The sequence below is a fragment of the Zingiber officinale genome, chromosome 4A, assembly GCF_018446385.1.
Source record: "Zingiber officinale cultivar Zhangliang chromosome 4A, Zo_v1.1, whole genome shotgun sequence".
In the NCBI taxonomy this organism is placed as follows: domain Eukaryota; kingdom Viridiplantae; phylum Streptophyta; class Magnoliopsida; order Zingiberales; family Zingiberaceae; genus Zingiber; species Zingiber officinale.
The window spans coordinates 66,050,312-66,122,400 of record NC_055992.1 but is presented as its reverse complement, the minus strand read 5'-3'; the positions used below and the strand labels follow the sequence as shown (position 1 = coordinate 66,122,400).

Sequence of the window (72,089 nt, the reverse complement as noted above, 5' to 3'; positions counted from 1 at the left end):
AAGAACTAATTAAATTATCACAATAATTATAAAACATATATTTAAAATTAAAAATTTTATTAATTAATATTTTAAAAAAGCATATTACTAATTGTTTAAATTAATTTGGATGGTGGATATCCAAATGTTTCTAATTGTCGAAAACTTTCTCAAGAAGTTCGTCGTATAATGAAAGAGGTAAACAACAACGACAACGTGAAGTTGTTGATAGCCGAAGCTCTAATGAACCAATCTATGATGAATTTGAAGGTCGTGGTGAAGTTTCAAATGACGAAGATTTTTTAGCAGCTCTTAGTGTCTCTCGAACTCAATATGACTATGAGCAAAATATACGACATAGAAGTGGTTCAACTGGTGCCCGTGGAAGAGGCTTAACTATTGTAGCAACATTGGGAAGGAGTGCAAGTGTTTGTATTACTTTAACACAAGGTGGTATTGGTCATTTTTTTCCTACTATGGGACAAAGACGTATAGTTGATATTGCTAATATTGATCTACTGGCATTCCCATATCAACAAATAAACTAGGATTGATTATGCATATACAAAAGAGAAGAAGAAATCAATCTGTAAAAGTTTTGTTAAATTTTTTCATTTTAATCATATCCCCTCTAATATAGCAAACAACACATAATACCGTAGCATGATATCCAACATCTAAAACTCTGGTCCTGCTATTCAACCTCCGACTGCATATGAAATTGTTTGTCCATATTTAGATGAACAACCGGAGAAGATCAATACTTGGATCCTATCATGCAAGAAGCAATGAAACTTATATGAGGTTACATTGATGTGTGATGGCTCGATAGGACCTACATGGATGAGCATTATTAACTTTCTATTATACTACAATAGAAAAGTGACATTTCATAAATCTATTGATGCAACTATAGACTATCATGATGCACCCTACATATATCGTTTGATGGATAATATAGTTCAAGAGATAGGTGCAGAACATATAGTGTAGATGATTACAGACAATTGTGCCAACTTTAAGAGGGCTGGAGAGTTATTGGAGCAAAAGTATCAATCATTATTTTGGACTCTATGCACAACACACAGTATTGATTTGATGATGACAAATATCGATAAGCTCGATATAGTGAAGAAGGTAGTGAAAAAAGTCAATCTTTAACAAAATTTCTTTATAATCATCATTGAATTCATGGATTAATGAGAAAATTTATTGATGGGGAGATTCTACGACAGGGAGCGACTATGTTTGCCACTCACTTTCTCTTGCTAAAATCGTTGAATCAGAAAAAAGTCAGATTGAAGGTCATCTTCTCGTTTGAGGATTGGGAAGCTTCTCGATATTCTAACATGATAGAAGGTAAGATGCAAAAATAATTATATTCGTTAGATTTTAGGACTATATTGCAGATATTCTTATAGCAGTAGAATCATTATACGTTGTTCTATGTAAAGTTGATATGGACAAGAAGTCACAAATCAACGTTTACCGTCTAATTCTTGAAGAAAAAGAGAAAATTAAGAAGCATCTACAATCACCAACCAAGCATCAACATTACATTGATATAATCACTACAAGATGGGGCGATCAAATGAGAAAATATATGCATTTGGACGGTACGTATTTTTTAATGATAAAGAATTTTTAATATTGTTATTAATAATTATATATGTTTAATTATTGTAGGTAATTATCTCAATCATGCATATCAATACCGTTATAATCTTGGCACAAATGATGATTTATTAGTGGCCCTAGACATGTAATATCAAGATTACATACAAATAGATAATCAATTGCTGAGACTATTAATGAAAGTCGATTATTTCGAGAGACTTATGGTTCTTTTAGTGACCCTATTGTAGTGTCATGTAGATATAAAATGGATGCAGGTAAATATAGTAACAATTATTACTAATTATTGTCAACAAATATAAATACTATTTTTATTTTGTTCTTATTTATCTTACAGATGAGTGGTGGTTACAATACGGAGGATCAACTCCAAATTTGAAAATAAATTCACAGACGTCTTCAAGTGATCGTAAAGAAATTGGTCAACTTTTTCCCTCATTCATACAAAAGTACGAAATCATCTTTCTTATCGTCGCTTGGAGAGCGTCTTCAACTAAGAGCAATAACATAAGAGAATGAAGCATAAGAATTTGGTAATGTAGACCCATTTAATATTGGATTTGTCCAAACTGAGAATGATCTAATGATGGATTGGTGAAGCGATGCAGAGGCTGAGAATCCATTATTTGATAAAGAAAGAGACTCACCACGACCATCTCAATTTCTTACTCAATAGATTGAAAAAATACAAGCTAAAGGAAATATCCGTGAGGAAGAACATGATGATGAAGCTTTTGATCAAGAATTTTGATTTTATGGATCTTGATCTAGACATTCTCAAACATCCCAACCCCAAACTCAACCAAAGTCCATAGATAAAGGCAAAAACAAAGGCAAAGTTCCTGCAATTTTTACTTAAAAAAAAGACAAACCTCTTATTTTTACGGGATGCGGTCGAGAATTAGAGAAAATCCACATGATGCAATTGATGAGCAAGAACATGATGATAGTGATGAAACATCATCACCTTCTGACATTATAATCCAACGAGAAGTTCGAAATGAGGATAGTGATGTTGATAGTAGTGCAAATACTCATGGAAGTGATGATAGTGGTAATGCATCTAGTGGTAAAAATTATGTTCCCCCTACTCTAGCACCGGAGCCATGGACATGTGAGATAGATTACACACATGCAACTCAAGATTATGATCATGGAGCTAGTAGAAGTGATATTCGATATCAACGTCGATATAATGGTGACAAACAAAAGAAATTTAATAATTATCAAGATATGCAGGAGAGTTTAGCTCAGATTGATTTTAGCCGAAGTTCATCATACTCGCAGCCATCTTATTATAACTCTGATGCATCATATGGCGATTCATCGTACCAAAGCTTGGGGACATATGCTTATCCTTATCCTGAGCATGTCCCTGTATCCATTCCGATTTCAATAATGCCGGTTTAAATCCAACTTCCAGTGATGAATCAATACACATTGATGGACATGTGGAGAAATCAATATTAATATTGCATGTCATGGGATGACTATTTAATTTGGGTGTTGGAGACCTATGGAATTGACTTTAAGTAGAATGTTGTAAGAATCAATGCTTCTATCTGATTCATGCCACTCTTTTTGGTATTAGTAGGGTAATATATTATGATATATCAATTTTAATTCAAGTTATCGATAGATTAATTTTCTTTAACGAAAACTATATTTAATTATTTTTTTTAACCATATTAAGTTGTCCAATAATTGAGAATTTATATAAAATCAATTTATAACTTATTTTAAAATTATACACAATAAACATATTTATTTAATAATTACTATATATAAATAAAAATACCGAAAGCGTATTGACATGGTAAGATACGATACTGAAACCATATCGTTCCGGTCTGGGACAGAAACTTCGGCATGGGTCGAGATTTTAAACTTTGGTCGGCACTACACATACGATGTCGAAACCGTATTATTCTGGTCCAGTGGTACGATTTGAGATTTTAAACCATGGTCTCACCCCACTTCATTATTGAACAAATTTGTTAGGATTTATGCAGCGGATTTCTATCCTTCATCACAATGATGTTTAAAAGCATTCCTTTGGCTTCATTTTTGCATAACCTTCTTGAGGTCCCTGATCCCTACTTTATCATCTCTTTAGTCTGGAATTTCAATTGGATGCATTTATGTATCATGTCTGTGTTCCCAACTGGATATCTGCTATATTTTGTCTCACCACACTTATGCATTATGAAACAAATTTGTTAGGCCCATGCAGCAGATTTCTATCCTTTGTCTCAATGAATATCTCTGGTTGTGGCATGTTTAAAAGCATCCCTTTGGCTTTAGTTTTTGCCTAACCTTTTTGATCTCCTTGATCCTCCTAAGCTTCAATTCAATCACCTTTCCCTGCATCACATAATATATAATAGAAAACTTGTTGGTTCCTTCAGGCATAGCAACAAAAATCTGTGGGGGATTCTTATATAGGGATTGTTAGAATTTCGATAGACTTTGTACTTTCTTGAAGGCTGTCATCTGAGTGGTTGGATTTGAATCATCAACCAGCCTTGCTGGCTCCCCTCGCGTACTTCTTAACAAATGTTGACAGTGGCTCATCTCACCCCCATTTGAATGACATTGAACAATCTAACCTGCTTTCATTCTACTACTTTCCAGAAAATAAGATTCAAATATTTTGGCAAGCTCTTCAAAATTGTTAATCTCCCTTATAGTGTACCACCCCTAATAGTGGTTAGGAATATCTGACAAATCAGTACATTTGATGTTCCACACAAAGACATTCTAGTCAAAATCATTTACATGCTTTGAAGGATTAGTACACCCTATATATGGCACATGAAAGTATTTATTTTGCATCTCCAAAATGAATGGTGTTTTGACCTCAGATTGTTGTTTACCTCCCTTACTTTCCCAAGTTGGGAGTGGGTCATCTCCCCCATTTGAATGACATTGAACAATCTAACCTGCGGTCATTCTACTACTTTCCAGAAAATAAGATTCAAATATTTTGGCAAGCTCTTCAAAATTGTTAATCTCCCTTATAGTGTACCACCCCTAATAGTGGTTAGGAATATCTGACAAATCAGTACATTTGATGTTCCACACAAAGACATTCTAGTCAAAATCATTTACATGCTTTGAAGGATTAGTACACCCTATATATGGCACATGAAAGTATTTATTTTGCATCTCCAAAATGAATGGTGTTTTGACCTCAGATTGTTGTTTACCTCCCTTACTTTCCCAAGTTGGCCACTCCCTTTCTTTCCATTTACCTTTATCCCTCGATACATCTACTCCCACCTTCTTACTCTTGTCTTGTCCCTGCTCACCTCCACGTTGATCTTGCTTTTGTCGGACTCCTTGCTCCTCCATTATGCCTGAGTCACCACATTGGTACTTGCTTCTTTTTCCGACCTTTTGATTTCATGAAATGGTAAAACATCTTTATTATCATGTCATCCATCATCAACAACTGGAAATTTATGTCTTCCCAATTTATTTATTTATTTATTTATTATTGTAATAATTATTTTTTAATCTACAATCAGAACTTGTAGCCCTGAAATTGAGTGGATTATTCATCCACAGAAGGGAAACTCCAGCCTCAATTTCTCCTCCTTAGTAGAGAACTTTCCCAACCTTTTTAAAGGTGATTAGGGGAAATTTGGATTTATTGCTTCTCTTCCTTTCATTATCCCTCCACGCTCAGCACCAGCACCAATTTATTTAGTTTGATTAGAACAAACAGAGAAGTCTTCTGACTGTTTGAGTATTCTTGGACCTAGATTTGGAGAGTTTGATGAACGGGGACCAAACTAGTTTGTGTTCTATCGAAGTATGAATGGAAGGTTGGTTGCTTTGACCTAGGTAACTTGTGTTTATCCAAGGTGAGCGAAGCTCAGCTGTGGTGAACCTAGCACAGCCAAGCTGGCCTAACGATTGCTTGGTTGTCCAGTCTGGTGATGAAGATAACCAGGTAAATTGGGATGAGGTGTAGAGATGTGGAAATAAATGAGATTAAATTGACCTGACAAGGAGTGATAGTTGTTACCTGGAGATTGCGTAGAGATTTATCCTCACCAACTACCATAGCAGATTGAGAATGAGATCTTGCACCTAGTCCCCTTTTGTGGGTCTCAGACTGAGTGCTAGATGACTGATGGTTAGACACGTGACCTTGTAGGTGGGGGCAGCCTATCAATTTCTCTGATTTTAATCTTTCATCATGAGTTGGCACGATTCACCATATTATTAAGTATTTGCTTAATCTGATAGATCTAGAGCCCTAGCTTTGCTATTAGTTATCCACCGCAGACATGCCATCATCCAATTGCTCTCCTGGGCTAGTGGTTAATATACCCACATAACTTCCCATGTATTGATGATTATAACTTTGGTAACAACTCCTTTTGGTTCCCTTTATGTGATATTATAATATGTTAGACTCACCTAGATAGTATAAGGTGAAAGGCATACTAGATTTTTTCCCCTTCAAAATATTATATACTAGTCATTCAACATGAAAAAAAAAAATCATTGTCACCCAAACATTGGAGGTGTCTCATGATCTCATCGTCTTCTTTTACAGTTGACTAGACAAACTTGCATTGTGGTTAGCTGCAGGTGCATGACAATGAGTTTTCTTTTCTTCTTTCAATGGAGGTCTGCTTCCTAATTGGACTTTATCTTCCTTTCATACTTGTCACAAACACTCTTCATTCGATGAGCATGAGTGGTGATTCATGAGGAACAAGTGGATGACAACAAGTCTTCACTTTATCGTCTTTTTAGAGGCCTGCAGCAATGTTGCTTCATCCTTTTCTTTTCTACAGACAGCTGAAAAACATGAAGTTGGCAACCTAATTGCATAGATGGATTTCGTCTAGCCTGTGCTTTTCTTATCACAGACCATGCAATATCTTCTTCCTAACCAGCGCCGACGGTACCACATGTCAACATTTGATTACTATAAATCCAACCAGGAATGGAACTTCAAATCTTGATGCTTAGCATATTTGTGGAATTATAGTCTGTCAATTTTGAGATGCACTTTATCATATTTGATTAGGCTTCATCATACATGTGTGGCTAGTCTGTTCACTGCTTTAATTTTTAATTGTCACTGTGTTTTAACAATGGAAACCAGGTATTATTTAATCCATAGATTAAAATGTCGAGCCGTTTCATATGATAGGAACGAAACATCTCGTTCCGCCCATGGACCGACACTAGCACAATGCTAGATCATGCCAGATCATTCTATATAAGGACACGTCGTGCGGGTTGCGCGTGCCCACAATCGTCACATAACAGAGGTTGGAGGGGGTGATTTTAAACTTGGGTTTTAATAAATAACTTAGATTAATAATTTTAATCAACTTTTAGCTATTTAGATTAAATTTTTTATTTTTAGTTAATATATTTTATATTTTAAAAATACTAAAACTATATTGGCACGATACAGTACCGAAACTGTATCATTCCGGTCCGAGACCGAAACTTCGGTACCACTTGAGATTTAAAACCATGTTATAATCTATAATTGGATACATAGTTTCTTTAATTGAACACTGTATTTGTGAAACTCTACACAGATGTAATTTTTTTCTAGTCTGATGTTGCTTAGCATTGAGCGATTCAATATTTTATGCAAAGTTCAAGTCACACTAATCTTGTATGAAACCAGGTATTTGATTTATGGAAAAATATTGAGATGACAAGAAACAATCCTTCCAATCATTTGAGAATCATAAAATTGTTTTGTGGAGAAGGCTTTATGATTGAAGCAATGTCTGCATTTGAAGCCACGAAGAAATCTGATATTTTCCCGTCTTTGGCCATCTATAATACTATAATACACGCTTTTGCAAGAAAAAGGGATTTTCATAATTCAAATGCCACGTTTGCTATGATGTTGGAAGCTGGTCTGTTACCTACACCAGAGACATATAATGGGCTTCTTCGAGCTTATGGATGTTTTGGTCTATATGACGAAATGAGCAAGTGTGTGAAGAGGATGGAACTTAGTGGCTGTTTTCCAGATGAGGTTACTTATAACATACTCATTACCGAGTATGCCCGCAGTGGGCTTCTTGAGAAGATGGAAAGCACATACAGAGTTCTCAGTTCTAAGAACTTGAACTTGCAAGCTTCTACTCTTGTGTCAATGCTTGAGGCTTATGCTGAAATGGGTAACTTGGAGAAGATTGAAAGGGTTTACCGCAGGATTCTGAAATTGAAGGCCTATATAAAGGAGGATCTGATAAGGAAACTTGCATTAGTTTACATCAGGAATTATAGGTTTGCTCAGCTAGAGGAATTAGGAAATGATGTTCGTACTGCTAATTGGGGGAAAATTGATCTCGTTTGGTATATTTTGCTTCTATCTAGTGCTGGTCTTGTCAGCAAAAAGGGCGTGGAGTCTATTCTTCATGAAATGGAAGAAGAAAAAGTGCCAATCAATATAAACATAGTCAACATCCTTGCACATTTTTATCTTAAGATAAGGGACTTCAGGTCTTTGAATGGTGCTTTTCGTCAGGCTAGAGTATGTAATATAAAGCCTGATCTCATCACTTATGGAATTTTCTTTGATGCATGTGATATTGGTTATGACGGAATCCATGTTTTAGAAGAGTGGAGGAGGAGCCGTTATTTGGAAGATGTGGTCGGAATAAGAACTGATCAACTGGTGTTGTCTGCTTTTGGAAAAGGTTCCTTCTTGAAGCTCTGTGAAAAGAAGTACATTACTGTCCATTCAAGACAAAAACAAAAGAAAATTTGGAGATACAGTGATGTGATTCGTCTTGTTCTTGGATAGAAAGCTAAAAGGAAAGTTCAATTAGTTAATTTCAGTTATTTCAACATCTCTGCTGAAAGAGTTTGATCATGAAGATTTATGTTTTTCTGGCAGAAATGTAATTATCTGTAGTGTTATATTTAGAGGATCAAAATGAGAGAGATATTTATTACTTTGGGTGACCAGGGTGGACGATCCTAGCTGTGAGGATCGTCCACCCTGGTCACCCAAATTGGGTGCCCAGGGTAACAAATTCATATATGTCAAAGTATGGGTTGGCAAGTAGCAAAGTAGCAGCAAATAACTTAGTTGGAACAAAAAAAGTTTGATGGTCGAGATACCTATTGCTTGCTCAGTTTTATATATAACTAACTAACTAACTGACTTGAGTAAGCAATAGGTATCTCGACCATCAAACTTTTTTTTTTTTGTTCCAACCAAGTTATTTGCTGCTACTTGCAAGCCCATACTTTGACAGTTTACTAACTCCTAAATAAGGCATCAATGCTTCCTCGTACAACTACTGTTTATTAGGTGCGTTCATACAAGTCCATGTGGCCGAGCAGACATAAGTTGATGCGATGCAGTATTCACTGAGGTCAATTTACTGCAATTTTGATTATCCTAGAATATCTTTCACTGCTTAGATACCAGGTCTTGAGCTCAGTGTTGTCTTTTACAGTTGCCCAACCACGAGCCCTGCTGCCCGCTGCTCCAAATCATAGTTGTGAATACAAATAAATGTCGGGTTGAGCCTCTGACTAAAGTTTAATGTGTTATTACTTGAGGTGACTATGGAGATCGATAATTCTATATTAGCATCGTTGTGGGTCAAGCACAAACTTAATGGATTCATTATTGAATATTTGTCATAGTTCGACGCTGACTGGTAATTTAATACAATTCTCGTTCTTTATCCGGGATTTGAGACCGGTCATGATCGATCATCATGGGTGGAGTTGGGTCAAGTACAAACTTAAAAATAATTTTTTTTTTCTAAAGTCAATTAAGTACAATGGAATATATAAAATAATAATAAAGCACAAATGGTTTACATATTTTGGGCATTAACTTTTACTCCACGGTTTAGTCATTCGAAATTTTCACTATGAAACAAGTATATTTTAACAAATATTTTAATAAAAGAAACTTCTCCGAACGATAGAGAAACTACATATAGCATATCTTTTAATAAATATTAAATACAAGCACAACAAAAATATTCATAAGTCTAAGCATAAGCACAAAGAAATGAATATTTATTGTCAATGAATTATGCATTTGATGGCTCTTTATATATATATATATATATATATATATATATATACACAGAGGGCTTCTCCTGCGGCGTTTTTTTGCGGTTTCTGTGCGACACGCCAAAATGTTGAATCCGAGCTGGCAAACAATTACACTAACTAGTTCAAAAAAAACAAAACCCTAAATTGTTGCTGCACCGACTCATTCTCCGAACCCCTCCCTCTTCGAACCCCCTCCTCTCCTCCTCGCGACGCAATCCCTCGCGGAGCCGTCGCCTCCCTCTCCGAACCCCTTCCTCTCCTCGTCGCGACGCAATCCCTCGCGGAGCCGTCGCCTCCCTCTCGCCTCCCTCTCTGAATCCCCTCCTCTCCTCGTCGCGACGCAGAGCCACAATATCTACACAAGGTTTATTGTCGGAGCGTCGCCTCCCTCTCCGATCCTCTCCGCAAAACCCTAGACAAAGCAGAGCCGCCTCCCTCAGCGAGACCCCTCTCTCCCCGAAGCTCAAGCGCGGTGCTTTCTGTGCGGCTGATCTCCCTCCACACTAGGGCATTTCTCTGCGCCGAACCAGGGTAAAATCCTTCTCTCTCGTAGAATCTTGCTATCTAAAATTTCGATGGCTATTACACAACTAATTGCATACTTGTTTGTAGAATCTTGCTGTGTATAAATTAATTAGAAGCGAATTGACAGTAAAACTATATTAGTTATGAGGGCTGGCTCAAGATTGACCTGATGCAAATTTAGTTTTTTAAAATCTTCGTGAAACACAGCTTCGTCTTCTGATCAGCTAGTTGTTTGATGAATATTACTTATTCTCCCTTGCAAATTTATGCACTTAAGCTGCTAATATCTAGTTATTTTACTAATCTCCATTTCAATAATACCATTAACACTTACTATTTAATTGGAGCAGTTGTTTACCTTAGAAATTGCATGATTTGTTCAATCAAATTTGAATTTAGAAATTGCATGTCTAGTTAATTAGAACAGTTGTTTACATTGAAATAAGTTATAGTTTTTATTTATTTATTTATTTATTTATCTTTTGTCAAATATAATACAAGGGCGCTCAGAAATGGAAGAAAATAGAGTTGATGATCAGGAATTCATTCCCCAAGTTGCAGATGATCGAAAGCCAAAAATTGGAATGGAATTCCCTTCTCTAGAGGATGCATATTCGTTCTATAACCAATATGCACGAGAAGCTGGATTTAGTTCAAGGAATAGCACGAGCAGGAAAAACAAGATGACAAATGAAGTGACGTGGAAACAAATTGTATGTTTTAAAGAAGGACATACAGATCGACAGCGGAACAATAAAAATTCAAATCATGATCAACTAGGAAGGGAAAGAACACGTGGCACAGTTAGAACAGGTTGCAAGTCAAATATTGCATTTGTCAAGAAACAAATTGGACCGGATTGGGTTGCCTGTAACTTTATAGAAGCCCATAATCATCCGCTTTCGACTCCATCAAAGGTGCATTTGCTACGCTCACATCGTAGTGTTTCTGCAGCCAAAAAAGCATTGACAAAACAATTTTCAGAGGCCAATGTACCAACTTGTCAACAAATGCGTTTATTAGAGATAGAGTATGGAGGCCCAGAACGGGTAGGTTGCACAGAATCTGATATTAGAAACTTTGAGAGAAATTTAAGGAATGAACAAAAGGGTATTGATGCTGAAACACTGATTGAGTTTTTTACATCTGAGCAAGAGAAGAATTCAGCTTTTTTCTTTGACTACGAGACTGATTCAGATAACAGATTTAGTAGGTGCTTTTGGGCTGATCATGTGTCAAGAAGGGCATACAGTGTATTTGGTGATGCAATTGTATTTGATACGACATATAACACCAATAAATATGGTTTGATTTTGGCACCATTTGTTGGAGTTAATCATCATCATCAAACAATTCTTTTTGGTTGCGGGTTTCTTAGTGATGAGAAAACTGAGTCTTTTGTTTGGTTGCTTACAAAGTTCTTAGAAGCCATGCCTAAAGGTGCACCAAATATTATCATCACTGATCAGGATCCTGCTATGACAAAAGCTATTGCACAGGTTTTCCCTCAAACAGTGCATCGATATTGTTTGTGGCATATATTGAACAAATTCCCAGATAAATTAGACCCTTTGACTTTTCGAAATCACTATCACAGTATAAAGGACGTCATTGTAAATTCTACAACACCTGATGCTTTTGAGAAGACATGGGAAGAGACTATCAAGGATGCTAACTTAGAAAAAAATGATTGGTTGTCCTTGATGTATGAATTGCGACACAGATGGGTCCCAGCATATTTTAGTCATGTATTTTCTGCAGGAATGTCAAGTAGCCAAAGATCTGAAGGTTCACATGCATTTTTCAAGAAATATATCTCGAATAAGAACTCATTAATGGATTTTATCACACGTTTTAATAGAGCACTGAGACACCAAAAACACAATAAGTTAGTTGCGGATCATATTGATATGAATGAACATCCCAAGGTTAATACAAGTTGGCCAATGGAAACTCAAATGGTTAAGTTGTACACAAAAAAGAAATGGCTGGAGTTTCAAAGTGAAATGACCGAGAGTCATAGTTATTATGTGCAACAGACATTTATAGGAGTTGTCTCAGCAGTTTACCACGTGATGAAATTTCAAAGTTCTTCTTCCTCAAAATCAAGAGTACTCACGCATGACAAACAAAGGGATTACATATCATGTAGTTGCATGAAATTTGAGTTTGAGGGCATTCCACGCAGACATATGTTAGCTTTTTTTCGTATCAACCAAGTGTTTCATTTGCCTGATACGTATATACTAAAACGATGGACACGAGATGCAAAAGTTGGAGCAATATATGCTTTAGGGGAGCAAAATGTCATTGATGATCCAGATTCAGAAAAATATTTGATGTCGAGGCACTCAAGGCTATCCTATAAAGCATCAGTATTAGTTGATGATGCATCTATGAGTAATGAGAAGACAAGCTTCTTAGATGAACAATTTGATTGTATCTACAACAAAATGAAAGAGATGTCCATCAGTACAACGTGCAATGATAATAGTAAAAAAAAGAAATCCATTGATGAGGGTCTTGGTATTATTGATCCTTCTGTAGTAAGAACTAAGGGATGTGGAAAGAGATTAAAATCTACAAAGGAAAAATCAACCTCAAATTCCAGGCTATGTCGTGGATGCGGACATCGAGGAATGTCACATGACAAACTTAACTGCCCCAATTTGCAGCAAGGGTATATGTCAATTCTATTTTTGCATTTTTATTATATTTTTTCTTGCCAACACAAATTAATTTTATTATATCTTGTATATGACAATGTGTCAATTATCAGATCAATTGAAGATAATTATATCAGTCTTGAAGATACATATGAACCTGATTTGGGATCTATAGCGGGTATCATTAAAGTTTTATTTTGTTAAATTATAGTTGTATATTTTTTATTGAGAACATGAAATTAATAAATTGTCTTTATTTTGCAGGTTCAAACAACATGAGATAGGATGTTAAAATTATCTTTGGTTGGTATTCATCTATTTCCATAGTCTTCAGGATATTCTATTATCATGTTTTGTATTGATAATGTTTTACCTAACGGAATATGCATATTGCTATATTCATGTCTAATAATTGCTTAGTCTTGTTTGGTTTTTCTAGGCATGGGAAACGGACAGCTCATTTTGTTGTAATGGGAAACTGACATCTCATTTTGTTGTAATGGGAAACTGACATCTCATTTTGTTGTAATGGAAAATGGACAACTCATTTGGTTGTAATGGTTGAAAACAGTTTGTACCTGCTATATGTGTGTGTACGTATGGGAAACTGACATCTCATTTTGTTGTAATGGAAAACAGACAGCTCATTTGGTTGTAATGGTTGAAAACAGTTTGTACCACTTCCCAATGCTCCAAGTTCCTCAATCTATGCAGTTCGATCTCTTGTAGACGAGGAAAACATCCCTTTGGAAATAGATATTCTGGACATTTGTAGAGTTCTGTATTATGCTGTGCAAAATGGAAAAGTTGAAATCCAACTATTGTTCAAGTGTTGGTAAATGTTGATTTTGCTTCATCTTTGTTTACAAGAATTTTAGTTTGAGTTTGCAGCAGATGAGATTAAAATACCCTTGCTGCAAATTGTTTATAGCTGTTTACAAGAATTTTTGTTTTCATTTTGCTTCATTTGTAGAGTTCTGATTTTGCTTCATCAGTGTTGGTACTGAGTTTGCAGCTGATGATATTAAAATTCGAGCAGAATTTTTGGTGGCATTGTGAGAAAATATGGTTCAGTTTTTCTGTAGATCAAATGAAAACAAAAATGAATGAAAGAGACAATTTGGGATTTTCTGGTTCTGCCCCTGTCGATAGCTCTAGGATTTGTTTTTCTGTGGTTAAGCTATTATAAGTGCAAGTGTGCAGGTGCTATGAAGTCCAGTTTTTGTTATTTTACTGATACGAGTTTTTTTGAATTGTTTGGCAATGCACTTATGGAAATTGTGTTTTATGATGAGGTTTTTGTCAACTGTGGGTGTGTTGAAAACTCTTGGTCACTTGTAACTGTTAGGACCTTCGGATAGCGGCTAGGGGGTCACTTGTAACTGTCAGGTCACTTGATCGGTCTGGGAGACTCCTGATCGGTCTGTGGACCGATCAGGCCCTAGGCTGATCGGTCCCCAGACCGATCAACCAACTTTCAACTCTCACAGAGACTTCGAAGTCTGATCGGTCTGTGGACCGATCAAACTATAGGTGGATCGGTCCACAGACCGATCCCCTGACTTCGAAGTCTGATCGGTCTGTGGACCGATCAGACTATAGTTTTCGAAAAACCTTTTTCTTGTACGAGTTTGTAAAAACTTTAGATCTACACTAAAGTTAAGATCATTACCCTTGTAGCGAAGCCCTTCGTGTTCCCCCTCGTCCAAGAAGTTGCCGGATCTTTAGACCGTCAAGCGTCGGTCCTCTAGAAGTATCCACACGAACAATTCTTGATGGAGAAAACCTAAACAAAGGTGTGCTAGCACCTTGATAGGTCACGGCAAGGAAGAGGAGGGAGAACAAGGAGAGAACACAAGGAAGAAGAAGGAGTTACACCACTTGAATGGAAAAATGAATTCCCCCACCAACACAAAGTGGCCGGCCACTCTAAAAAAACTCCCAAATTAATTGCATTAATTGCAATTAATATGAAGCCATTAAAGAGAATGGCTTTGTAACTTCCATGAGGTGGCACCCATGATGATGTGGAACATCATTATTGGTCCACCTAATGCCAACTCACCAATGAGGTGGCAAAAGGTCAAGTCAAAATTGACCTTTGGTCTTCCTTCTCAAGTCAAGTCAAACTTGACTCAATCTCTACCATGGTTGATATAATCTAACCATTTGATTCGAGCCAACTTAATATAATGAATCTAATTCATTAAATTAAATTGATTCAATGAGTCAAAATCTAAATTAGACTCATTGAACACATGAATCAACTTGAGTCGAACTCAAGTTAGCCCAATTAGGATTACTCTTAATTCAATTTGATTCATCAAATGAATCTAATCCTCTTGGTTCATCATATGAACCTAATCTCCATCTAATTGTCCTAAGTGTGTGACCCTATAGGTTCTTGTAACGTTGGCAATGCCCTAAACCCATTTAGGAGCATAAGTAATGAGCGGTATCTAGCAACACATCATTACCACCCAAGTTACAAGAATGTCGAGATCCGACATCACCTTGTGACTACTAATTGTGACTCCTCACAATATATGAGATATTGTCCTTCTATCCTAGACATCTAGATTGATCAATATGAGGCATAGACCGTGTCATCCTCTAATCAATCTAAATCTTGAACTCCAAGTAGACTCACTCGATCAAATGAGCTCAACATCTAATGTTGACTCATTTGGGCATGGCCATGCACTTAGTGGTCTCACTCTATCAAGAATACCGATGTCGCTCCCGTCATATGGGAGGGATAGATCCCATCTATATCACTCACATCCCTCTACATAATTCGTTATATACCCAGTAATCGCCTTTATAGTCCACCCAGTTACGGGTGACGTTTGACGAAACCAAAGTACATAACTCCTTATGTAGGGATCCATGGTGACTTCAGGTCTAAGGACTAATAGTCATACTAATAGCCACATGAGAAAGTATATGACACTCATATAACGATCCATGATACTTTCTCATGGCGGTTCATTCAGTATACATTCTCTAATGCATACCCATATGTCAGCTTGATATCTCTATATCCATGACTTGTGAGATTAAGTCATCGAGCTGACCTACATGCTAGTCTTATTGTATTAACATTGTCCCTGAATGTTAATACTCGACTAGGAATGATTTAGAGTAGTGTTCCCTATATCATCTCACTATCGATTCAACCAATCGATTGATATAGGTAAGAACCTTCTACTCAAGGACGCTATTATACTTAGTCTATTTGGCACTAATATAAATAAGTATAATAACCAAACAAATGCCTTTATTAATATACAAGAATATGATACAATGAGTCCTATACAATCATCAAATGATTGGCTCTAGGGCTCTAACTAACACCGATCCCCTCCTATCGCTCTCTGAAGTCCATCGCTTCTTGATCGGTCTACAGGCCGATCAGTTAACCCACAGAAACATTCTGTTTGGTTACTGATCGGTCACCAGACCGATCCAGACAATCAGAGTATCACTGGATCGGTCACCAGACCGATCCAATGCCTTATGGCTCTGGGGTTTTTTTGTCAACTGTGGGTTTTCGATGGCTCTGGAATTTTTGTCAACTGTATGCATCCATGATCACATAGGTTCTATTGCTTATGCCCACACCACTAACAAATACCATATTCTTCAAAAGACCAATCGTTAATCAAATTTAAATGTGGCTTTATGCATTTTGAATGGATTGATGGCTTTTATGCTCCTCATGACTATATTAATATGTCAAAGTATTGAAAGCTTACCGTACCAAGTTTTACATAACATATGTACACATAACAAGTATAACAGAAGAGTACACATAACTAGTTTTCCAATTTGTATACACCATATTATCTAAAAATAAAAACGTAATTATTAACTTACTTGCAAACCATTATATTACACACAACACATACAATATATTACATTGACACTAGAAGAAGAATCAAAAGAAAAATCAAAACAAAAAGTAGTGCACATATAAAACCAAAACAACAACAAACTAATTGATCCCCGGACAACGGTCTACACTTGATGATCTTGCTTTGTAACCCGCCTGTGTTAGATTCCATCACCCCTTCTGCTGCTACGTATTGTTCTAGCGCATGTGTATGGTGAGGACAAGTTTGTGAGCTACAGGTTGCCTGCGACGTGTGTGTGTAATGATGCATCTTGTTGTGATTGTAGGATGTATGAGTTTGGGAGGTAGTTGACTCGTTACCAATTTCAGCTGACTGATGCACATTATCAGGTACATTTTTTTCATGGTATTCATCATACCAAAAGAAACGCTTTCGATGTTTAAGTCGTGCTGGGCATAGATAGTAATACTTCCCGGGACGGGTTGAAAAATCACCAGCTTTGCATAAGATCATGGCCCCATTCCCACACTCGCACATAGGTGGTGTCTTGAACTCCATAATATCTACACAAACACCATTAACAATTGACAAATTAGTTATCAAATAAGTACAAATTATTGTAGCATGATTAATATTGTTCTCTTGTAAAAGATTATTTACACAAATAAGTACACAATCAAACAACTAGCTGATCAAAAGACGAAGCTGTGTTTCACGAAGATTTTAAAAAACTAAATTTGCATCAGGTCAATCTTGAACCATCCCTCATAACTAATATAGTTTTACTGTCAATTCGCTTCTAATTAATTTATACACAGCAAGATTCTACAAACAAGTATGCAATTAGTTGTGTAATAGCCATCGAAATTTTAGATAGCAAGATTCTACGAGAGAGAAGGATTTTACCCTGGTTCGGCGCAGAGAAATGCCCTAGTGTAGAGGGAGATCATCCGCACAGAAAGCACCGCGCTTGAGCTTCGGCGAGAGAGGGGTCTCGCTGAGGGAGGCAGCTCTGCTTTGTCTAGGGTTTTGCGGAGAGGATCGGAGAGGGAGGCGACGGCTCCGACAATAAACCTTGTGTAGATATTGTGGCTCTGCGTCGCGACGAGGAGAGGAGGGGATTCGGAGAGGGAGGCGACGGCTCCGCGAGGGATTGCGTCGCGACGAGGAGAGGAAGGGGTTCGGAGAGGGAGGCGACGGCTCCGCGAGGGATTGCGTCGCGAGGAGGAGAGGAGGGGGTTCGAAGAGGGAGGGGGGTTCGGAGAATGAGTCGGCGCAGCAACAATTTAGGGTTTTGTTTTTTTGAACTAGTTAGTGTAATTGTTTGCCAGCTCGGATTCAACATTTTGGCGTGCCGCACAGAAACCGCACAAAAACGCCGCAGGAGAAGCCCTCTGTATATATATATATATATATATATATATGAAATCGAAAAGCCCTTCAAATTTTACGAGTCAAATCTCTTTCCACAGGACGTTCTCTTTCGCTTGAGATCACCTCCAATTGTTCTCGTTTTTCCTCCTCTTTTGGATCTTCATGATTTGGACGCACTTATATATAAGATGATTAAGGAAGATGAAGGGGAAGGGACGACCCTTCGTCTCCTTGACGTTTGCAGCAATGAGAGAGATGAAGGGGAAGCGGCGCACCCCTTTTTCTATTCAACGTCCAACATTTCCTACTCTTCCAAGTCAATCCATAAAGGTATATGATCACAAAGACCATGTAAGTCACAAAGATTACGAGATGATCATATCACAAAGACCAGAACAAAACATTAGTTAGTCACAAAGACCAAATAAGTCACATAGATTTTATGATGATCAAGTCACAAAGACCAGAGTATCAATTAATTTGTCACAAAGATCAAATAAGATCTATTCTATACATTAGGAAAAATTGTTCGTGTGACAACAAGCACACTAAGCATTCATTGCTAAGAAGATTGTTACACCTAACATAGTTACTCTATAGAACGAATCAGAGACATCAAAACTTGCCTTTACCCCGGATTAAACTATTTACATCAATATGAATATCTCAAATCCCTCATAATGAATATTATGTCAAGAGCATGTTCAACATCTTCAATCAAATATAATTATTCACAATTATATTTTATTTACTGAACTAAAAATGTAACTGGTACTAGTGAATAAATGTCACAAATGTAAATCAATTTTAATATTAATTATTCACAATTCTAATTAGTCTCTTTCCTAGTTATGCTCCATATACCGAATCACCCATAGCCAATAGGAAATATGCTAAAGTAACAGACACTGATCAGAATTTCAAGTAGATAGCTAAATAGTCACTTAGGATAAGATTGAGATTAACTTACAATCTCAAGGGTCTCACATAGTAGAGAAGCAAGGATCCATTCTCCTACTACCTTTCTTGTCGCCATAGCATATGTGGTGTGAATCACATGCTACGATGTTATTCTCTTTACTAAAAAGTGCGCATGTTTTTCCTAAAATTTAACATCGTACAGATTTCGATCTAGACATACCTAATATCTAATCTTGAATTCAACATACGAATTCTAATCTGGCCTTAAGCAGATTCAGTAAATAGTGGGTTCATTTACTCTGATCATCATATAAATGATCTCATCTTGACACAATTATTAAGACGGTCTTAACTTATGGGCATGTCTCTATTCACAGCTACATAAGTTGTCCCATAAGCAACGGTCTTACCTCTATTTATACTTAATAAACAGAGATGAATATCCATGTGAGTGGACCAATCTCAATCTACCAACATGCTTATCGAGACTTTTATTCGAATGTAACAAAAACATATACACTGAATAGATTATGATATTTTCATTTATCTAAATATTTTTACAATAAGTTACATTCTTTAAAGTCTCAAAGACTTCACATGTCCTTGAAATGACTCTTTAGTCAATGACTTAGTAAATCGATTAGCAAGCATAGTACGTGTAGGGATGTTCTCAAGAATTATCTTTTTTTTGTTAACAATATCCCTTACAAAGTTATACTTAATTTCTATATGCTTACCTTTGCTGTGATATTTGGGATCCTTGGAAAAAGTTATAGCAGCTTGACTATCACAGTACATTGTAACAGGACTCTCACTGTCCTCAGCAATATTCAGATGCTTCAGGAACCTTCTTAGCCAGACAACCTCTTGTACAGTCATTGCACAAGCCACATACTCAGCTTCCATTGTCGACAGGGCTACACAAGTCTACTTCTTGTTGTTTCATGAGAAGACACCACCATTTAGCAAAAAGGTATAGCCATATGTGGATTGTTTGTCATCAAGGTCACTTGCCCAATCTACATCTGTGTAGCCACTCAGACTCATATCTGATCCTTGGTAATATAGGCAATAATCTGCTATCTCTTTAAGATATCTGAATATCCTCTTCACCACTTTCCATTGTCTCGATCCTGGGTTTAACTGGAAATGACTAACTAAGCCAATAACATAACTTAATCAGGACGAGTACACAACACAGTGTACATTAAACTATCAATAGCACTAACATATGATTTTTCTACATTTTGGCTATTTCCTCAATAGTCTTGGGATATATACTTGTACTCAAAACAATACCTCTCGCTATAAGTGTCTATTCAATGCTACAATATGACATATTAAAGTATTGTAGCATCTTAGTGATATAAGTTTCTTGAGACAAATCTGAAAGTCTTTTTGATCGATCTCTAATGATCTTCACTCCTAAGATGTACTCTGCTTCTCCCATATCTATTATGTCAAATTGTGATGAAAGCCATGATTTGACTTCTATCACACACTTTATGTCACTTCCAGCTATTAGCATATCATCAACATATAATGATAAAATGACAAACTTTCCTTTTTTCCTTTCTTAGGTAAATATAATGATCTTCATTGATCATTTCGAAACCATAAGACAAAATGACTTTGTCAAATCTTATGTTTTATTGTCTTAACGCTTACTTTAGCTGATATATAGACTTCTTAAGTCTATATACTCTATTTTCTTAGCTTTCAACAATGCAACCTTCTAGCTGTGCCATATAAATTTTTTCATCAAGATTACCATTAAAGAAAGTTATTTTTAAATTCATTTGATGTAATTCCATTTCAAATTGTGCTACTATAACTAGGATGACACATATTGACACAAACTTCACAACTAGGGAGAATGCCTCTTCAAAATCAATACCCTCCATTTAGGTATATCCTTTTACAAATAAACAAACCTTGTATCGATTAATCTTTCCTCTTTAATTTGAGAATCCACTTATTCCCAATACCCCTTTGTCACAGGGGAAGATCGACTAAATCTCAAACTTAATTTTTTTTTTACTCCATCTCCTCATCCATTGAAAATTTTCATTTTTCTCTTACTGAGCTTCTCAAAGCTTCCTCAACTGTTTGAGGTTCCTCATCATCAAATGGGAGAATCATCAATGCCTCATTTTCAATGTTAAACCTTCTCCGAGGAATAATCTGACAACTACTTCTTTATAAGTTAGACTGTTGAGAAACTAACTCATTCAGTGGTAAATTACTCCAATTAGTTTGACTAGATTCAAGAATCTCCTAATTTGTTGATAAAGGAACATTATCCTCCTCCTTTATCTCATATAGAGGAATAGTCTTATCAACTTCACCTCGTGTTGGGAATTCAGTTTCAAGAAAAGTGGCATCTCTTGACTCTATTCAAAGATGGTTCCCTCTTGTCACTCACCAATGAAGATATAACCCTTAGAAGTCTCAGAATACCTTATAAAGATATACTTCTTACCTCTGAATCCTAATTTTCCATATTCTTGAGTCTTATCATGAACGTAGCAGCTGACCCCCAGGTCTCAAATTACTCAAATTCGACTTTCTACCTATCCAACATTTATATGAGGTAGATGAAACTGACTTTGAAGGTACTTTGTTAAGTATATATGTCGTAGCTAATAATGCATCTCCACAATAGGAGATTGACAAATTAGTCTGTGCCATCATAGACCTATCCATTTCAAGAAGAGTCCTATATATTTCTTTTTTTAGCAACTCCATTTTGCTGTGGAGTTCCAAGGATAGTTAGCTGTCTAATAATCTCTTTCTTTCTCATTATACATTGTCTTTAACTAATCATACAAATATTTACCTCTACGATTAGTGCGTAAGGTTTTAACCTTACGTTCTAATTGATTCTCAACTTCGTTCAAGTAACGAATGAAGTAATCTAATACTTCAGATTTGTGAGAAATCAAATACACATGACCAAAACGTGTGAAGTCATCAATAAATGTAATAAAATAAAAACTCCCATTTCTTGCCTCTAGATTCATTGGACCACAAATATCTAAATGAATTAATTGTAATGGTGATTCAGCCCTAATAGCCTTTCTATATGGTTTCCTAGTTGGTTTTTCAGCAAGATAATCTCACATATAGACAAGTTAATCTTAGTATGAGTGCCTAAAAGACCCTCCTTAGCTAATCTATTCATTCGTTCTTGTCCTATATGTCCTAGTCTAGCATGCTAAATTTTATTATTAACATCAGTATTACTAGTAAGAGTAATATTTGAAAAACAACCATCATTATTATTTAGTTCTACATTAAGAACCATAAAATTATTTATTATATAATCATGCCCAATTAACACAAAATTAATTCGAAGTTCCATATAATGGCTATAAAAATTTACACAATAACCTAAATCAAGAAGATAAGTGACGAAAAACAGATTCCGTCGAATCTCAAGAGCATATAGGACATCATGTAGAAACAAGGTTCGTCCACCACGTAGGTTGAGCTTGCAAGTGTCAATTCCTTTGACTTCAATTCTTGCATTGTTTCTCACATATATCCATTTCTTGCCAGCTGGTACCCAACGATACTCCACATATATAGCTCGATCACGAGTTACATGGTTCGTTGCTCCTGAATCTACAATCCATAAAGGATAAGAATCAGCTAACAACATTGTACTTGCAACATGATACTCATGGAAAGAAGATAGAGATGAATCTACCTTTTTAAGCTCAGTACAATCCTGAGTAAAATGGTCCTGTTTGCCACAGTTGTAGCAAGTCAACTTGCTCTTAGGTCTTTGTCCACATTTTTTTCCTTTCTTATTGATTTGGTTTTTCGCAGCAACAACACTAACCTCCTTTCCTTTTTTTTTTTCATTTCCTTTCTTAAACCATTTTTTCTAATTCTTGGAACCAGAACCTTCAACTATAAAAGTTTGACCATAAATCCTTATAGATTCAATCCTTTCCATCTTAAGTTCAACATGGTATGAGACATCAGTGAAAGTCTTGATACTTTCACTATGAGTCAGATTCTATTTCATCGTTTTCCAAGAATCAAGAAACAAATGGATAACTACCTGAACCTTTTGTTCATTGGTCAACTCATGACCAATAGCTTTTGTGTCTCGAATTATGTTACCCATCTCCCTGAGAAGTTGGGCCACGGTAACAATTGAGCATTTTTTACAGCAATCATACTTAATTGTTAGCTGATGGAGCTTACTTACGTAGACTTACTCCACTGTACTTCTCTCTAAGGGCTACTCAGACAGCATGAACCGATAGTAATGGCTCATAGTCAAATACTAGGTCATTCACTATTAAACTAATCAATATTCCCTTAACAGTGAAGTCCTTTCTTTTTCATGCCTTATAGGCATCAAGGTCACGTCTGTGCTGTGCTGTAGAACCATCAACTAGTTTATCCATGAATTGATTTACAACCTCTAGAACTTCTTGTTCCTTAAGAATTCATTGTATCTTGAGGTGCCATATTTTGTAGTTATCCCCATATAATTTTCCTCCTTTATTGAGTTCAGCTTTGATGTTTTTAGTTGTCATAATTTATATAAATAAACACATTATTTATTATTTCAATGTATTTCATATACATATAATTAATTATTGACTCAGTGTAAATTAGAATTGGTTTATAAAATTAAGTGATAACTATATTTTCATTCATCATTTGTATGTGCCAATCTAATCAACATTGATCAATTATATCACACACATCCCATCTAATAAACTAATCATTTTCATATGAATTAATCATATGTAAAATGAACTAATCATTTCCACATGAACTAATAATTGAATATGAACGGATCAGAAAATAAACATGAACTAATCATGAAATGAACTAATCATTGAATTGAATATGAACGAATCATGAAATGAACTAATCATTTTTAAGTTTGTTAACATATAACATTACTTTTCATAACATAACTCTGTTCATATTTAACGACAGAAATTATTACATGATTTAAAAACTAAATGGGCTAATACTGTTCATATATAATGATAGTAAACAGAACACTAATAAACTAAATAGGCCAACACCGCTCCCACTAGGACAAATACTAGTGCATCGGTCAATATTATCCCTATCAACCTGGACTCATTTAGGATAATCTCAAATGAGACAACTTTAAGATTCTCCATCGGATCCATTTCTAGATCCTCTTCGAACATTTCCAGGTCCTCTTCAGATTCTTCAGGTTCCACTTCACCCATATGGTGAAGCAGTTCCTCACATAGTTTTGAATATGTGATGCGTCCTTCATGACATCCCCATACATAATCTGCTATCATCCTAGGATACTCTGGCAATGAATGCATCAATGCCCAGACCCTATAACTGTCTAGGACTGGAAACTCTTCTTACTCAAGTTTCCAAAATAGTCTATCAAACAGTCTAAGATGTCCGTCGACTCTATAAGTAGAGTTATACTCTATCTCCTGAATCTCCCCCCTGAGCTGGTTTCACTGCACTTCACGATGAGTCAATGTGGTAATCGTCCATGCCATCTAAAAAATTAAAATTAAATAAGTCAGTACAAAATCAATTAACCAATACAAAATCATTTTAATTCAATTTATACAATCATAGAACCATCATTATAAATAAAAAAAATAAATCTTCTTGATTTTCATGAGTTTAATTGACTGACCCATTGGACCGATCGATTAGAAATTCAGATCCTAAGCTTAGTCCATTGTCCTTATTAGAACTAATCTAATTGGATAGAGATTTATAACCTATGGTTTGTTATTGTTTTAATCTAAGCTCATTTAAATTAATCTCAGACTTATTGATTAAACTCAGGTTCGTTTGATTAATCAAATGCCCATTGGATTAAGTCTGACCTATTAGAATAAATCTAATCTTTATTTTTTTTTTATCAAATCTGACCCATTAGGCAATTTGATCAAATTCGACCTATTAGAATGAATTTGGTCTGATTTGATTAACCCATCTCATGCAATCAAATTAGTCCAATTAATTCAATAATAAACTGATCTAGTTAAACCAACCGATGGTTTAAACCAAATCTAAGTATTATTGAATCAAACTAGTATAGTTAAATCAACCAATAGTTTGAACCAGACTTGAGTTTGATTGGACCAAGAGTTTGTTCAATTTTTAATTAATTAAACCATAAATTAATCAAACATGTATTTAATTAAGTCCCCTCGGGGCAGTGCGATGGTTAAGGCATGGGGTGTTGCCACATGAGGTCTTGGGGTCGAAATTCGGCGTGACCGAGCATAACCTCCCCCATGTCTTGGCCATTTGCACTAATGGCTAGTAGCCACCCGTGATTTACCTCCTCCGTGTTGACCTAGGGACGGGTTGGCGGGGGCGCTGGGGCGAGCGAATCGCCTTTTGTCACGTGTATTTCATTAATTAAATATTTCTAAAAGCTAATCAAAACATCATTTACCTTTTTTTAACTAATAAAAAAAACTTGATTAATGACATAAAAAATATTTTCTTTTTTATTTATAAAAATCAAATAATTTCTCACAATTACTGTACTTTGTCAAAAACATTGTTCATCCCTTGAATTGACTAAGATTTTATTCAATCGATTCAATTAAATGAATCAATTAAAATATGACAAAAAAACTTTGACAACATTCAATCGATTGATGAATCGATTAAGCACATGAATCACTGTACCATAAAATTAATTGATTTAAATTTCTTTTCAATCAATTCAAATAAATGAATCGATTGAGTAATCGATTAAAACATGGAAAAATTTATTGTGTCGTTAAAAAGTACTATTCATCTTTCCCGTTTCCCTCTTTTTTTGGCCTGTGCTCCTTTTCCCGTAACAAATATAGTGGTCAACCGATCGCTGGCCTTTCAAACACGGTCATCTATGTTCGTCGGCCACGGAAGCTGGTAGCCTGCCAACGTTAATTGTAGATCATGATTTCGTTCAGCGGCAGTCAATTATGATTTTGTTTGCAAAATCGTGGATAAGAGGAAATTCCAAGGATTTTTCATGCACTTAGAACTAATGACTTTGATACCATTGTTACCTCTAATATGCATGAAACACAAGATAAAACATGTAAATAACTCACAGTGACCTCTCGAGATGACATTTATCTCGACTTGATGTCAGAAGCACGATCACAGATGAAACCGGAAAGCCCTTTGAGTTTCACGAGCCAAATTCCTTTCCATAGGACTTTCTCCTTTGCCTGAGACAACCTCCAATCCCTCTCATTTTTCCTCCTCTTCTGGATCTTCATGGCTTGGACGCACTTATATATAAGATGATTGAGGAAGATGAAGGGGAAGGGGCACCCCTTCATCTCCTTGACATTTACAGCAATGAGGGAGATGATGGGGAAGTGGCGCCCCTTCGTCTCCTCAACATCCAACATGTCCAACGGTTACATTAAGTCAATTCAAATTAAGTACTGGCTAAGTTTGTACTTAAGCATAAGTTTCTAGTTGACTAGCCACTCAGCTAAGAATCATATCCAACTGAAACATGCACCAATTGATTTGATCTCTAATTTTACTTAAGTTACACTTTATTGATACATCAAAATGAAACCATACTATACATATAAAGATCTAGTTATCAATCATTTATAAAAGAAAAAAATTGAAATTGATTCCAATGGTTTACAAAGGCTAACTTGAATCTATCACAAGAGCCATTGTACCTTACTTGTCTCCAGACTTTCTACAAGCGCGGAATGATCTTCTATAGGAGTGGGCAACAACCAAATCTTGATCTCAATAGGAAAGAGTCCTAGGAGGAAGAAGAAACCAAATAAAAAATGTTATTGCAAGGAGCACCATATAGTCAAACCTAAGTTTTAATGTTGGCAAAGGTTTAAAGTTAAGTTTCATTGTGATCTAATGAGGTTGACTAAGTATGCAGATAAGTCAATCAGAAAATCTTAGTAGGTCAAGTTGACTAAATACTATGCAAGGTAAAATCCCTAGTGGACAATAGGCAAAGGGAAAACCCTTGTTGCGACTAGGAAAAGAAGTCTTGGTCTATGGGATTGGGCAAGGAAGTCTTGGTTTGTGGGACTGGGCAAGAAAATCCTAGCCAATGGGATTGGGCAGGAAAACTTAGAAGATTGAGTACACCAAACGAGAAGTCTAGACGAGTAAAGAGGACTGGGCATCTAACAATTCGATGGGCCTGGAGGATCAGACATCAAGAGGAAGTCTTGGGATCAGTGATTGGATGCCAAGCAGGAAGTTCAAACGCCTAGAATGGATCAAGGCGCCCGGAGGTCTGAGCAACTAGATGGTTCTAAGTGCCCGAAATGGCCTGAATCTAGCCATGCGTGCAGATGAGTTGACATGTTTTGGTTGCTAGCACACGTCAGCTTCTAGGTGCCCGAGAGGGATATAGGTGCTTGGGAAGGGATAGACGCAACTTGGATAGAGCTTCACCCTAGTGTAGCCACATCAGCGGTCTAAGCACCCAGGAGTGGTACAGGCGCCTGGAGTTGGATAACTTAGCAATGAAGAGGGATCAGATAGGCCTCAGTTAAGATGCTCTAGACTGGTCCGGGTGCTTGGAATAGGTTATAATAGAAAAAACCTTCGACCTAGAGCACATCAACCATTCTTCTACATTTAGTGGCGGATCTAGATAAAAATTTAACGAGGTGCTAAATAAAATTTTAAGACGGTGTAACTCCTGAAAATCACATAGCCAGGCACATACCCTTTGACTTCACCAAAACTTTCAACCTCCCTAACATCTCATATATCTGCTCTATATCCTGGTGCGAGTAGTCATGCACTGTGAAAACAAACGTCTTTTTTGATACGTCTATTCATCTGCATCTAGTCTCCTTTCTCACCCTATTAGATTGCATCAGTGTCCTAATCTCTTTGGCTTCTTCCAACATTCCATTGGATGCATACATGTTTGAAAGCAATACATAGTTGCTAGAATTATGGATTGAGGTTTCATGAGAGTTTAAATTATTAATATGGAATTTCTATGCTTTGAATGTTTAACTTAGGAATTTATTTTATTTTTTAAAAAAAGAGTAAATGTTAGCTCGATGTTTCTAGTGTGCAATTGGGGACTAAGGGAAAATTAGGAGTAGACAAACAGGGTTAAACAATATATATTTCATGTAAATGTTATTTGAAGGATGAAGATAGGGCATAAGTTTTAAAGAAATTGGGTACTCTAAAAGCACAGAAGTATCCTACCCTTATTTAGATACATGCTCCTAGTATGGGCTAGTTGATGGGTTACTAGGGTCCAAATATAAGGGGAGGAAAATGGGGGATTTGCAGAAGAGAGGGGATCGTAATTTTGGGGAGAAAGGGCACCCAACGACAGACGCAAGTCCCCTTGGACGAGAGCTTCCAACAACACCAGTGGGATTGAAGGCTTGACTGGTTTCGAAGCTAGGCTTGCTCCTCTAATCTGAACAAAAGGAAAACATCATTCATCTGTTTCTTTTTTTTTCTGGAATCGCAAAGTCGTGGGGTAGGTGGGGAGGTTTCTTTGAGTGGAGTGAATGATTCTTTGTGAGGTTGTGTGGATTTGGATGCTTCATTTGATGGCTGGATTGAGGACCTTAGGTTAGATGAAGGAGGAAAACTAGGGGAGGAAAAATCTTTTGGGATCATGCCTTGTTTTCCGTTGGATTCTAGATTTTCTTGCTTTGATTTCCTGTTGTGATTCTCTGCTATGATTTTATGTGATGATTCCAATGTGTGCATTCTTAATCATGTTGGATGGGTATTTTGGATTTGATTTTGTGACTTTACTACTGATGAATCCATTGTGTACTTGCTTAAATCTTGTTGACTTGGTATTTCAAATTTAATTTTAGGATTTCCTGTTGTGAGTTTATTGATGGGTTGTTTAATCATGCTAACTTCACATTTCCATGGCAAAAATTTTTGTGGAATGTGTGTTGGTTTTTAGGTAAATGCCCTTACTTAGTCCTTTGAGTTAGCCATGGATTTCTGGGATTGATTCCGTAAGTTTAATGCATTTTCAATGTGGTTCATGCTTCCCCATGGTGATTTCAAATTTCTTGACAGATTTGATAGATTGGGAATTGATTCAATGTTATTCTTGATTCCTCAAGTTAGCTATGGTTTCTGGACAGATTTAGTAGGTTGCAATGCGATTCAAATATGGTTCTTGCTTCTTGTGACAACTTTGGATTTTTTGGACAGATTGGAGGATGGTGAATTGGTTTTGATGTGTTCTTTCTTGCTTTTAGTGATAGTCTTGGATTTTATTTACTGGATAGATTTGGGAGGTGATGAATCAATTATTATGTTGTGCTTGCCTCTTCATGCCTCTTCATGCTATCCTGAATCGTTGAGACAAATTTGGTAGAATAGGAATTGGTGTAGTTTAAGTAGTTGTTCTTCCCTTATTTTCTCAAGATACTTAGATATATGCATTGTTTGAAGTTCTAGTTAGTTTTTTTATGAATGATAATATAAGAACTATGCATGTATACTTGCGAGATATGATAGGAATGAGTCATGTTCTTCCTATAGGGATAACTAGATGGATATGTGCATGTTTGGTGACAGTATGGGATGGGTACCTCGGGATGAACTCCGGGGAGGGCCTTCCAAACATGAATGATAGTGCAACGCATTGGTTTCGACTAGTGTGAGTTGTACCATAAGTCATATTCTTGTTGCGCAACTAATTACATGATGATAGACCAAATGAATAGGCTCTAATGATGGTTACCACACCTGCGTTGTGTTTGTCCTTTATTAAGCTATGCATATGTTTTACTTTTTGTAGAGTAAGTTTATGTTCCATGCTTCCTAATTTTGATCTCACTTATGTTATGCTCTTGTTAGGTTTTAGATCCTTGCATTAATAATCGCTTAAGGGTATATGCTACTAAGGACATGGTAGGAGATATAAAGGTGGAGTTATTGAGGAGGGGAGATAGAATCATAATACATTATCTGGGGGAATAGCATGTTATGAGATTGTGTCTGCTGATTCGTCATTGTAATAATTGGGGGTTGGGGTTAGTCTTTGGCTAGAACTTGGTAGAAAATTCATATACTTCATTCGTGGGACATATGTTGAGTTTTGAGATCCATTGGTTATGCGAATTTTCCTCGAACCTGAGTTTTGTTTTCTTTATATGGCATATTATGTAGTAAAACAGTCGCCTGTGCTCGATGGGTATTGTATGTTCTGAGCTTGAGTAAGGAGTCTGGGTTGTTTCATATGGGATTCGATCCTAAAGAGCTTTTGTGCCACTTTGCTACTAAGTTCCGAGTTCCTAAACTTCCTACAAGCTACAAGCAAAGCACCCCACACAAACGAATCAAGTTGTATTGGCATTGCATCAATGAATTGTGTTGCTTCATCCAAGAGGCCAGCTCGCCCAAGCAAGTCTACCATGCAAGCATAGTACCTGAATCCCTGGTCGATAAACCCATTGTGGTTGCAAGCTGAAAGAACACTAACGAATGTGATGTAGTTTGGGTCGATCTCCAAATCCACTATTTCATCAAACAGTTTGATCACTTTGTCTCCATGCCCATGTTGTTGGAAAGTAGTTAGCATGGATGCCCAAGCGACAACATTGAACTGGTCCTTTGCCACATTGAAGGTCCAATATGCATCTTCTAAGCTATCGCATTTTACATACATGGTGATCAAGGAGCTCCCAACACATTGGTTTTGGGCGCACATGGTTTTTACTATCAAGGAATGGACTGTAGCACCTTGACCCCATGAAGCTAGCATGGCCAAATCTTGGAGTAACGTAGAAAAGGAGGTTTCATCTAGGGAAACTCCCTCTCCCACTATATGCAAGAAACAACCACAAGCATCTTTGGGGCAATCACTTTCGATCCAACCGATTATCATAACATTCCAAGTTACAACATCTCTGTTGGAGAATTTGTCGAACACCTTCGCAGCTTCTCCAAGCACCCACATTTGTAGTACATGTCAATGAGTGAGTTCCTCGCATAGGTCAAAGATGACTCCACCGCAAGCTTAAACTCCAGGTCATGCACTGCTCTCTCGAATTTGATGCTGCACTCATTTGAGCATGCACTCAGCATGCTAGACAAGCTCACTTGATTGGGGTCAAGGACCCATCATAGTTCAACAATGAGTGAAAAGCCTCCATTGTGTCACAATACAGCTTGTTGTGGATGATCCGCACAATCAATGCATTCCAAGAGACGAGGTTCCTCATAGCCATTTCGTCGAACACCTTTCGGAAATCTTTGACGTGACCTCACTTCACATACATGTCGATTAAGGCGTTGGTGACATAGTGTTGGTGCAATCGACCTCCAAGGTTTTAATGTCTGACAAATATGTTTAATGGAGCTTGTCACGCCCCAGAGGAGTCCCTGTCCAAAGAAATTTCGGCAGCACCTCCCCTGTACGGGTGACAATCTGAAGCATTTCTACAGGCATAATATACATCAGCCACAAGCGGCTGGAATATACACACAACCACGCAGTTATATATATATCATCAGCCTACACGGCTGAAACAAAACCAATACAGCGGATAAACATAAAATACAAGCCCATATAAAACCAAATAAAACACTGCTAGCCAGCTAGGCTTACACCACACAACCAAAACAACACTCCGAACACAAAATCAGAACACAAAGCTAAGTACACAAATACATATACCAAAAATAACAATAAACAAAGGCAGAGACAGGGCTTCTGATGTGACATGGGGACCGGCAGCCAGGATACTCAAAGCGTCTCCATAAATAACCTAGTACCTGAAAAAGATAATGTCCACGGGGGTGAGTTCAACAACTCAGCAGATACCTAGTTGACATGTATAGTAAACTATAACAAATAGTAATAACTATGGAGTACAGTCTCCTGAACAAAAGAAGGTAATGCATAATAGAAAAGGGCTGAAGAGAACTGTACTCACCAGGGCCACCTATCAGAATAATCAGGTCGTCAGACCGAAAGTGTCATAAATCCTGTATGCATGTCAAACATATGCATCCATCCAAATGCAGCATATAAGTGCAGCAAACACAAGTAGTAAATGCATAAATGTGTATGATGCCAATGATGCGTCCTGGTCACCCCTGACGCCAGTCAGTCATCTCACACACAATGGTGAGACCGAGTGGGTAGGGCTGTGACAACCGTGCACTCTACCATCACCATACCTGATGAGTGGCTGAGTGGACGGGATGCTGCCGGAGTACTCCTGTCCTCTGACCCCAAATCATAAATAGGGGAGCTCAATGCTCTCATCTCCCGGTACAGGATGACGGGGAGATATCTCTGCCGGCTACCACGCTGAGTCACCTGACCAACGCAGCCAAACAGAGTCCACCGTCTGCCGGCTACCACGCTGCTACACTAAATGCCAGCGGAGCCAAACAGAGCAGAACTGTTTGCCGGCTACCACGTTGAGTCCTCAGACCAACGGAGCCAAACAGCAGAACCGCCACACACCTGTCTGATATACCACTAACCCATGAGTGGTGGTGTGTACAGTACATGTAGCTGGTGATGTGCTCAATCATAGTGGAGCCGACAATCACGCAGCATGCAATCATGATGCATGACACTAAGCATGGCAATAAACTGATCAGCATAACCATATCTATATACATAAAATGAGTATCATAATATCGATGGTCAAATATGAAGATCTAATGTACACAGGTCAGATAGGATATCAAAAACCTAGGTTCTGAACATAACAAACATGGTATGTCACTACTTCTCTGAGCACATATATATATATAATCATGTGGGTACTAGCATAAAATGCATATCAGGTGAGCAGACAAGCATGTTACAGGTATTCAAAAGTGACATACCGAAACAATGACGAACATAATTATTACTAAAAGCTATGACCTACTAGACATATCAACAAGATATATCAAAAAGATAAGTCAAGGTACCCGCCTCCAATATAAGGATCCAAATCCGATCCAAATCCAACGTCGAGATGCTCGTCTCGAATTACAGTCCTGTAAATCACATAATGTACAGTTTAACTAATTACACAAACCACAACTGGTTAAACTCAAACCCAATTTAATAATAGCACCACAAGTGCACATCATTAACTAGTCATTCGTATTGGGTAGGCATGACTCCATTCATGAACCCGAGAACATCAAGGAAAACAAAACATCATAACCATTAACAAATCTACAGCTAACTCTAAAGACATCACAACAAATCCCACAGCTAGAAGTAGAATAAAACATATCAGGGATTAACATTCCTCCCAATTCAAAGAACAGCTTGAAGACGAAAAAAAAAACATCTAGAGGTCCAAGTACGAATTCCCAACAAGACTGCAAAAATTCCCTCACAGTTTCGTTCAATTAATCGGCCACTACAGCCAAACAAATCTGACGGCGATTTCCAAAACCATACGGAACCAAAGCTTCACCAATCAAAGTTTGAAACACCATAAATTTATAAAACTCGAGCAAAGGAAAACCCTAGGTCAGTGCTGGAAAAATTATGAAGTTGAACCTGTGGTATCCAAACAAATCTCAAATTTTCTACTAAGTAACCCCTTACCTTCATGATCGCAGTTAGAGCACCGGGTCAAGAATTAAGGCACGGTGTGGAGATGGCCAGCGCTGGTCCCGTGCGGCGGGTCGTGAGCACAGGGAGGAGAGGGAGTCGGCTGGCTATGACCCAAACTAGGGCACCGGCAGAGGAAAAGAGAGGAAAGGTGGCACCATTAGAAGCTAGGGCACGGCTATTGTGCTCCCAAATCGCAGCAAAGGAGGAAGATTGGTGTCGGCGCTAGAGAATAGGGGAGGCCGGAGGAAAGCTAGGGCACGAGGCACTGGGCACAAGGTATTTGTCGGCGGCCGACGCTCGGGAGAGGAAGAGAAGAGGGAAGAGGGAGAGGAAAGGCGAAGCTCAGCCGCCGGCTCTCTAGTCCCTGGCGTCGTCGGCGTCGGCAGAGGAGAGGGAGGAACCGGCGGTTTGCGGCGCCGGTTAGGGCACGCGTGAGGGAAAGAGATGAAAGCTCGGCACACACAGGTTTGTGGGGGAAAGGGAAACGACGTGTAGGGAGAAAGAAAAAGAAAATAGAAAAATGAATAAATAAATTCAACTTTTCCTCACTTAAATGGGGTAGCTTAAATAGGCTTTCCCTGACCCCGTTTTATCCCCGTAAACTTGTCCATACGGTCTCCGAAAAATTTCGGAAAATTTTTTAAAAATTTCGAAAAATTCCCTTATCATTATTCACCATTTTTCCGATATTTTACAGAGCTTGATCAAGGGAAGTCCTAGTCATGGCTAGGCAAGGGTGAAAAGTCTATCGAGTGACTAGTCCTAACCATGGTTAGACAAGGGAATCCTAGTTGCGGCTAGACAAGGAAAATCTCTACAGATCATAGGAGTCAAGTAGAAGGATTTGGTAGGTATGGAGGACCCGATATCGAATCTCTGGTGGGTCGATTCAATGCTGAGTCTTAGTGAGTGATGCTAGGTAGAGAAAATCCTAGAGGGATGTAACTCTAGGTTCTGGTGAGTGAAGCCAGATGGAGGAAATCCTAGGAGGAGGTAACCTTAGGTAACGAGAAGGTTTGGAGGAATAAACTATAAGTAAGGTTGATCGGATGGTTTCCGGTCGATCGCGTACGGTCGACTGGACCAACGATCTTGGTAAATCTATGTTTAGTTTTACCATAGTATTTTACATTACGATTATTGTTGTTGACTAATTTAATATTACAAGAAAAGTCTTAGTAGATCAAGCGATCAGACACTGAACTGAAAAAGTCTAAATAGGTTTGGAGGACCAATATTTGGTAGGTAGGTTGAGGTAAGCAATTGGAGAGAAGCGACGGTGAGGTCGTGTTCCAGAAAGGAACAACCTTAAGTCGCTAATCTATCTAAAAAATTTGGAAGATTTTTAAGTTGAGATCAATACAGTTTTATGCTCAATTACTACTCATGCATATTACTAATCATGCATCATATATATATGATCGGAAAGAAAGCTAGAGAGGGGGGGGGGGGGGGGGAATAGCAATCGTCAAAAATTTGATTTTAAAATAGATACGCAGCGGAAGAATAAGAAGCAATGCTAACACGACCAAGTTTCTTACTTGGTTCGGAGCCTTCGATGATTCCTACTCCAAAGCCCGCACTCGTCGAGTGCTTTCGTTGGGCAATCCACTAATAGTTTGAAATGGTTACAAATTACAAGTAGAAGAACTATATATAAAAATTACCGACAATAAAAGACTAATTAAAGATGAAGTCTGATTGTCAACAGAGTGTAGTAGCATTGCGGGAGCTTTTTTGGAGCACCGAGCAGAAGAGAAAGTCATTGCAGTTGTTGTGTTGAAGCTCCAGGTCGAATGCCTTTATATAGGTCTATTTCGGGGGCCTAGAACTCTCCGCGCACCTGAACTATGTGGCTCGGCCAATCAACGCGCTCCACGTCAGCTTGTGGATGAAGTTTTGGGTCCAGACGCCTGAACCACCTGGGCGCCCACAGCCCTGCCCAGGCAAGCCTGATCCGAGCACCCGGACTCCTTCCATGCACCTAGACCCCTTTTCTTTAGCCTTTCCGTCTGCAAGAAAAGTTTATTCCAAGCAATCAAAAAATATATTTTACCCTGCAAAATATAGTTAGCACAACATAATAGATTATGAGTAGTAATTAGATCTTGTCTCCCCGAGACCAGAATCTAGTCAAGGTCTCAGCTTAGATTTATTAAATAGATCTAAGATGGACCGACGTCTATAGTTCCCTCAATGGGGAATGCGTCCTCACTGGATTTCTCCTCCAGTTGCTTACCTTTACTTATCACTTGCAGTTACTCGACTTACCTCTGACCCACCAGGTCTTCTCGTCAATTGTCAGGTCCGCGGACCCAACTGGACTTCGGCCAGTTGTCAGGTCCCGTGGACCCAACCGGACTTCCCGCTAGATATCGGGTCTCACGGACCTATCTGGACTTTGTACCAACTATCGGGCCCTGCAGACCTAGCTAAATTTCCCACTAGCTATCGGGCCTCATGGACCTAGTTGGATTTCAGTCTAGTGTTAGGTCCTTCAAACCAATCAACTCTTGCACACTTGGTAGAAGTATTAGATGTTGGATTGTGGCGGCCGGCTAGCCTGCAAATACAAAAAGAGACCCTTCTCGAATTTTCAAAATAACACTTGCATAAAATAAAAAAGTAATAAATTAAAACAGAAAAAAGAGGCACAAGATGTTTACTTGGTTACAACCGGGGAGGTTGTTAATCCAAGGAAAGTGTCGCATTAGTATCTTCTTCAAGCAGAGAAGCCTCTTACAGCAATGATATATCACTACAACAAAAACCCTCATAGACATCGGTTTTCCACCGGTGTCTATTTCATTTTCGACCGATGTCTATGAAGCCGATGTTAAAAGTCTGCCATTTTAGACATCGGGTTAAAACCAGTGTAGTATCACTTAACGACACCGGTTTTACAGCGGTGGAAAACCGATGTAATATTAGTTAATAACACCGGTTTTACAGCGGTGGAAAACCGATGTAATATGTATATTTTTTCACAAATTTGATTTCCGAAACCATGAAAAACCGACAATAACAAAAAAAAAACACAAATATTCACAAATTATACAAATATTCTTCATTCAATAATATCCATAAAATACACAAATATTAACAAATTATATAAATAATCTTCTTAGAACAATATCCATAAAATACCCAAACATTCTTTTTACATCAAAAGCTAGCTAATAGATATACTATCCCTAACCATTAATGGGTACCCCACGGAGCAGTAGGCCTCACTTCCTGTCCAGATCCAACATTCAATCCTTTCCCTAGGTCCCATAGCATAGTTCAGTGGTCGGCTCTGAAGTCCTCAGTGGTAGAAGTCCGACCCCATTCTCCTTTTCTCGTTCGCTCCTCCCTTTTCCCAGTCATCCCTCTTCCCTGTCATCTGTGCAATTAGTTTGTAAATTCAAATAACCAGAACACGAGAAAAATATACATATTCAATGACATTCAATAAAATATATAATATAGTTAAACAAAGTGAAGACCTTGACAAAATTAAGACTCCAATGGTTTAGTCATGCATATTGCATAGAGTTCAATTGAGGAGTAAGAACTAAGAACCATATAGCTGACCAAATAGTTAGCAAAAATATGGGTTCATTGATGTTGATAATATATTTCTCTGTCCTATTTACTAATAACCACCTGATATGGGTTCATTAAAAAATTTTGTCATATTTTGTCAAAATTAGAATCAACTAGCTATAGACTGAAACTGAGCCTAAGCAGAATCAGAATCATAAACTTGCTGAACAATCTTGGGCATCCTACAATAGATTATCCAAAAGTTGCAGAACAAAGTTGTAAAAAGTAGTAAAAGATTTGCAACTCTTATTCGATGCATAACAACAATTTTGATTTTGACACACGAGGCATTAACACCTGTTTTAACTTGACGCTATCTACTTGATAAAGTCAAGCAAAGACATTTACCTTCACTTCGATCCTTGAATCCTCGAATAATACATGCAAGACTCCAAGGCCTTCCACCAGAGCATGCTTTTGCTCCACCTTTTAATATGCCATTGTGTTGCTTCACTCTGAGAATATGTCATCTTTTGTCAAACAATGGGAAGGGTTTCACTTACATATGCACGAATCTATATATTCATCAACAACATCTTCCTGCCAGACGAATCTAATGAAGGTAAAGGCACACAAATAATACAAAAAAGATTCTTCTGAGTGTGTGTTGATAAAATATGTGTACGCACCTTAAAAGTCCTCATATTTAACAGAGAAACTTTTCCACCTGATGCAGACGTTGCATAAGAGTCATTCTTAGATAAAGCAATACAAGCAGTTGCTTCTTCTGGATTGTTATCACTCCTTTCATTGGTCATAAGAATACCATTTGGTGGCTGACGGAGCTGAGGAGCAACAGATGCAGTTGACTGAACAAGCAAAGCAAACAATCAGCACTAGGCTTATAGCAAATAGATAATTTCTTACAACTGTTTCTTTCTGACCTTGCCCGATGGATTTCGTTCATCGCACGGCCACTGCCAGAGTTTATGCACTGCATTGGAACCAAGTGCTAGTAAACTGCATCCAGAAGAAAAACTGCATTGGAACCAAGTGCTTTGATTTTACCATCAGTTGAAGTTGAGAAGAAAAACTTCACAGATAGAAATAATGAAACACTAGAAATATATAATTCTGTTTCTGTCCAGTATACTGTTTCTGTCCAGTTGAAGCATCCCACACCTATTCATCATGCAACGGAACCTGTTAAGAACATACAATTCTTCTTGTACAATCTTCTGACTGATCAACCACATGGTTTTACTCACTTTAATTGCCTTGTCATTGCCGCAAGTGATGATCGAGAGAGTCTTCTTGGGATAGGAAAAGGCAATGTCATTAACACTGCCTATATGAGCATCAATCTGCAGAACAAGATGCTATCATCATCATCATATATATGGTTGCCAAACACCATAACTATTAACTGACCTCCAAATGTTGTCGTAATTCTTCATTTAAATTAAAAGCATAGATCTGCACTAGATGCTTTGAAAATGCAACACCTATTAGTATCACAGAAGAATAACAAGAATTTTAGTTTGATGAACTTGATCAAAATAATCCAACTTTGTTTTTTTGCTTCGGCATACCAAGAATAGAACCTTCAGGACTCCACAAGCATCTGTTGACAGATTAGAACAAAAAATACTTTGTTCACTACAGCAAAGAACAAAAAATGATAAAATCTAAATTAATAAAACACATAAATAAAGTCCAATTCGATCGAAAGCTTACCACATATACACAACTATGCAAGTGTCTGTGATTGGCTTCAATTCACAAAAGGGAATTATGTCATTGCAGTTAACATAGACTGTGCGCTCCATGCCAAACACAAAAGGGAATTATGATATCAAGTAACTGTGTCAATTAAAGAGCAAGTTGAATCTCAAGTAGATGTTGATGGTCCATTTGCTGCATGCTTACATTGAGAACTTGTTGCCTTTGCCTTGTCATCTCATTCCCACCCACGAGAAAGTAAGCAGTGTGCCTGAAAGCCAGCCTAAATAATAAAAATAATAATAGTATTCATATCATCAACAAAGGAAGACACAGTGTGGGTTGATATGTGCCTGAAAAAATTCATCATTTTGACTTTTGAATTAGGATCGATGCTCATGGTGCTATCGAGTGCTTGTTGCATGTGGTGCAACCACCTCTCAGCAGCTTGGTGTGTAACAGGGAATGGTGCATGTCGTCCGATCAGAGCTGGATGACCTGCAATAATGATTGATTCAAACGAAACCGTGTTGCAACAATTCAGCCAAAGGTTTCCCTTCATTACAGAAGCAAACTTAGAACTGGAATCTATAGAGAGAGATGGATGTATCAATTTCTTGTATATTTTTCAGATTTTTTCTTCTGTATCAGCTGAGTCCAGATACTAAATTGTTCTTATGATTTCCTTACCAAATGAATAAAACATGCCTTTTGTTGCATCAAACTCCATAATACTGGTCTAAATATAGCAGCATATCCACAAACTAAAATTAATTATTCATAATAAATTCAAATGCACGAACTCAGGTGTTTCAGTTATGTGACTATTTTTGATATAATCACATAACCGAAACACCAGAGATATGATCGGTATAACAATATCTCAGTATGCATCAAAGTAGGACACCAACCATTCTTGTACTTCCTAACCACCATTCTCCTAAAGGCTCAATGAACAAATCCTGAACACAAGGTGATTACAAAAGAGAATAGAATATTTAAGAGGTCATATGAAATTACAATGATACGAATATCATCACAATAATCAATTTGTGTAAGATTCTGATCATATAAAACAAATATAAAATGATAAATTTGGCAGATGCTAAATGATTTTGCTACTTTAAAAGGCGAAACAAATAGTGCAAGTTTCAGAAAGAAGCTATCAGACATCAAAAGAACAAGTTCCCTTCACCTTTCCTCTGGGAATACAGATTAGGGCCTCCCATCCTCTGAACGAAGAACTCGTACTGGTTCCAAATCGCGTCCTCCTTCTTCGAATTCGAAAAGATAGATCAGAACCCCACTCTTCCTCATCAGCGAAAACCCTACCAACCATCTGTGTTAACAAAATCAGAGATGGTCATAATCAATCGAGCATCTACAACGGACGGAGAGGGCCGCGGAGGAAGAGGTAGGTAGATCGGCTCACCTGTTGTAGAAATTGGTTGAGAGATCGATGAAGGGCTGGATTCCGCCTAGGGTTTCGAAGAGGTTGGTCTCGTCGATGGCGAGGCGTCGCTCACTGCCACTTCGCTCGAGGACGAAGGTAGCGTATTATCTATAGCCTTGATAATTGTGGCGCCGACCCATTTTGACTTAACCCACCTGCTAAACTATTGAAGATGAGGAAGAACTTCAGTAGCGACAATGGATAAAGAAAAAAATTTTCGGAATGTAAAGAAGGACTCCAACGATGACAGTGAATGTTGGACCGGAGATGGATGAAGGAAAAACTATCGGAATGCGAAGAAGGCCTCCTCTTCTCAACCAAATGGAGGAGTTGGAGGAGATGCGGTGTGGTTGGACGGAGAAGCAAGTTCGTCGTGTCTTGATCCTGATCGGGAGAGGATCTAGGAAGGGGGGAAGAGGGAGATGAGGTTGAGAGAGATGGTCGGAGGTTTAGGTTTAGGCTGAGAGAGATGGTCGGATGGTCGGATGGTCGGAGGTTTAGGTTTAGGCTGAGAGAGATGTCTCGGTTTAGGTTATCGCGAGAGAGATGGTCGCGCGGAGGAAGGGGCGGGATAAAGATTTAGGTTTGGAGGGAATTCACAGTGTGCAGATTTTGGCTTGTGGGGAAAATTAAAATATTTTATTTGGGTTCATTAACATCGGATTTTAAAAACCGATGTTAAAATCGGTGTCTATTAACGAAAAAAAGGGCGCTCATAGACATCGCCTAAAAAATCGATGTCTATGAGCTAAAATCTGCGCTCATAGACACCGGTATTTAGAAAAACCGGTGTAAAATACTCAAAGACATCGGTTTTAACCTAAAACCGTTGTTGTTCCACTGATGTCTATGAGCGATTTTGTTGTAGTGTATAAGAAATAGAAGCTCAACTCTAAAAGAAAACGTACAAGTGTTGGAATGCTAATGCTTGAGATGATTTGAAGCTTCTGGACCTAGAAGGGGTCCAGACACCTGGGAAGGGATAAACTTTTATCCCCTTCGCAACGGATCGCGTTTGACGCGGTCCTGGTCAAAGCTCAACTCTGGGTGCCCGGAATGGCTCCGGGCGCCCGGACCACTAAAGTCAACAGGGTTGACTTTTGGTCCGGTCCCTCTGCTCCGGGTCTTCCGCTCCGGCTCCCCTCGCTTGGGTGATTTCGGCCAACCGAAATAAGGCTCACCCGAACCCAATTTCGGCCTTCTCGAGCAACCTTCCACTCCGGCTTCTCGTCCCTCGGAAATGCCGCGCACCTCCTTCTCGTCCGCCCGCGTACTCTTCCGCAGTGCCTCGTACCTCAGACGCATCGAGCCCGTCGGCTCCCTCCCGTGCCGTCCTTCTCGCTAGCTGTGTCTTTTGCTCGACTCCTTGTGATTCTAAGCTCCTGCACACTTAAACATAAGGTTAAAAACATGACAGAACCTAACTTAACTTGTTGATCACATCAAAACAACCTTGGGGTTCCAACAATCTCCCTCTTTTTGATGTGAGCAACCCAAGTTAAGCTAGGGTAAATAGACATAAAAAGAACTAACTAATATTGCAATAAAGTACTAAAAGATAGAGAAATTGTAGAAAAAAATTGGTCTACCTTCCTCTAGACTTATACTTTTCCTTTTCCCCCTTTGATCACATAAAAAATGGGGTTCTGGGAAAAAATCTAAGGGTTAAAACTTAGAAAATTTGGAAAATAATTTCAATGATTTTACTTAAAAATTTACAATAATTTTCAACAATGTTTCTAAGTTTCTTTAAAAAATTCTATAAAAAAAATCCTAAGTTAGATAATTTGCTAAAGAAATATTTTTGAGAAAAAAAATTCTAACTTAAATCTTTGAGAATTTTCTAAGTAAAAACTTTAGGTAAGAAAATTTTCTGAGTAAAAAGAAATTTAAGCAATAATTTCTAATTTTCAGAAGAAATTTTAACTTAGGCAAAAATAATTTTGAGAATTTTTCTAAGTAACAATTTTACGCAAGAAGATTTTCTAAGTATAAAAATATTTTTGAAAGATTTCCAAAAAAAATGTTTGAAAAATTTTTTAAAGCATTATTAAATTTCAATCTTAATGCTTTATCAGAAAGTTAATTAAACATTTTATTCTAATATTTTGACTTCCAGGCAATGGCGATGCACTAGGCCTTCTTGGTTATTGGAGCAACAACCACTTTCTTAGACAAAGCCTCATAAAGAAATTTAATATCTAATTTTCTCACTGAAAGCTTTAAATCTAATAGTTCAAGTTCAAGTTAAACAAAACTTTGGAACCCAATATAGGTTCCAGCCTACTAGATTGACTAAAAATTTGTTAGGGGCATACCTTTTTGAGATATTCCTAATTTGCCCCTTGTGGTATCTAAAATACCAATTTAGATTATTAAATTTTCTAACATTTGTATTAGATGTGCATGCACGATTTTTCAAGTTATTTACTTGTATTTTTAAATTATCATTTTCTAATTTTAATTTGTCTAACTCCTCTAAAGTGCAAGATTTAGCAAGTATTACTTTTAAAATTTTAATTTCTTTTTCTAACTTATAGCAATCCTTAGTTAACAGTTTAATAAACTTAAATAGTTTATCGGGAGGAAGAGATCGTACCTGACTTACCTTGTCGATCTCATTGTCCGTGTCTCCCCCTGAACTACTGCTATCTTCCGACGTAGCTCCCCCTTCATCGATGCTCTCGATGCTCATTTTGGAAGAGCTTGACTCGCAGTCATTGTCTTGATGACTTGCCATTAGTGCAAGTCCGGAGAAGGCCTCGACTTCCAATTTGGACGATGTATCATCCCACATCGCCTTTAAGACCTTGCATTTTTGGATAGGTTTCTTACCTTTGTCCTTGTCCTTATTCCTTAGCTTGGGGCAGTTGTCCTTGACGTGCCCTTCTTCGTTGCAATGGTAGAGCGGATCGTCCTTTTCTTTCTACCCTGCGAAGGTTAGTATTTTTAGATTTACAAAGTTTCTTGAAACGTCTTACCATCATAACCATTTCCTCATCGTCGAGAGAGGACTCTGACTCAGGTTCGTCTCTCGATGCTTTGAAGGCGACGTTGTGCTTGGGCTCCTTCGTACCTGCACATCTTGATTCATGCACTTCAAATGTCGAGAATAATTCTTCTAAAGTATTTTTTTTCTAAATCTTTAGAAATATAAAAAACATCTACTAGTAATGCCCATTTCGTATTTCTTGGAAAGAATTTAGTACGTACCTTAGTGAATCTAGGTTACTTACCTTTTCTCCAAGATTCGAAAGTTCGGTGATAAGCTCTTTAACTCTCTCTTGAGTGCAGATGCGCAGTTGTTTCGTCTTCTCCAAGTCGCAGGTTGGTGAGCTGGTTGCGAAGTAGATCTCGTCTTGCGAGCTTGGCTTCGGACGTCCCTTCATACAGCTCAAGGAACTTCTCCCAAAGTTCCTTCGCGGAGTCGTAGTTGCCGATTTGGTTGACTTCTTGTGGCAGAAGAACGCTCAGCAGATGGTACTCTACTTTGTCGTTTGCCACGTAGTCGGCCTACTCCTTGTTCGTTCATTGATATTTTTCTTTTCCCTCCTCAAAGTTAGTTTTGAAAAATACCTGCATTCGCTTTTTCCAGGTAGCGAATTCCCCTTCGAATTTTGGTGGGTAGATGCTTGGTCTGGCCATCGTCTTTGCTTCGATCAGCGGTTAGTCCTCCTAAAGCAACCTTGCTCTGATACCACTTGTTGGATCGTGGTGGCCGGCTAGAAGGAGGGTTGAATAGCCTACAAATACAAAAAGAGACCCTTCTCAAACTTTCAAAATAACACTTGCATAAAATAGAAAAGTAATAAATTAAAACAGAAAAGAAGAGGTACAAGATGTTTATTTGGTTACAACCGGGGAAGTTGTTAATCCAAGGAAAGTGTCGCACTAGTATCTCCTTCAGGCGGAGAAGCCTCTTACAGCAATGACGTACAAGAAATAGAAGCTCAACTCTAAAAGAAAGCGTACAAGTGTTGGAATGCTAATGCTTGAGATGATTTGAAGCTTCTGGACCAAGACTTTATTTATAGCCTTGGTCGGGGCGCCTGGAAGGGGTCTAGGCGCCTAGGAGGGGATAAACTTTTATCCCCTTCACAATGGATCACGTTTGACGTGGTCCTGGTCAAAACTCAACTCCGGGCGCCCAGAATGGCTCCGGGTGCTAGGACGGTCCGGGCGGCCGAACCACTAAAGTCAACAGGGTTGACTTTTGGTCCGATCCCTCTACTCTAGGTCTTCCGCTCCGGCTCCACTCGCTTGGGTGATTTCGGTCAACTGAAATAAGGCTCACCCGAACCCAATTTCGGTCTTCTCGAGTAACCTTCCGCTCCAGCTTCTCGTCCCTCGGAAACACCGCGCGCCCCCTTCTCGTCCGCCTACGTACTCTTCCGCAGCGCCTCATACCTCAGGCGCACTGAGCCCGTCGGCTCCCTCCCGTGTCGTCCTTCTCGCTAGCTACGTCTTTTGCTCGACTCCCTGTGCTCCTAAGCTCCTGCACACTTAGATACAAGGTTAAAAACATGACAGGACCTAACTTAACTTGTTGATCACATCAAAATAATCTTGGGGTTCCAACATTAGATAAATTACCCATCTAGCTTTAATCTATTTATCATATATCAAAATCAGATTATTAGTGTAACTTGCACCAACAATCTCCCTTTTTTGATGTAATGACAACCTGAGTTAAAGTTAGAAAAAATGCAATAAAGCATAAAATGTTTTAAATGTTTTAAATGTTTTAAAGTGAGTTCAATTTTTTAACTTAACCCACTATCTTCCCCCTTTGGCATGCATAAAAAAGTAAAGACAAAATGCATAAAAAATAAGTAAGAAAATATTGCAAGCTGAGATTTTCAAACAAGTTTCAAAGAATTAAGACAATGTAAGAAATTTTGAATACTAATTACTTTAAATAACTTTGTAACAAGACAGAAGTTCAGGTTTATTTGAGAGGAATAAATTTTTTGAAAAAAATTGCAAGTAAGATTTTTGAATATTTTAAATGTAATAACTTTTCAAAATATCGTAAAGCTATTTTTCAAAATGATTTCCAAAAATTCAAAGTTTTCTAAGTAAGACTTTCAAAAGAGAAATGTCTAAGTAATATTTTCAAGGGAAGTTTATAGCACAACTTCTAAGGAATTATTTTTAAAAGCATATTTTGAAGTAAAGCTTTGCAAAAGCTTCTTTAAGTTCGAAAAATTTTCAAAATAACTTTGGCAAAACAATGTTAAATAAAATTTTCTATGTAATAATTTCAAAGTGATTTCAAAAAACTTTTCTAAAAGTAATTTCGAAGTAATTGCAAAGAAAATTTTCTAATAAAGATTTTTAAGATAAAAGATAATAAAAAATTCTTCAAATTAATTTTTCTAATATTTTAAGAGTAATTTTCACACATAATAAATTTTCAAAATATTCTAAAATATTTTTCAAAAGAGTTTTTAAAAAAGTATTAAAATCATGTTTGAATGCATAATTTAATAAGAGGTTTTTAAAAGATAAGTTAAAGAGGTTTTCAAAAACACTTTTGAGTTATCCATTTTCAAAGTAATTTTGTAAATTTTAAAAAGTTTTGTCTCTTTTGATTTTCAAATTTTAAAACTTTGCAATAAATTTGAAAAATATTTTTAAAGAGAAGAAAATTAGTTTTAAAACATTTCATATTTTTTAAACAAGATTCAACAAAGCATGTTATAAGGATTATTATATATTTTTAGACAAATTATTGAAGAGTTTTTTCAAATCAATGTTTCAAAGAAATTCAGTAAATTAATTTTAAAAATATTGTCAAAATGTATTTTAGAATAAAGTAAAAATATGTTTCAAAATAATTTTGAAGAAAAATTTTTTAAGAAAGATTTTCAATGTAAGTTGAAAAGAAATTCAAAGTAATTTTATTGAAAAGATTTAAGAAAGATTTTCAAAGTGGAATTTTTTTAAAAAAAAATAATTTGAATTTTCAAAAACTTTCTTAAAGCACATAATTTATCATAAGTTGCAAAATTTTTCTTTTTTATTTTTTTTGAAAAATTCCAAATCAATGTTTTAACATATTTTTAAAATAATTGAACCCTTTCTCCTCCTAAACCAGTGTTGCTTATGCTAATGATAGTAGTACATAAAATTTTCTAAACTTAGATGCAGAACTTTTCCACTAATTTGGTTCTTACGGTGAGTGACATCATAACATGCAGTTAAGTAGCATAAGTACCACTAGCTTCTTAATACATTCTTACTAAACATGCAACACATAAAGGACGTAAATGATTCATTTCAACACTCAACTCATAATTCTAAAGAAGTTAAAGCATTTCTAACTATAATTGCATGCAAAAGGTCATAATGAATTTCTTGCACTCTTTAAAACTAATCTACATACAATGTATCAAATAGTATACCTCATGTGCCAAAAACATCAATCTCAGGAAAATATGGAATCACAATATCTAGCAACCATTCACCAAAACTAGTTTATTCAATCATTAATAACAGAAATACTAGATGACACTCGACCCATGCAAAACTAACAATTTATGACATCCTCTTAACAATAATTAAAAAGTAAAATCTCTAAAATTTTACTAGCAATTTTAAAAGAAATCTTAAAACGCTCCCAACGAATTCCCAAGGCTTTCCATAGTCCAGGCATCACACACACACACCATCACGCATCCCCTTGTCGCCTTCCTTCACTATTGTTTTTCTTTTCCTTTATCCGCAGTAAGAGAAAATGCAACTAGTAAGTAACAAGGCTTAGTAAGTACTATCTAGCTCACAAAAATCTCGAAATGTGCAAACATGCTTTTAAAATACTTTTCATGCTAGAACCTTTAATATTACTTACACTGATAGTACAGATAAATATGCGTAAATACTTTTGTACTAATAGAGGAACTAAAACATGTTTAACTCAAGGCAACAAGCATATGCAAGCATTTAACTTTCTTAAACATAAACAAGCATTTAAATTTCTTAAACTTGCTTTTTTTTAACTTATCTTGAAACTTGGAAATTCTTTAAACTTGAAAACTTTGCTAAAGCATATACTTGAAAATAAATAGCTTCACTTGGGATCCCTAAGGCGTAAGTACCATATCATGCGTGTTCCCTAATAGGTTGGGGTAGCGAGCCACCAATCCTAAAAGAGCATACCTCGGTCTACCAGGGCCAAGACCTCGGAATTGGACACCTGGATTTATTTACGACAACCTTGGAAGTCGGGTACTGGCCTTTCAAAGTAAAATATTTTAATTACTTCTTCTTTGAATGCCTTGGCATTTTAACAAGGACCTTGTGTGCCAAAATCCCTAAAGTCTTGACATTGAGATCTACTTAAGGCCTTCGCCTTTTTCTTTCTTTTCTTTATCTTTCTTATACTTTTCTTAAACTCAAAATACTGATAGGGTATTTTTCCATATTCATCTATAAGTGAAACTAACTAGGTAACACACAATTAAGCATAGAACACAAAAGAAATCTGCACATACAATATTTCTACGACGAGAAATCAACGGAAAACACCTCTTACTGCAAGTGAGTAGTACTTTTACCGTATTATCTTGAACTTACTAACACGAAACCTCTCTAGGATTTCGGTGAAACTTGAGATCCTCGCGCTTTGCTTACGTCCACGCGTTCCTCTCGTCGAGACGAGTTGGAAAATATCCAAAAGCTCCCTCGAAACTTGTCCTAGCTGGCCACCACAAGAAGCCCTAGGTTTCTTTTGTTTTTCACCCAAACGCAGGAGGAATTCGGCGCACAAAAAGGAAGAGGCGAAATTAGGTCGAGAATCCCTTTATTTCACTTAAGTTCTTCTATTTATACCTAAGGGTATTTATTAACGTTTCTCTACATAAAATTATTCTGCTCTCTTTTCTTTCAACATACCCCTGCTGGGGCACCTGGTCATCCTGACATTCTTAAGACTTTGCTTACTAAGGGGTTTTGGGGTCGAACCTTGGCCTAATTGTTTTTTGCCGCAACTTTATTTGTTTTGGTAAAAATACCATACGACCTCCGAAAATTCTATAAAAATACTCTAAAATTTTTTAAAAGTCTCTAGAATATTTCTAAAGTATTTATAAATATTTATAAGCACTTTTTGAACTCAAAATAAGGAAATTTTGGGTGTTACAATTCCCCATATCTTATAAAAGTTCGTCCTCGAACTTAGAATAATTCTGTATATTTTTGTCTCATACTGTCCTCACGCTCCCAAGTAGCTTCCTCATGCTTCTGATTTTGCCAAATGACCTTCACTAGTGGTACTTCTTTGTTTCTGAGTCTCTTAACTTCTCTGTCCACTATCTGTGTAGGTCTGCTTTGATAGCTAAGATCCTCCTGGATCTGCACTGACTGAGGCTGAATCACTTGGCTGGGGTCGTGGATGCACTTCTTTAGCATGGAGACATGAAATACATTGTGTATTGCTGACATGTCTTGTGGTAAGACTAGCTTGTAAGCTACTTTCCCAATCCTCTCTGTAATCAGGTAGGGTCCTACGTAGCGAGGACTTAACTTGCCCTTTTTGCCAAATCTCATCACTCCCTTCATAGGAGCGACCTTGTGAAAAACTGAATCCCCTACTCGGAATTCAAGTGATCTACGGCGTATGCCAACATAGCTTTTCTGCCTATTCTGGGCAATCTCGATTCTTTGTCTGATCTTCTGGATAGCCTGAGTGGTCTCATCTATCATCTCAGTCTGAATGCCCAACTCTATTTCCATTTCTTTCTTTTCACCTGCTTCCTGCCAGCAGATGGGTGATCTGCACTTCCTACCATACAACGCTTCATACGGTGCCATCTTAATAGTGGTCTGATAGTTATTGTTGTAGGCGAATTCAGCTAAGTACAGATACTTGCACCAACTGCCCTTAAAATCTAATGCACAAGCCCTGAGCATATCTTCTAAAATCTGATTTACTCGCTCTGTCTGTCCATCAGTCTGAGGATGGAAGGCTATGCTGAACTTGAGTTTGGTGCCTAGTGCATTCTGAACACACTTCCAAAAATGAGAGGTGAAGCGCCCATCTCTATCAGAAACGATAGATTTCGGAACTCCATGAAGTCTGATCACTTCCTTAACATATAGTTGTGTCAACTGCTCTATAGAGTATGACACTTTGATGGCTAGAAAATGGACAGACTTGTTCAATCTGTCCACTATCACCCATATTGCATCATATCCATTAGTGGTTCTTGGAAGACCCGTTATAAAGTCCATAGATATTTCCTCCCACTTCCACTCCGGTATTGGAAGGGGTTGTAGGACTCCTCCTGGTCTCTGGTGCTCCGCTTTGACTCTCTGGCATGTCAGGCAGGTACTGCCATATTTAGCAACATCTCTCTTGAGTCTAGACCACCAGAATCTCTGTTTCAAATCTTGATACATCTTGGTGGAACCAGGATGCATGGAGTAAGGTGTACTATGAGCCTCTTCTAGAATCTTCTTTCTTAGTTCCTCATCATTGGGGACACAAAGGCGGCTTCCCAGATAGAGGATTCCACTATCTGAGACTCGAAACCCTGAATTTTCTTCTTTTTGTATCCCTTGCTTAATCTTTTGGATATCTGGATCCTCACTTTGCTTTCTCTATATATCCTCAAGTAGGGTTGACTCTAAGGTCAATGCAGAGAGTTGCCCATAAATAACTTCAACTCTAAAGTCTGACAATTCCTTCTGCAGTGGCAGTGCTAATGATGACAAGGACATCAGGGGTGCACTGGATTTTTGGCTTAGTGCATCCACTACTTTGTTAGCTTTACCTGGGTGGTAGTTGATTTCATAGTCATAATCTTTAACCAACTCTAGCCACCTACGCTGCATCATGTTTAAGTCGTTCTGGGTGAAAAATACTTCAAACTCTGATGGTCTGTGAAGATTCTGCACTGAACTCCATACAAATAATGTCGCCAGAGTTTAGTGCAAAGACCACAGCTGCCAGCTCAAGATCATGAGTGGGGTAGTTCTTCTCATAGTCTTTGAGTTGTCTGGAAGCATAAGCTATAACCTTCCCCTCTTGTATGAGTACAACCCCCAGGCCCATCTTGGAAGCATCACTGTATATATCAAAACTATTGTCACTCTCTGGAACAGTCAGAATGGGGGCACTGGCCAGTCTTTTCTTCAGCTCTAGAAAACTGTGCTCGCACTTATCTGACCACTCAAACTTCTTGTTCTGTCTGGTCAGGGCTGTAAGTGGAGAGGCTATCCGAGAAAGTCCTCCACGAACTTTCTGTAATACCCTGCTAGACCTAAGAAACTTTTGATTTCTCTAGCGTTTTTGGGTCTACACCAGTTGCTAATTGCCTCTATCTTGGCAGGATCTACCTTGATGCCCTCTTTTGAGATGACGTGGTCTAAGAATGCTACTTGGTCTAACCAGAACTCACACTTTAAGAATTTTGCATAGAGCTGTTTCTGCTGAAGGATCTGCAGCACTATTCTCAAGTGGGTAGCATGGTCCTCTGGAGTTGGTGAATATATCAGAATATCATCGATGAACACAATCACGAATTTATCTAGATATTCCCTGAAGACATGATTCATTAGTTCCATAAAGACTATTGAAGCATTGGTCACTCCAAACGGCATTACTACAAATTCATAGTGACCATATCTCATTCTGAATGTTGTTCTGGGTATGTCACTTTCTTTAACCTTCAGCTGGTGATATCCCGAGCGCAAATCTATCTTCGAGAAAACTGTGGCCCCTCTTAGTTGATCAAAGAGATCATCTATTCTGGGAAGGGGGTACTTGTTCTTAACTGTTACTTTATTCAGCGCTCTATAATCTATGCACATCCGCATAGATCCGTCTTTCTTCTTAATGAACAACACTGGAGCTCCCCATGGTGAATGACTGGGGCGGATGAAACCTTTGGCAAGAAGCTCCTGAAGTTGTTCTTGTAACTCTTTTAGCTCTGCTGGAGACATCCGGTACGGAGCTTTTGAAATTGGACTGGTACCAGGAACCAACTCAATTTCAAACTCCACTTCTCTGTTGGGAGGTAGTCCAGGTAGCTCTTCTGGAAATACCTCTGGATACTCACAGACCACCCGAACATCCTCCTGCTTGAGTCCTTTCTTTTCTTCTGCATTCACAATGTATGCAAGAAAACCAACACACCCTTTAGCTAACATCTGGTGAGCTGTTAGATAAGAGAGGAATTTCTGGGTCTTCCTCTTTGGGACTCCCATGAACTCAAAGGATGGTTCACCTTCTGGACTGAAAATCACTTTCCTTCTGCGGCAGTCCACCGAGGCACTATACTTGCTGAGGAAATTCATACCCAGAATGATATTGAAATCTTGCATTGCAAGGACTACTAGATCGACATATAGCTCTCGGTCTGAAATTCTGACTGGTACAGCCCGGAGCCACTGCTTAAACTTCATGACTTCTCCAGAAGGTAGGGTCGTCAAGAACTTGGAGTTCATGCTCTCTGTAGGCACTTGAAATTCTTTGGCAAAGGGTACTGATATAAAAGAATGGGTCGCCCCAATATCAAATAGTGCAGTAGATAAATGCTGAAAAATAACTACTTGACCTGTTACGACCGTGGAGGCACTAGCAGCTTCCTCTTTAGTGAGAATCCTGACTGAGATAGGGTCCCTCTAGTGCTGTTGCCATGTGGTGTAACTGCGCAGGCCTGCCTCCGTATTGCGCTGGCTGTTGCTGAGGTGCCTTAAACTTGTTAGGACATGCTTTAGCCAGATGTCCTTCTTGACCACACAAATAACATCCAGTCATACCCAAAAGATAGGCTCCTGGATGTACTCTCCCACATTTAGGATAGGGAGGGAACTTGACCTGCTTGTTCACTGGACCTCCCTTTTGGTTACCTCTTGAATTCCATTGTTTCCTTTTGTTACCCTTGCCCTTCTAGTTCTGATTACTTGACTGGGGTTTCTGACTCCCTACTGTCTTGTCCTCTATTTTAACTGACTTGAGCTGCGTTTGTTGTGCCTTGATGTTGTTCAGATAGTGTTCAGCGATTAACGCACTACTAACCAGCTCTTCACCAGTCTGCGGCCGGTGAGTTCCACTACTCACATTAAGTGTTATTTCTGGTCTCAGCATTCGGAGCATCAGTCTGATTCGCTCCCACTCTGTACTTACTAGCTCTGGGCAGAGACGAGCTAGCCTATTGAACCTTTTGATTGCTTCTTCCACTGGTAGGTCACCTTGTCTGAACTCGATAAATTCTTTATAGTGTTTATTTGTGACTCAAAGATGGAAGAATTCTTCGTAGAACTCTGTCTCAAAGTCAGCCCAGCTCATCTGGTTGGCTGCTCTCTTGCTCTTAATTCTCTCCCACCACATGCGAGCATCTCCAGACAGGCAGAAAGAGGCACACTTGACCTTCTCGACTTCTGGCCAGTCAAGAAGCTCCATTGTGCTCTCTAGTGTTTTGAACCAAGCCTGGGCATCCCAGGGCTCAGTCGTGCCCGAGAAACTTTCCGGTTTCAACTTCAGCCATTGGATAAGGTATGCTTCTTGTCTTTTAACCCCTGTGCCGACCTCCGGGGCACCTGGTGGAACGTCAGTCACCACTGGAGTCTCCATGTTTACAGTTGGGGGAGTGGTAGGGGCTGGCTGCTGATTAGCTATCAGGTTGACAATCACTTGTTGCTGCTCTGCTACTTGTCTCTGGAGTTTAGCAACAACTTCAAAAAGATTGGTCTCAGTTGTTCTGGGCTCCTCGTTCTCCTGAACTCGATTCTCATTACGAGTGGTACGGGGACACCCTCTTCTTGCCATCTAATCATACAGAGGGAAAACTTGAAATCATCACTATGCTTTCTAGATATATCTTACTTAAGCATGATTCTTGACTTTAAACACATATGAGCAGGTACTTCTAAACATTTCTCTATACTGCAAGCACTAAAGGAAAAGCATAAAAGAAAGTATAAATACATTCTTACTTGAAGACGGCAAGGTTGATGCTGATGTGTGTGATGCTGGAGAATGGGAACCGCTCTATACCAACCTGTAACGCCCACCCTCCTAGTGCTCTCTAGGGTGAACGGTACTTATCTATGAACTTTACTTAACCAGTGTTGCTTATGCTAATGATAGTAGTACATAAAATTTTCTAAACTTAGATGCAGAACTTTTCCACTAATTTGGTTCTTACGGTGAATGACATCATAACATGCAATTAAGTAGCATAAGTACCACTAGCTTCTTAATACATTCTTACTAAACATGCAACACATAAAGGACGTAAATGATTCATTTCAACACTCAACTCATAATTCTAAAGTAGTTAAAGCATTTTTAACTATAATTGCATGCAAAAGGTCATAATGAATTTCTTGCACTCTTTAAAACTAATCTACATACAATGTATCAAATAATATACCTCATGTGCCAAAAACATCAATCTCAGGAAAATATGGAATCACAATATCTAGCATTCATTCACCAAAACTAGTCTATTCAATCATTAATAACAGAAATACTAGATGACACTCGATCCATGCAAAACTAGCAATTTATGACATCCTCTTAACAATAATTAAAAAGTAAAATCTCTAAAATTTTACTAACAATTTTAAAAGAAATCTTAATACGCTCCCAACAAATTCCAAAGGCTTTCCATAGTCCAGGCATCACACACACACCATCACGCATCCCCTTGTCGCCTTTCTTCACTATTGTTTTTCTTTTCCTTTATCTGCAGTAAGATAAAATGCAACTAGTAAGCAACAAGGCTTAGTAAGTACTATCTAGCTCACAAAAATCTCGAAATATGCAAACATGCTTTTAAAATACTTTTCATGCTAGAACCTTTAATATTACTTACACTGATAGTACAAATAAACATGCGTAAATACTTTTGTACTAATAGAGGAACTAAAACATGTTTAACTCAAGGCAACAAGCATATGCAAGCATTTAACTTTCTTAAACATAAACAAGCATTTAACTTTCTTAAACTTGCTTTTTCTTAACTTATCTTGAAACTTGGAAATTCTTTAAACTTGAAAACTTTGCTAAAGCATATACTTGAAAATAAATAGCTTCACTTGGGATCCCTAAGGCGTAAGTACCATCTCATGCGCGTTCCCTAATAGGTTGGGGTAGCAAGCCACCAATCCTAAAAGAGCATACCTCGGTCTAACAGGGCCAATACCTCGGAATTGGACACCTGGATTTATTTATGACAACCTTGGAAGTCGGGTACTGACCTTTCAAAGTAAAATATCTTAATTACTTCTTCTTTGAATGCCTTGGCATTTTAACAAGCACTTTGTGTGCCAAAATCCCTAAAGTCTTGACTTTGGGATCTACTTAAGGCCTTCGCCTTTTTCTTTTTCTTTATCTTTCTTATACTTTTCTTAAATTCAAAATACTGATTGGGTATTTTTTTTTTTCATATTCATCTATAAGTGAAACTAACTAGGTAACACACAATTAAGCATAGAACACAAAAGAAATCTGCACATATAATATTTCTACGACGAGAAATCAACGGAAAACACCTCTTACTGCAGGTGAGCAGTACTTACCGTATTATCTTGAACTTACTAACACGAAACCTCTCTAGGATTTCGGTGAAACTTGAGATCCTCGCGCTTTGCTTACGTCCACGCGTTCCTCTCGTCGAGACGAGTCAAAAAATATCCAAAAGCTCCCTCGAAACTTGTCCTAGTCGGCCACCACTAGAAGCCCTAGGCTTCTTTTGTTTTTCGCCCAAACGCAGGAGGAATTCGGCGCACAAAAAGGAAGAGGCAAAATTAGGTCGAGAATCCCCTTATTTCACTTAAGTTCTTCTATTTACACCTAAGGGTATTTATTAACGTTTCTCTGCATAAAATTATTCTGCTCTCTTTTCTTTCAACATACCCCTGTTGGGGCACCTGGTCATCCTAACATTTTTAACACTTTGCTTACTAAGGGGTTTTGGGGTCGAACCTTGGCCTAATAGTTTTTTGCCACAACTTTATTTTTTTTTGGTAAAAATATCAAACGACCTCCGAAAATTCTATAAAAATACTCTAAAAATTTCTAAAAGTCTCTAGAATATTTCTAAAGTATTTATAAATATTTATAAGCACTTTTTGAACTCAAAATAAGGAAATTTGGGGTGTTACATTTATGATTGCTCACTTAAATTTGATTAATCATTAATAAAAAAATAACCTTAGATTTAGGTGTATTAAGTTAAAATTAAGTTTTTGGTTAAATGAAATAATTTTTTATTAATTCAATAATAGTTAATCATTATCAATGGCTTATTGATTAACTTAATTCTATAACTTAATATTTATTTGATTAAAACAACTTACATTTTATATTAACTGATTGAGTTAATTGACTAATGAATGAAAGTATTAGTTTTAATTTTAAGTTTTGATTAGGTTTAACGTAAACAAATTATTGATTAAATTAAGTTACGATTAACTAAGTTGTAGGTACTAAGTAAGTTAAGTTAAATCTTAAATAAGGTTAGTCTAAACAATTAAATTTAATTATTTACTTATTAATTGTTTAATTGATTTTAATTTTTAAGTTAATTGAATTTTGATTGTTTGTTAATAAAGATTTAAGTTTTAAGTTAAGTGTTTTATTTTAAAGGATTTTTTATATAAAAAAAATTAAAGGATTATTTTTTAAAGGATTTTTTTAAAAAAATTTAAAAATATTTTTAAAGGATTTTTAAAAGAGTTTTTTAAAATAAAATTTTAAATTATTTTTAAAAGGTTTTTAAAATAATTTTTAAAGTATTTTATTAAATGGATTTTTAAAATATATATTTTTTAAAGTATTTTAAAAGGATTTTTAAAATAATTTTTAAAATATTTTTATAATAATAATTTTTTTAAAAGATTTTTTATAAAAATAATTTATATATGATACGTTAATTAAAATATGTTTAATTCAATTTTTACTTTGGTATTTAATTAAATTAATATTGGTATTTAATTTAATTTAATTTTTATTTTTTTATTTTTAATTTAATTTTAATTTTAATTTTAATTTAATTTAATTTAATTTTTATTTAATTTAATTTAATTCGGTATTAATTTTAATTTAATTTAATTTAAATTTAATTTAATTTAAATTTAAATTTAATTTAATTTAATTTAATTTTAATTTTAATTTAATTTAATTTGAATTTAAATTTAATTTAATTTGAATTTAATTTAGTTTATTTAAATTTTAATTTAATTTTAATTTTATTATTATTTTTTAAATTTTAATTTAATTTAATTTTAAATCCTTAATTATCTCACTCAATCTATGTTTTCAATCAAGGAATGCTATGATTTTGTGAGATGAGTTAAGTTTAATTTCAGGGTTGAGTTTAACTTTATGTTATATTCAAGTTTAGTTTTGAGTTCAACAAGTAGACATTTTTTGGATAAACTTCTGTGCTATGGTGAGTCACTTGGACATCATTAGAGTAACTATGCCTTTGAAGTTTTCTAAATAGTCCTATCCATCGAACTTAGTATAAAACTTTGGTCTAACTAGTTAGGATTCGTAAGGGGTAGCTTCAGTTAGTTTCACTAAGACAAATGCACTAAGTCGAAGTCATATCTTCCTAGACATGCATAGACAGAGTTTCTCTAACCTACTATCATCTAAAACATCACTAGTACCATTGATCAAGTTAAACTTTTGTCCCTTGTTGACTAATCCTAATTATCCATCCGGGTAAACTATTATTTTGGAGGCGCCAGTTAATTTGGACCCTCCCTCTAAATTATTGAACTTTAAGTTTTATGTGGATTTGGTTGGGTTCTTGCTTGGTTAGACAAGCTTTAGGAACCCTTTATTTAAGTTTAATTTAATTAAGTTTTAGTTAAAATTTAATTAATTGTAGTTTACGTTGAATTTATGTTTTTAATTTTAAATTAATTAAATTGATTAAACTGTCCTTCTTTAAAGGAGTGCACTTAATATTTAAATTTTCTTTCAATTTTAATATTATTAAGTCAATTGAATTATCTCTCTTTAAGAGATTATTTTTAATGCTTAACTTTTCATTAATTTTTAATTTCAAATTTGTTAAATTATTTGAATTATATTTTTTTAAAGGTTTATCTTTAATATTTAACTTTATATTAATTGTTAATTTTGAATTTGCTAGATTATATTTATTAAAGATGTTATCTTTAATATTTACTTTCAAATTTATTAAATTTAGTTTTGATTTTATCAGAGTGTTTGATTTTATCCTAATATATTCTTTGTCTTTTAAGTTTGTATTATAAGTTTAATTTATTAGATTAGTTTTATCTATATTATTATCTTTAAGATTTAATTTTTTTTTAATTAAATTACATTGGTTTTGGATACGATTTTCTAGATTGATATTATCTAGATATCAAATATTTTATTAAGATATTTATTAATTTTATCTAGATCTATTGTAAGTTTTGAATTTACCTTAATGTTTGAATTAATTATTTCTAAATTTTTATTCAATTTAAAATTTTTTGAATTAATTAATTTACTTGAATTGATTTAGTCAATGTTTTGTTTGACCAAGTCTAAGATTAATATCGATTTGATTAAAATCTTTATTGACTTGATCAGAATCTATATTATTTTGCAGTTCTGAATTTGAATCATGTTGTAATATACTAAAAATATAGCTAAGAATTTAAAATAATTAAAGGTTGATATAATTAAATTATTTTAAGTGAAATAAATATATTTTAATGGATAATTAATTAGGAAATAGGTTTATATGAATTTATTAAATTTACTGAAATTTTTATAAATTTTAAATGAATCTTTTTATATTTTATGGGGATAAATAGGTAAGAAATAAAGCATGTTTAAAATACCTAAAGAGGAGTTGATTAAAATAAAGTTAGTTTTTTTTATTATTAAACCTTGAGTTTAATGCGTCGTCTCCCTCGCTCACGTCCATTCGCGATCACCCGGTTAAGGCGTGGCATCCTTGCACAATGAGTCGTAGGGTCGAAGGTCCACGGACGCGCACTGGATGAATAATCTGGGCCGGCTGTGTTAAATTCCGGAGACACCACGCTTTAACCGGGCCAGCATTCACCGCTGATTTACCTCCTCCTAGGATCCCTGTGGGGCCAGGCCTAGGGGGCCGCTGGGCGGCGGGACCCGCCTTTTTGCACAACGAGTAGAAAACGCCGCGCGACACTTCTCTACCCCACCTCTAGTCTTCCTCCCCTTTGCGCCGACCGCCTGCAGCCGTGAGTCAACACCGGAGAAGAAGACGCCACCTCCTCTCCACGCGCGACCGAAGTCACGGACCACCGTCGCCGCATGCTCGTGGTGACGCCGCCGCTGGTCCTTCCTCGTGCACGCCCACGACATTGTTCCCGTAGCAGCCATCCCGTCGACCATGCAAGCAGTTGACAGCGGCGCCACTTTCTTCTTTCTTCCAGTACGAGCAGATCGATGGCACTACTCCTCCACGGTTGCGCACTGGACGTCGTTCTGTCCTTCTTCTGGCCGTTCGACACTACCATCACTCATCGAGAACCCTTGCTTTCCTCACGTCCACACCCCGCAACCACAGCCACAACCACTGTGGGCTATAGGAGGAGGAATGGGCTGCCACTGAGAAATCCCCATGGACACTGATAGTCGCGACTGCCCCGACAAAATTCCACCATCGGCTATCGGGAACCTTTGTAAAGAGCTTCTAGCCAGCTGATAACCTCTCTTTCAGTTCTCCGATGAGAGCCGTGGCCACCATTGCTGTCCGCCGCATCACCGAGAAGATGAAGAGGAGAGGATTTGAACTTGAAGCAAACCTTTGACATGAAGATGGTCGGCAGGATCTACATTTGAGGTGGGTAGATTCTGCTTGTCTTTTGCGAGCTTTGATTATAGTGCATAATTGTTTACTGCCATGTTTTGATTGGGTTGCAGATACTTACTTACTGTAACTATGCGCTATATTCCTTCTGAGTTTGATACTTTATTGTTGTCCTTATATCCTTATATGTTGACCTATTGTGGATAGCTATGTAGTCTTGTTTATTATTCATGATTGTGTTTATATGTGTATGCACAATATTACTAGACCCTAGTGTAGGATATTAAGCTAGACCCGTAGATGATTTACTTAGGTAGATGATACATAGTATAGGATGAGTCATAAAGATATGCTGATATCTTAGAGATGTGCTGAGGTCTAGTCAGTCAGACTGTCGTCATCCTTAATAGACTTGTTAGGCTTATTGATACGGTTGGCGATGGAGGGGCCCAAGAGGAAAGGATTAGAAAAGTCAAGGCCATATGGCGGTCAAAAGTCAAGAGGATGTGGCAGTCAATAGTCAAGGCAACTTGGCGGTCGAATAGTCAAGCTGACGGGGCAGTTAGAGTTAAGCATAGGGGGTAGCCAAGGGCCAGGCAGACTTGTTCATCGAAGGGGCAGAGCTGTAGGAGAACGAAGAGAGACGACAGGGGGAACATCAGGCACAGGTCGGGATCGGCAGAGTTGTATAGAGGCAGCTCGGTCTGCAGGTCCACCATTCGAAGGCCCGGGAGTGCAAGTCACAAATCACAGGTCGGACGCGGCAGAGCTGTGTAGAGACGGTTTGGTCGGTAGGTCTGCGAGTCGAAGGATCGGAAGTGCAAGTTACGAATGATCTACAGACCTGCGGTAGAGGGCCAGGAAATACAAAGCACAAAGGTAGGTCGGGATCGGCAGAGCTGAGCAGAGAGCTGAGCAGAAGCAGTTCGATCTACAGACCTGCGGTAGAGGGCCAGGAAATACAAAGCACAGAGGTAGGTCGGAAGCGGCAGAACCGGGCAGAGGCAGGTCGAGATCGGCAGAGCTGAGCAGAAGCAGCTCGATCTACAGGAAATACAAAGCACAGAGGTAGGTCGGAAGCGGCAGAACCTGGCAGAGGCAGGTCGAGATCGGCAGAGCTGAGCAGAAGCAGCTCGATCTACAGACCTGCGGTAGAGGGCCAGGAAATACAAAGCACAGAGGCAGGTCGGGATCGGCAGAGCTGAGCAGAGTCAGCCCGTCTGGCAGGTAACACTTAGAGGCTAGAGTCGATCAGAAGAGGCGAGGCCGGTGCAAGTCACAATGGATCGGAGAAGCTAAGTAGTGCGGGTGTGGAGAATCTCAACGGTCCGTCGAGGATAATCATTACATTCCAATAGTGCGAGTGAAGGCGGAGGTTCCTAAAACGAAAAGATGCCCTCACAACCAGTAGCAGCCTGCCAGCTGTCCATCACTACGAGACAAAACTCATGTGCGAAGGTGGAGGTCCCTAAACAGAAAGATGCTTTCACGACAAATGGCAGTGCGACAGGTGTCCGGGACTAGAGGACAAAGCCCAGCGTCTAACGTTTTCTGACAGGATGGCAGGTTCTAAGAGAGGAGGACGCATAAAAAGGGGGAGATCCCTCGTACGCAGGTACGCGCACACATTCCCTCGTCACTTCTTTCCACAACTGTTTTTTCTTCTTCTTCTCTCTGCTTTTTTCTGGGGAAAAAGGACCTGACTTGAGCGTCGGAGGACCTGACCCGGGGACTTTTTCCCTGGGTTTTGGTCTCTAACGTGAAGAGGGGGGATCGTCTGAGTGTGCGCAGGGTCTTGCAGCGGCGTCAGCCACCCGTGGGATCCGAATCACCTACGACTTTCCGTCAACGCCCAGTCCACCGCGACCAGCCTCCGTCCGACCCAGCTTCCGGACGGGATCAAATTTGGCGCCGTCTGTGGGAAACACAAGAACCAGATCCGGAACGTGAAGATGGAGGATTCTGGTCGAAGCTCCAGTAGGAGGATTAACGTTACCATGACCGCGGGGGAGTACAAGCTTTTCAAGGAGGTCAGAAAGCAGGCCGCCTCCGAAAGACAAGGAACAGTTTCACGACCTCGCCTAGCCCCTGAGGCATCCAAAGAACTGGCTCCCGCTTCCGACAGGAGCTCAAAGAGGAAGCAGCCGGAAGAACTCCCGCGTGCTTCATTTCGAGAGCCCCGCCGCGATTATCATCGGTCCGAACCTCGCGAGCGTAGTCCAAAGAAGGAGGAGCCGCTAGCTTCAGTGGCGGAAAGCTCTCTACACCCGCCTCGGGGTTCAGGAAAGGGGAAGGCTGTGATCCCGGCTGAAGATCTGCCTGAAGATCCTGACGATAAGGTACCCTTCTCTACCCAGATCTTGAAAGAAAGCCTGCCGAGGGGTTACCGAGCCCCAAACATTGGAGAATATGATGGGAGTAAGGACCCAGAAGAGCATTTGCGAAAGTTCAAGAACGCGGCTATATTGTATCAATATAGTGATGCCGTCAAATGCCGAGTCTTCCTACACACCTTGTCCGGATCGGCGCAAAAGTGGTTCGACGGATTACCCCGGAATCCATCAGCCGCTTCATGGACCTCAAAACGGCCTTCTTGCGCCGTTTCGCCAGCAGCCGTAAGTACCAAAAAACCGACCACTGTCTTTTTGCTCTTAAGCAGGAGTCAACTGAGCCCCTGCGAAGCTACATCAATCGATTCAGTCAGGTGGCCAACGACGTCCCCTCTGCCACCTCTGAGATATTGATGAGTGCCTTCTCCCACGGGCTGCGAGAAGGGGAATTCTTCAGTGACCTTATCAAAAACCCTGTCCGGAGTTTCGACGACATGGTGGAAAAGGCCTCTTGCTACATCAAGGTAGAAGAAGCTCAGGCTGCTAGAAGGAAGGCCAAGAAGACGGTGGCCCCTGGCAATCGACCTGAAAGGAGAGTGCCCCAGCCGGCTCAGCCCTTTCAGCGCGTCCAGCCCAGACCTGCTCCTCAGCCCGCTCAGGGGGCCAGGCCAGCTCCGCGAATTGCTGCTGTACACGCGCCTCGACCTGGACCAAGGGGAGCGCCGTACTGCACGTATCATCGGTCCCGTACGCACGATCTCAGCAACTGCTTCCAATTCGCTCGTGATTCTAGGCGGGCTGCTGAACAAGGCTTGCCACCCCCGGAGTTAGCACCCCAAATACAAAGGATGGAAGAAGAGCGAGCCGCAACTGGACGCGCTCGTCAGACCCAGCCCGACCTGGCCGGCCCCTCTAATCAGGCTGGTCCCCGGGAAGATCAAAGAGATGCCGGAGAGCTGGAAAACCGGGGTACCGCCGCTGTGAGAGAGATCGACATGATCTCAGGAGGGCCCACCGATGGGGACTCGGGCCGGGCTCGTAAATCACATAGCCGACGACTATATATGGGGGTCATGGGATGCAGCTACGAGCAGGCATCTAGCCCTGTCCTTAGCTTCGGGCCCCAAGACTTGGAGGGTTTAGAACTGCCCCATGATGACGCTCTCATAATTAAAGCTGTCATCGCTAACAGCCGAGTAGCTCGGGTCTTCATGGATACAGGGAGCTCAGTCAATATCCTGTTCAAAGCTGCGTTTGAGGAGATGCAAATCGACGCCGAGGAGCTCCAGCCCGTGACCACCTCTTTATACGGGTTCACAAGTAACGAGGTCAAACCCATGGGCCAGATCAAGCTGGCCATCTCCTTAGGCACTGAGCCGCTGGTGCGCACTAGGAGGAGCACCTTTATCGTGGTAGATTCGCCTTCCTCCTACAACGTCATCCTGGGGAGACCAGCTCTGCATGAGTTCCGGGCGGCTGTCTCAACTTTTCACCAAAAGATCAAGTTTCCAGTGGGCGAGCTAGTTGGGGAAGTTAAAGGAGAGCAAAGGGCGTCTCGCAGCTGTTACATTGACATGGTTCGGGTGGAGGCACGTAAGAGTCGTAAGACCCAGGATGGTGGGGTACATGCTATCCAAGAGGAACCGCTACCCGTTACTGAAGAACCGATCCCTTGGGAGGAGGTCCAGCTGCACCCCGACAGATCGGAGAGCATCACCCGCATCTCCAGTGACTTACCGCCGGAGCTTAAAGTGGAGCTGATACAATGTCTGAGCCGCAACCGAGACGTCTTTGCTTGGTCGCCGGAGGAGTTACCCGGGGTTAGACCAGAGGTGGCCGAGCACAAGTTGCACCTAATACCCGAAGCTAAGCCGGTCAAGCAGAAGAAGAGAAATTTCCCTGCCGAGCAGAATAAAATTATCCGAGCTGAAATAGAGTAGCTCCTGAAGGCTGGACATGTCCGAGAGGTGCAATTCCCATCTTGGCTCTCTAATGTTGTATTGGTCAAGAAACCTAACAACAAGTGGAGGGTATGCATAGACTTCCGCGACCTCAACAAAGCCACCCCCAAGGACTGTTATCCTCTCCCACGGATCGATCAGGTGGTGGACTCAACTGCTGGTTGTGAAAGGATATGCATGATGGACGCTTATCAGGGATATCATCAAATACCCTTAGCCAAGGAAGACTAGGAGAAGGTCAGCTTCATAACGGCTGACGGTACTTTCTGCTATACCGCCATGCCATTCGGGCTCAGAAACGCGGGGGCCACATACCAAAGGATGATGGACAAGGTTTTCCGGAGCCAGATCGGGCGAAACGTCGAAGTTTATGTTGATGACATATTGATCAAGTCCCCCCTGGCTTCTAACCTCATTAGAGACATGGATGAAACTTGCGGGACCCTAAGGCAATACGGCGTGAAGCTGAACCCCTTGAAATGCCTGTTCGGGGCCAAAGGAGGGAAGTTCCTAGGATATCTGGTGACTGAGCGAGGGATCGAGGCCAATCCGGAGAAGGTGCAAGCGCTCCGGAGTATGCAGATCCCTCAGAATCTGAAGGAGGCACAAAAGCTGGTCGGCAGGATAACAGCGCTGTCCCGATTCATCTCCAGATCTGCGGACCGAGCCGCACCCTTCTTCAAAGTACTCAGGAAGGGGGCTAAGTTTCAGTGGACGGAGGAGTGCACCCAGGCCTTTGAAGAGCTGAAGCAGTACCTGGAGTCCTTGCCATCGTTGTTTAAGCCTGTTGAGGGAGAGCCTCTTTGGGTCTACTTGTCAGCCACCCCCGAGGCCGTGGGGGCCGTGCTAGTTAAGGAGCAGGATAATGTACAACGGCCGGTGTATTTTTTCAGTCATCTATTGAAGGGGGCCGAGTCTCAGTATACGGCCCTGGAAAAGTTGGTCTATGGACTTGTTCTCATGGCTCGGAGTCTCCGACCGTATTTCTTGGCACACCCCATTACCGTCTTGACAAACAGTACAATGGGCCGAGCTCTCACCAAGGTGGAAGTGGCGGGTCGGCTTATCAAGTGGGCAACTGAGCTAGGAGAATATGACATACAATATCAGCCTCGAACCGCAATCAAAGCACAGGCTCTGGCAGATTTCCTGACAGAAGTACACCCAGCGGACTCAGAAGAGGTCTGGAAAATCTACGCGGACGGGTCGGCTACCCATCGGGGGAGTGGTGTAGGAGCACTTCTCATATCCCCACAGGGAGATATCATGCAGTTGGTCGTGCTGTTAAATTTCAGAGCTACCAACAATGAGGCAGAATATGAAGCTCTACTAACAGGCCTACAAGCAGCTCGGCATGTGGGGGCGAGCCGAGTCATCATATACTCCGATTCCCAGCTAGTAACTCAGCAGACAGCCGGGCAGTTTGGGGTGAATAGCGAGAAGATGCAAGTTTATAAGTAGGCTTATGAAAAGATGAAGGAAGAATTCAAGGAGGTCACAGTCACGAAGATTCCTAGAGCTGAAAATGAAAGAGCGGATGAGTTGGCTAAAATGGCTAGTTCCCTGAGCACTTGGACGCTCGACAGATCTATAGCGCAGACCTTCCTTGTAGCCCAGATAGATCTACAGAATAACGCGGGAGAAGTAATTGATTGGAGAGCGCCCATAATAAGCTTCCTTCAGCAAGGAGCCATACCCACCAACCCCGAGGAAGCTCGTATGCTCAGGAGGCAGGCCCACTCTTATGCAATGATTGGGGATCAGCTGTACAGAAGGTCTTTCTCCAGACCTCTACTCAAGTGCCTGAATATAGAGGAAGCGGACCAGGCTTTGCGAGAGATACATTCGGGGTGCTGTGGTAATCACGCTGGGGGAAGAACGCTGGCTCGGAAGGTATTGCTGGCTGGTTATTTCTGGCCTACCATGCAGAAGGACGCACAGAAGTTGGTGAATACTTGTTTATCATGCCAGAAGTACCAGAGCCTGACGCACCGACCTACAGAGCTGCTGAGAACTTCTACAGTATCCTGTCCCTTCGACCAATGGGGTATGGATATCGTGGGGCCTTTCCCGATGGCTACCGGGCAGAGGCGCTTCTTGTTGGTAGCAGTAGACTACTTCTCCAAATGGGTAGAAGCAGAAGCCTTGGCCAGAATCACTGAAGACGCGGTGATCCAGTTCCTATGGAAAAATATCTTTTGCATATTTGGCTTACCCCATAAGTTGGTATCAGACAATGGCAGACAATTTCAGGGACACAGGATACAGAATTGGTGCAAGGGGTTCAGCATAACTCAGGCCTTTACCTCAGTGGCTCATCCTCAAAGTAATGGTCAGACCGAGGTAGTCAATCGGGAAATAGTACGCGGGCTCAAAGTCAAGCTGGATCACATGGGGGGCAGTTGGGTGGACGAGCTCCCAGGCATTTTGTGGGCCTACCGTACGACGCCCCGAGAAAGCACAGGTCTGACACCCTTCCATCTGGTCTATGGTAATGAAGCAGTGGTTCCTCTGGAGGTCGGGATACCTTCTGTAAGAAGGATGCTGTACGACGAAGGGAACACCGAGCGGCGCCTGGCTGAACTAGATCTCATCAGCGAAATTCGTGAGCAAACAGCTGCTAGGCTGGAAGCCTACAGACAGAGGATGAGACAGAACTATAATAGGAAGGTGATCCCTCGGTTCTTCGGAGAAGGTGACCTGGTCTGGAAGCAGACAAAGCCCTTAGGGGAAGTGACAAAGTTGGCACCTCGATGGGACGGACCGTACAAAGTCGTCAAGAAATTGGCATCGGGGGCCTATTATCTGCAGGACGCTCAAGGAAGGAAGCTGGATCGACCTTGGAGCTCTAACTACCTACGGCCCTATCGGCTTTGAGGGGCTAGCTCCGCTAGTACAGAAGGGGTCAGGCCAGAAGCTCGGAGACAGTAAAATAGTCAAGTAAAAATTAGAAGATGCATATGTACATGTAAAAATTCTTCAGTTCAAACGACTGGCACAGATCATTTGAAAGGAGCAAAAATTTCATCCGGGAAGCCTTGAATGATTTATCCCGAGTCCAAAAAGCTAGCGGGGGGGATAGAGTTCAAGAAATTCTGCGCGTGAAGCTGTCGGATAACCCCGGCCGCCGTGTACGGTATGGTCGCGGAAAAGCGTTCTCCAGCTTGAGATAAGAATTCAGGGGAAGTCAGATAAGAAGTTCGACTACGCAGGCAACGAGCCTCTTCTCCCTCTTGATAGACTGCCAAAGCGGTGGACACTCCCGTCAGAGCCGTCCGAGACTAAGACAGTTCCTCCCTCAAGGCCTTCAGCTCTGCTTCTTGGGCTGCCAACTTAGCTGCCTGAGCCTCCAGCTTATTGTCCTTCTCCCGTATCAGGGTATCTCTGGACTGAATCTCCCGAACCTGGTGGGCGAGTTGTTGCTGATATCCCGCCTCTTGTGCAGCTCTTTCTTCACGCATAGCTCGGAGCTCATCTCTGACTTGCGTCAGAGACCTTTTTTGCCGCTCAGTCTGGTTGGTTAGAGTTCGGATCTCGGCTCGCAATGCGTGGCTGGCTTGAGCAGGATCATTCAGTTGTAGCTCTAGTTCAGAGACTTTGTCCCGGAGTTCTTTGCTTTCATGGTGGAGGGTGTGGAAGGATTGGTTCAGCACTAGGGATTCTGCGTGAGTCTGGATCAAGAATAACAGCCCTCAGTTAAAGCAAACTCGCATCCAGAAGGAGGAGCAAGGTACTTACTTTAGCCCAAGACTTCGAGAACCTATCCATTTGAGCTAGGGGTGACAAGCTACCCATTTGACTCATGCTCTCTGCCCACAAGCTGCCAAGGCAGCCTTTCATCGCCAAGACGCTAGTAGGGACATCATGTAGTCGAGCCTGAGCTGCCTCAGAGGGGATAGTGGTCCTATAACAATGGCGGGCAGGTTGAGAAGGGCCTGCATCCGAGCCGGGAGGAGCAGGAGGCGGCTCGGGAGTGGGCTCGCCTGATGCTGCGCCACGTTGCTCACCTGGGCTGTCCTCCTCCTGAGGAATGGGGACAGAACGAGACGCAGAGGGTCTTCCCCTGTAGGGGTTGGGGGAGGCTGCCAGGGAAATAGCGCAACAATAACAAGAGGAAATGATGTTAGAGCCAGCCATGATGACGGCAGGGAGCACTGCGGTGATAGAGGAACAACATCGAGTCTGCAAGAAGTCAGACCTGGTCTTCGGCGCTGTCTTTGAAGTTGGGGCTGATCATCAGAGCCAGAGTCGTCAGAGCGAGGTAGACCCTGGGGGGAGGCCGCGGCGTCACCACCCGCAGCGCCTCGACCAGACGAGCCTCGGCCCGCACGATGAAGAGCGGCGCGACCCCGTCTGGAGGCCCGGGGGGCCCCTCGGAAGACCCGCCTAGCTCGAGGGCTAGTCTGAGCGTGACCCCGATCCCCGCTTGGGGCGACTGGTGGAGGAGGAGCTTCATGCGCAGTGGGGTCGAAAACGGGTTGAACTGCCGCCCCAAAGGAAACGGGGCCGGGATGAGGGAGTTGCCTCCTCTCCAAGACTACTCGACCACGTCGCATTATTTCCAGATCGTCTAGGGGCAGGGGCAGAACTTCTGAGGCACGATACAAGGCCTCCGCTGTAGGCGTCGACACGGAAGGTTACCCTTACAGAGAAAACAAGCGTAAGCAGGAGAGGAGAGCTAAGCGTGGATTTACCTAATGAGCGCGGAGCCCCGGAGAAGGAGGGATTCAGCCGGAAAAAAGAAAGCATGTCTTCAGATAACAGTCTCGTCAGATCCAGGCGCCAATGCTCCATTCTTGTCGCCGCTGCAGCATAGGAGAGGTCCATGTGAAACTCTTCCAACACCGGAGGCGGAGGAAGTTCAGGTTGCCAATGCGTAGGCCAGCCTGTCTCCTCGGGAAACCGGAGAAAAAAGAACTTTTTCCTCCAGTTGGCGCGAGGAGAAGGGAGACGGGAGAAGAAGGCAGTTTGATTGCGAGCTTGAAAGTCAAAAAGACCATCGGCACGCCGAGCGAGAGCGAAGAAGCAGTGAAAGAGAGGAGCAGACCAGGAAACTTCGCAAACCTCACAGAGTATCACGAAGCCACATAAAATCTTTATGGAGTTGGGAGTTAACTGACCCAAGGAGATGTTGAAGTAGTGGCACACTCCAGATAGGAAAGGATGTGGGGGTAGACGAAGGCCAAACACAAATTGCTCAGTGAAGAAAGTACACGAACCCGGCGGAGGATCGAAGTAAAGGTTTGCACTAGTAGGGATGATAGGGCGGAAGCTAGCAGGGATTTCATAAGTGTACCGTAGGTCATCCCAATCTAACTCGGCGAAGGTCGAAATGCCTAGAAAATGCTCCGCCAACAGAGAGACCCAGGAATGGGAGGCCATGGCAGAAGATAGCGCCTTAGAGGATGGAGAGGACAACCGCAAAGGAGCGCCGAAGGGGATGGGACGGATCGCAGCAAGGTTTGGGAGGAAATTAGTCGGCGGCGGCGACGTTTTAGTGCTTTACTGTGATGGCGAAAGAAAGAGTCAGATAATACTTATAGGTATGGTGGGTGGAGGATATTTTCATAAGTTAACAACGGACGGTAGATGCAGGGTCTGGAGTAGACGGGGGACGCTCTGCGATGAGCTTCAAGAAGATAACCAGGGGGCATTAAGGGAAAGACAAGGGCTCGAGATACGAAGCGCCTCCCTAGGAAATTGTGTCAAACAGGACAAAAGCGTACGGAGGGGTCACCAGAAGGCGGATAAGTCAAATCAGCGGGCTGCACGGACACGCGAGGTAACCTTTAGCCCAAGCAAGCTCATTAGAAGGGCGGCGATGGGAGGAAATGCTACGTAGCGAAGGAAAAGTAGATAAGGGAAATTTGATCATCGGAGCTCGGTCGAAACCAACGAACAACTTGCCGAAGAAAACAAGCTATAAGTACGCGAAGGGGACGCGGCACAGTTGTAGGATCGCAGGGGAAATCGAAGACAAACAGGCCGAGGTCAGTACCACTACACAAATACCACCGAAGAAAAGCCGGTATCAACGCATCAAAAAGTAAGCAGCATAACATAGTTCTAATTACACTACATTCGGAGAAGGAAGAGATGGGTCATCAAGAGCCGACCGAGGGGGTGCCGGGTCGGCCGGCTCAGCAGGAGGAGGGGCAAGGGCATCAGAAGCTTCGGGGACGGCGACAGGAAGATCCTGGGGAGACACCTCTACGGGGGTTGAATCGGCCGCAGGAGGAGGAGCAGCCTGGAAGAAGAGCCCGTCATCCACCTCGAAGGAGGGGAAGGTGTCCTGCGGCAATTCCTGGGCCAGGCGAGCAGTGTCCAAGAAAGTGGCGGGGGGCGCTGCACGCAAATAACCTTGCTCGAAGGCTTGTCTCACCCCGCCAGCAGCCCCGTAACTCAGCAGCACGACCATCCAGCGCCCCAACTTCTGAAGGAAAAAGGAAGAACGGACATAGGCTAATCGGTAGGCCTTCAGCCGCCCGAGCTCTCCCGCCAGGTACTCTGCCAGGGCATTCTTATCCTGGGCAGCCTCCGCGCGAGCTGCAGCTAGGTCACTCTGGCCCTGAGACACTGCCTCCTGGGCCCGCGAAAGCTCCGCCTGCAAAGATTGAATCTGGGCCTGGCAAGCTTCCCACTGAGCTCGCAGGGTGGTTTCCCGACCCACAGCAACACTGGCCACGGCTTGGGCCTCAGCCAGCCCCATCTGTAAGAGCTCCCAACCCTTCTTCAGCAGAGCCAATTCCCAGGATTGAGCAACCAGCTCTGCCTCTCGGTCTTTCAGTTCAGAGGTCGCCGCTTGACGGCGTTCCACTTCAGAGGCCAGAGAGGACTCACTCGCCTTTAAGGCCGCCTCCAATGCCCGCAGCTTGTCGAATGCGGCGTGAGAAAGGGCCCGGGCGGAGGCCGCTGATTCCCCAGCGGCACGCAGATACGAGTCCAGGCCTCCCAGGGAGGGCTCAGAAGGAGCTGTGGAAGATGAAGGGGGCTCCAGTTCCCGGAGACGTGCCTTGAGTGTCGCATTCTCCCGCTCTAGCTCGGCCGCTCGCTGAACTACGCTCAGACTCGCCGAGTAGGTCTGCAAGGGCCCATAGGAAGGGAAATGAGGTTATGGAAACACACGCATGCCCAGAAGAAGGAAAAAAGGAAAGAAGAGACTCACCGCGACCAGAGAACAAGCAATCTGGTTGAACTCTTCCAGAGGGCAGTCGCTTTCCCAGAACTGCCAATTAGCCGATTGCCAGGAGTTGGCCAAGGCCCCGTGGAAGTCGACCCTGCCGAAAAAAGGGGATGGGTTGGCAGCCGGCATGTTGGCCGGGTCAGTCTCCGAAGGAAGCCTCCAGAAGGCCCTAAAGGCCCAGTCCGAGGAGGGCGGTTCCGAAATAGGCACGGCCGAGCTCGTTGGTATCAGAGGGGAGGAGGCTGGAGAAGTCAACGAACCCAGGGGTCGGCCACCAGAAGGCGAAGGCGGGGCAGACAGCACGCTCTGGAGTGGTGTCGGAGTGAGTCGGCCTGATGGCGGGCCTGCCACCTCCAGGTCATAGGCCTCCTCCTGGCCCAAGCTAGTCTCCTGGGCCGAGCTCATGCCCGAAGACTTGGAGGGGGAAGAGAGAACCACCACGCGTTGGCGCTGCGAAGGTGGAGGAGAAGCGGCGGTGACCGGGGCCGTCCGTTTGCTCTGGCGCGTCACACGCAGCCGCATAGTAGGACGGAGAGGAGGAGCCTTTCTAGCGGGCGAGGAAGCAGTTGCAGGTTGATCGGAGGTGTGGGACAATGCTGGGTCTGCAGAGCTGGGAGCAGGTAGCACTGCGAGCGGCGGGGCAATCACAACATCAGAGGTCGGGGCGCTGGAAGTTGAGGATCGAAGGCAGCAGCTGGATCAGAAGGCAGGCCTGGCGTCAGCTCCTTATGCAGAGCTTCCAGGACAGCAACTGTAGGCGTCTCTTGACAGGCGAAGGAACGGAGGATAGCAGCCGCTACAAGAATAAAAAAGAAAAGGCACCTTAGTTAGCGAAGAGCGGCGCGCCAGAATAAACGACTTACCAAAGGGAGCTCCGATTTCTGCGGGGATAGGACTAAGACCGAAGGTGTATAAAATGCCTTCCAACATCAACACAGACAAGCGAACAAGAACACCGGTCAACTTGTCCGCAGCTGCGAAACAGGCAGATTCATGAACATGTTGGGGAAAAGCCGAAGCCAGGATGGGTCGCCACTGAGAAGACCCGGCTGAGGGGGCGGGGGGTTTAAGAAAGAAAAAGCGGGACCTCCAACCCTTATTGGAAGAAGGTAGGCCGTCAAAGAACTTATAACCCGGCTTGGCCTGAACGTTGAATATCCCCGCCTCGGCTCGCCGGAAAGAATAGAAGTGCTGGAATAGGTGAGGCGTCAAGGGAATTCGATAGATACGACATAAGATGACGGTTCCACAGATAGCTCGAAATACATTGGGAGCAAACTGGGAGATGCCGATGCCGCAATACTGGCACAAGTCAGAAATAAAGGGGTGCAAAGGAAAGCGAAGACCGCCTACAATCTGATCTCTAAAGACAGTGATAAAGCCTTCGGGAGGAGACGAAGGATGTTCATTGGGTGCCGGAAGACGAAGTTCATATGAGGAGTCCAATCGCAGAAGGGATTGTAAGGCCGACAGGTCACGGTGATCCAAATCCGAAAGATAGCATGAATACCAGGGGAGGTCCTTA

At 40.2% G+C, this 72,089-nt stretch overlaps 3 protein-coding genes across 3 annotated transcripts in view; 1 reads left to right on the top strand and 2 right to left on the bottom strand.

Moving 5' to 3' along the window:
* The window catches only part of LOC121969966 (pentatricopeptide repeat-containing protein At4g14190, chloroplastic-like), a 16,336-nt gene extending 7,804 nt beyond the window's left edge, over positions 1–8,532 (top strand). Inside the window, exon 2 of the mRNA XM_042520315.1 lies at positions 7,283–8,532. Coding sequence (XP_042376249.1) covers positions 7,283–8,416 — 1,134 coding nt within the window. The 3' untranslated portion in view covers positions 8,417–8,532. The remainder of the gene's footprint in view (positions 1–7,282) is intronic.
* A 21,659-nt stretch (positions 8,533–30,191) lies between these two features.
* On the bottom strand, positions 30,192–30,989 carry LOC121972431 (pentatricopeptide repeat-containing protein At4g16835, mitochondrial-like). The gene has a single exon (XM_042524101.1). It carries the CDS (start codon positions 30,987–30,989, stop codon positions 30,192–30,194), a length of 798 nt encoding a protein of 265 aa, XP_042380035.1.
* Positions 30,990–39,008: 8,019 nt separating this feature from the next.
* Positions 39,009–58,672, bottom strand: LOC121972430 (two-on-two hemoglobin-3-like). The gene is given in 6 exon segments (XM_042524100.1): positions 39,009–39,141; positions 39,212–39,356; positions 40,054–40,159; positions 40,162–40,186; positions 40,291–40,389; positions 58,431–58,672. Coding segments are annotated over 6 exon segments (750 nt in total).
* Between the last annotated feature and the right edge of the window lie 13,417 nt (positions 58,673–72,089).

Bases quoted from the DNA above. Each gene is read 5' to 3' on its own strand.
- LOC121972431 (XM_042524101.1), bottom strand. From the start codon at position 30,989: ATGTGGGTGCTTGGAGAAGCTGCGAAGGTGTTCGACAAATTCTCCAAC.